Source organism: Poeciliopsis prolifica, unplaced genomic scaffold (genome assembly GCF_027474105.1).
Source record: "Poeciliopsis prolifica strain line A6 unplaced genomic scaffold, Auburn_PproV2 SCAFFOLD183, whole genome shotgun sequence".
In the NCBI taxonomy this organism is placed as follows: domain Eukaryota; kingdom Metazoa; phylum Chordata; class Actinopteri; order Cyprinodontiformes; family Poeciliidae; genus Poeciliopsis; species Poeciliopsis prolifica.
This window is the reverse complement of record NW_026562558.1, coordinates 1-65000: the sequence shown is the minus strand read 5'-3', so window position 1 is coordinate 65000 and position 65000 is coordinate 1. Positions and strand designations below refer to the sequence as shown.

Below are 65000 nucleotides of genomic sequence, written 5' to 3'. Positions count from 1 at the left end.
GAACCAGATAAGAAAAGCTGGAGAATGACAGGATTGGCTGCGTTAGATCATGACAATATTAGTAAATGTTCAGTTTTAGCATCATTTAATGCAAAGCAATTTGTTGGAAAAGTGAAAGGTTAACTTGCCTGAGACAATTTATATCAACAAGTGATATAAAAATACAAAAGTGAGAAAAATACCTTTTATTAGCACGAGACATTTCTCCTGCTAGCGCTAGCCTACCTTACCCATAATGCCCTGCGCTGTCGTCCACTTCCTTCATTTGGACCTGCATAACACCAGGATAATATATGTTGTGACTCGATAGCAATCACGATTATGATCCATTGTCCAAACCACTCAGTGTTACTAAAAATAAACATCAGGTTTGCTCATAAACTGGTCAGGTTTATTTGCAATGAGTAGAAAATGGATGCATGACGATAATAATGTACCAAATATTGCACCAATATCTTGTGCAGCTGCATGCGAGGAGTTCATGTTTACAGGGACTGAAGCAGAGTCAGCAGCTTTTCCTGCAACCACAGAAACTGATTTATATGTAGAAACAGCAACAAGGAGGAGCACTGGATTTACCCTGGAAATAGAAATCTATAGATTTTTACTTCTTGGATGTTGCAGGGTAATGATAGTTTGGGGTTTTCATTATAGCTTAATTTGGATTAATTGTGACTTTTTGCTTGTTTCATTCAACATGTTTGCTAGTTTTCATTAGTTAAACATCATTTTAGGTGCAGATTTGAAAAATATTTACATCAACTGATTACATCAAGGATATTATATCCATATTTTCAGCATTTTCATAAACACAGTTTAGTTCCAGCTAGTTTTACTTGTTACTCTTTGCTTCATGTTTTAATTTATTTCAGTTTATAAAATGTTTTCTTAAAAACAAAACCCTGGAGAGCAGACAGTGCTGCCACTGTGTGTGTGTGTGTGTGTGTGCGTGCCTGTGTGTGTGTGTGTGTGTGGTGTGTGTGTGGGTGTGTGTGGGTGTGTGTGTGCGTGCGTGTGTGTGTGTGTGTGTGTGTGTGTGTGTGTGTGTGTGTGTGTGTGTGTGTGTGTGTGTGAGACACTGGCTTACCAGAGCATTTTATGCTGACTGCTGACAGAATCCCGTTCTCATCAGAATCTTAACGTCCAGGAAATCAAAATAAGATGAAGTTAAGGCGAACCCAATCTGGCATCCGCACGGACGGCCCCGCCGCGGCGTCCTGCTGACGTCAGCAGGCGACACGTTGCAGAGGGTCACTGCGGCCTCATCAGCCTGACAGCTTTCACAGAGTTGGCAGTTTCTGTCTGAAACCACCAAGCGGGTTTTATCCGTCCCTCACGGGTTTATCTGCTTTACGGATCGTGTAACATTTTACACCCAGCAGTTCATTTTAAAACCTACGAGTGCTTACATCTTCATAAATCCTGTTTATTTTCACACAAGCAGAAAATAAACGCAGAGCTGAGAAATAAACATTTTCCAGAACATCCAGTTCACTTCTGGTTCTGAATCTCAGGGTTCGGATCCTCATTTGGTGATTATTCTTCAATATTTATCAAGTTTTCTGTTCATCTTACAACATTTAATCCATCACATTTACTTCTTTTTTTTTTAATTATGAAATGTGATATTATTTTATAAATTCCAGAATTTATCTGGAAAATGAATCTTGTGGAATTGAAGTGCGCTAAACATTTCCAAGCAAAAACAGCAAACCGCTAACAAAAATGTAGCTCCGCTGTTAGCGCCTTAGCATATTAGCAGCCCAACATGTTAGCATCTGATGGACTGAAGCTGAATGTCTCCAGAAATCACAGAAACAGCTTTGATCAACTCAGATGCACAACATTTAAACAAAAGCCAGAAAATGGGGACAATTTTCTTCTCATTGGAGTTTCTGGTCCAAACTTTCAATAAATCAGTGAAACTTTGAGTCACTTCTGTCGACTAACGTCTGAATGCACCTAAAAACCAAACAATGAGGAACTGAATAGATTCCAGTCGTGAAGTTTGACTGTTTCCCTCAGAGACTGGATCTAATTCCAGACTCTTTACTCGTCTTCTGGGGATAAATTGAGTTCATCGTGACTTTTAAATGAAACTGCTCTTTTTTGACACGATGTTATCCAGCGCAGACAAAAGGACAATGGAGGACGGAGCTATTCTTCCCGATTCCCAGTCAGATCTGCCAGAGGAGGAAATATCTTGTAACAAAAGGTTCGTTCTTCATGACTGAGACGGAGCTGATAGATTAACCGACTAACGCCACCAAAAGTCTTTGACTGCATTGAAGAGCGGCTCTGTCTTCAGTCCCGAGGTTCTTGATTAAAATAGAGGTCGTTCTCGGTGGTAACTGGAAATAAAATTAGACTCGACTTGAATGGAGTTGAAGAAGTGAAAGCGAAGACAAAGGCTGGAGAGAAAGAGCTGGATCCGGAGTAATTAATGACGGTAGTCAATGAACTGTCAGCCATTGTTTTAGCTGTAATGAAAAGTGCCACCGACACCAGTTGGATGGATCCGCTTCTCAGCCCAGGAGCCCAGGCTGTTTATCATCAGGCTGATTTTATTCATGGTTTCATGGAAAAACAAAACCCAGAGCCAAAGGTGAAGCCGACGCTTAGAAATCCAGAGATTGTTTTGTTTGTCCTGTTTTTATTCATGGAACCAGCAGCGGTTCCAGTTGGTTTGACTGGTTTATGTGAAACTCAGGATTTCACCAGGAAATGTCCTGGACGCAGGAATCTGTCTCTCTGTCCGTCTGGTCGGAGTTTCTTCCTCCTGACGGAGACGCAAAATATGTCACTGAAAACAGCAAACTTAACTCAGAAATCACAGTTTTTTTAAAATGTAATTTATGTTTTTAAAAGCTCCATCATTAGACATAAATTTCTCCTTATCCATAAGTTAAAATGCTTCAGATCATCAGACTAATTGTTCATCAATGCTTTCAGATGTTTTCCCACTTTTTGGTCCGACAGACTCGGTTTGACTGAGCAACCTGTTCCCCTCCTGGCCTGTGGGGGCACTGCACCAAGAACCACTGAAGGAAACAACACTAAAACCTCTGAAAGGCTGAGAGCAACTTCCTGTTTCACCAAATGAAAACAAAGATGGAGGCGTCAGACTTTGGCGGTCATAAGATTTCTCATTTGTCTTTGGCTAACGACCAGGAGCCATTTCTCCTGCTAGCGCTAAGCTAACATGTCTGTTTTGGGTTGTTGTCGCCCAGAACTCGCTGGGCGGCTCCTGAGTTCTGGTTCACTTCCTGAGACCAGAACTCGATTAGCATTCACACCTCACCAGCTGAACCGGACTTTCTAAACAACGGACTGGAGTTTGAGCAAGAAAAACCACAATTATGTTTTGTTTCAATGAATAATTAAAACAAGTTTTCATTATTTAACTTAATCCCATCTGACAAGAACACCTTACGCCTTTAAAGGAGTAAAGTTTGAAACTCCTGACCACACATTTATTGTCACATCCTGAATCTCTGACTGTGAAAACAAGATTCAGCTGCAGAACAAAGAATCTGCCAGCTGCGTCTGCAGCCACACGATCTGCAGCCCACAGACGCTGCGGCGCTTCAGTCTGCGCTTCAGACTGCGCTTCAGTCTGCGCTCCCAGCCAGAAAACACGATCACGTCTCCCTTATCCTCACATAACCAGATTTTTCTGTGATTACAGGGTTAAACGGCTCGTTTCTGCCAGACGGCTCAATCTCAACGCGACTCCAGAGGTCTCTGAATCTCACATTCAGCTAATCGCAGTTTATCTGTGACACTAAAAATAATAAACAAAACAGCATTTTGAGTCATTAACCTTCAAATGAAGCCATCATTAGAGTCTCAGCAGTAAATAAATCTCCTTTTTTAGTGGTTTCTCCTTATCAGTGGCTGCAGGTTGTGTTGATGTTGCAGTCGCTCATGTTTTGGGTTTTCTGGTGAAAAAAGCTTTTCTTTTGAAAACAAAGACTAAAATATGGAGTAAACAAAGGCAGGAAGTAGAGGAGGATGTAGAAACACCCCGAGGGAAATCCCGTTCGCTGAGATTAAGTCGGTGAAAACATCTCTCCCTGCTGGACCTTAATCCGAGATAAAACGCAGGAGACGGGATTAGAGGCTGTGAAAGTAAAACTCGTTTGTGTCCCCAGCTGGTTTGTTAAGTCCTGGACGCCATCTTTGATTGTGAAACGAAATGTACTTTGTTCTGACAGAATGAGAAACAAAACCGTCAGCCATCTAAATACATTGGAGGATCATCAGCATAAAGCAAAACTTTTGTATTTTATTGTATTGTAATCTATAGAGGAAAGAAAACCTTTGGGAGCCGCAGCCTTAGCTGGCTGGAGGACGAGGAAGACTTGTTAGCATGAATGTTAGCATGAATGTTAGCATGAATGAAGTGATGTCTGTCCATTGAAACAGGTCTAAAGCTCATCTGGTTCAAGCCTCTGTAAGATTTTAACATGTCAACTGTGTCAAATGCAGCTGTGCAAATATTAGATGCTTTTGCTGGAGCTTCTTCAGATGAGCTGCTTCGCTGTCAGTCGCCTGCTTTTCACTCTGTCCTCAACATGAAGCTTTCCATGTTGAGGACACTCAGAGTGTCCTCAACATGGAAAGCTTCATGTTTATTCTGGATTTGATGAGCTGTCGGTCATCGTTTGCAGCAGTAAGCAGCAGTTTTCTCCCCAAACGGTGATGAAATCCGGATTTCTCCTGCCCAGTTTCTGGGCTCTGATCAGGAGGAAGCTGTGAATTTGCAGCGCAGTGCTCGGCTGTGAGCAGATGTTGAGGGCAGGTGTTTGTGCTGCTGCTCCAGATGAGAAGCTGGTCAGTAATTGGAGACCTGAGGTCACGTTGTTTTGGACACACATCCATATTTCAGAGCGCCGACGCCGCGCCGCTTGGGCTTCATTTAGCAAATGTTGCAGCGCGTGTCTCTAATGAATCCATCGTGTAAATGTGTGCTCGCCCCTTCACCCTCATTAAGCACGGCTCCCGCCGCAGAGATGGATGTCTGGAATGAGAGTGCAGTTTTATGATCCGTGTTTTGTTTCTGCAGGTCTGAGAGAGACTGAACCAGCGCCGGGCCCAGCAGCCTGATTAACCAGCTGAAACCTAAACATCCATCCACCTGGGCAGATCGCCCGCCCATCACAGCAACCACGCTAACGCGCACAGCTAACGGTCACCATCCACGCTAACGCGCACAGCTAACGGTCACCATCCACGCTAACGCGCACAGCTAACGGTCACCATCCACGCTAACGCGCACAGCTAACTTTCACCATCCACGCTAACGCGCACAGCTAACGGTCACCATCCACGCTAACGCGCACAGCTAACGGTCACCATCCACGCTAACGCGCACAGCTAACCGTCAACATCCATGCTAACGCGCACAGCTAACGGTCACCATCCACGCTAACGCGCACAGCTAACGGTCACCATCCACGCTAACGAGCACAGCTAACGGTCACCATCCACGCTAACGCGCACAGCTAACCGTCACCATCCATGCTAACGCGCACAGCTAACGGTCACCATCCACGCTAACGCGCACAGCTAACGGTCACCATCCACGCTAACGCGCACAGCTAACGGTCACCATCCATGCTACACGCGCACAGCTAACCACCATCCCTAACGCGCACAGCTAACGGTCACCATCCACGCTAACGCGCACAGCTAACGGTCACCATCCACGCTAACGCGCACAGCTAACGGTCACCATCCACGCTAACGCGCACAGCTAACGGTCACCATCCATGCTAACGGCACAGCTAACGGTCACCATCTATGCTAACGCACAGCTAACGGTCACCATCCATGCTAACGTGCACAGCTAACGGTCACCATCCACGCTAACACGCACAGCTAACCGTCACCATCCATGCTAACGCGCACAGCTAACGGTCACCATCCACGCTAACGCGCACAGCTAACGGTCACCATCCACGCTAACGCGCACAGCTAACGGTCACCATCCACGCTAACGCGCACAGCTAACGGTCACCATCTATGCTAACGTGCACAGCTAACGGTCACCATCCATGCTAACGTGCACAGCTAACGGTCACCATCCACGCTAACACGCACACAGCTAACCGTCACCATCCATGCTAACGTGCACAGCTAACGGTCACCATCCATGCTAACGTGCACAGCTAACGGTCACCATCCATGCTAACGTGCACAGCTAACGGTCACCATCCACGCTAACACGCACAGCTAACCGTCACCATCCATTCTAACGTGCACAGCTAACGGTCACCATCCATGCTAACGTGCACAGCTAACGGTCACCATCCACGCTAACGGGCACAGCTAACGGTCACCATCCATGCTAACGTGCACAGCTAACGGTCACCATCCACGCTAACGCGCACAGCTAACCGTCAACATTCATGCTAACGCGCACAGCTAACGGTCACCATCCACGCTAACGCGCACAGCTAACGGTCACCATCCACTCTAACGCGCACAGCTAACGGTCAACATCCACGCTAACGCGCACAGCTAACCGTCACCATCCATGCTAACGCGCACAGCTAACGGTCACCATCCACGCTAACGCGCACAGCTAACGGTCACCATCCACTCTAACGCGCATAGCTAACGGTCACCATCCACGCTAACGCGCACAGCTAACCATCACCATCCATGCTAACGCGCACAGCTAACGGTCACCATCCACGCTAACGCACACAGCTAACGGTCACCATCCACGCTAACGCGCACAGCTAACGGTCACCATCCACGCTAACGCGCACAGCTAACGGTCACCATCCACGCTAACGCGCACAGCTAACGGTCACCATCCATGCTAACGTGCACAGCTAACGGTCACCATCCATGCTAACGTGCACAGCTAACGGTCACCATCCACGCTAACGCGCATAGCTAACCGTCACCATCCATGCTAACGTGCACAGCTAACGGTCACCATCCACGCTAACGTGCACAGCTAACGGTCACCATCCATGCTAACGTGCATAGCTAACGGTCACCATCCACGCTAACGCGCACAGCTAACGGTCACTATCCACGCTAACGTGCACAGCTAACGGTCACCATCCATGCTAACGTGCACAGCTAACGGTCACCATCCACGCTAACGCGCACGGCTAACCGTCAACATCCATGCTAACGCGCACAGCTAACGGTCACCATCCACGCTAACGCACACCGCTAACCATCACCATCCATGCTAACGCGCACAGCTAACGGTCACCATCCACGCTAACGCGCACAGCTAACGGTCACCATCCACGCTAACGCGCACAGCTAACGGTCACAGCTAACGGTCACCATCCACGCTAACGCGCACAGCTAACGGTCACCATCCACGCTAACGCGCACAGCTAACGGTCACCATTCACGCTAACGCGCACAGCTAACCATCACCATCCATGCTAACGTGCACAGCTAATGGTCACCATCCATGCTAACGTGTACAGCTAACGGTCACCATCCACGCTAATGTGCACAGCTAACGGTCACCATCCACGCTAACGCGCACAGCTAACGGTCACCATCCACGCTAACGCGCACAGCTAACCGTCAACATCCATGCTAACGCGCACAGCTAACGGTCACCATCCACGCTAACGCGCACAGCTAACGGTCACCATCCACGCTAACGCGCACAGCTAACGGTCACCATCCACGCTAACGCGCACAGCTAACCATCACCATCCATGCTAACGTGCACAGCTAATGGTCACCATCCATGCTAACGTGTACAGCTAACGGTCACCATCCACGCTAACGTGCACAGCTAACGGTCACCATCCACGCTAACACGCACAGCTAACGGTCACCATCCACGCTAACGCGCACAGCTAACCGTCAACATCCATGCTAACGCGCACAGCTAACGGTCACCATCCACGCTAACGCGCACAGCTAACGGTCACCATCCACGCTAACGCGCACAGCTAACGGTCACCATCCACGCTAACGCGCACAGCTAACGGTCACCATCCACGCTAACGCGCACAGCTAACGGTCACCATCCACGCTAACGCGCACAGCTAACGGTCACCATCTATGCTAACGTGCACAGCTAACGGTCACCATCCATGCTAACGTGCACAGCTAACGGTCACCATCCACGCTAACACGCACAGCTAACCGTCACCATCCATGCTAACGTGCACAGCTAACGGTCACCATCCACGCTAACGTGCACAGCTAACGGTCACCATCCACGCTAACGCGCACAGCTAACCGTCACCATCCATGCTAACGCGCACAGCTAACGGTCACCATCCACGCTAACGCGCACAGCTAACGGTCACCATCCACTCTAACGCGCATAGCTAACGGTCACCATCCATGCTAACGCGCACAGCTAACCATCACCATCCACGCTAACGCGCACAGCTAACGGTCACCATCCACGCTAACGCGCACAGCTAGCCGTCACCATCCACGCTAACGCGCACAGCTAACGGTCACCATCCACGCTAACGCGCACAGCTAACGGTCACCATCCACGCTAACGCGCACAGCTAACGGTCACCATCTATGCTAACGTGCACAGCTAACGGTCACCATCCATGCTAACGTGCACAGCTAACGGTCACCATCCACGCTAACACGCACAGCTAACCGTCACCATCCATGCTAACGTGCACAGCTAACGGTCACCATCCACGCTAACGTGCACAGCTAACGGTCACCATCCACGCTAACGCGCACAGCTAACCGTCACCATCCATGCTAACGCGCACAGCTAACGGTCACCATCCACGCTAACGCGCACAGCTAACGGTCACCATCCACTCTAACGCGCATAGCTAACGGTCACCATCCACGCTAACGCGCACAGCTAACCATCACCATCCATGCTAACGCGCACAGCTAACGGTCACCATCCACGCTAATGCGCACAGCTAACGGTCACCATCCACTCTAACGCGCACAGCTAACGGTCACCATCCACGCTAACGCGCACAGCTAACGGTCACCATCCACGCTAACGCGCACAGCTAACGGTCACCATCCATGCTAACGTGCACAGCTAACGGTCACCATCCACGCTAACGTGCACAGCTAACGGTCACCATCCACGCTAACGCGCACAGCTAACGGTCACCATCCATGCTAACGCGCACAGCTAACGGTCACCATCCACGCTAACGCGCACGGCTAACCGTCAACATCCATGCTAACGCGCACAGCTAACGGTCACCATCCACGCTAACGCACACAGCTAACCATCACCATCCATGCTAAAGCGCACAGCTAACGGTCACCATCCACGCTAACGCGCACAGCTAACGGTCACCATCCACGCTAACGCGCACAGCTAACGGTCACAGCTAACGGTCACCATCCACGCTAACGCGCACAGCTAACGGTCACCATCCACGCTAACGCGCACAGCTAACGGTCACCATTCACGCTAACGCGCACAGCTAACCATCACCATCCATGCTAACGTGCACAGCTAACGGTCACCATCCATGCTAACGTGCACAGCTAACGGTCACCATCCACGCTAACGTGCACAGCTAATGGTCACCATCCATGCTAACGCGCACAGCTAACGGTCACTATCCATGCTAACGCGCACAGCTAACGGTCACTATCCATGCTAACGCACACAGCTAACCATCACCATCCATGCTAACGTGTACAGCTAACGGTCACCCATCCACGCTAACGTGCACAGCTAATGGTCACCATCCATGCTAACGCGCACAGCTAACGGTCACTATCCATGCTAACGCGCACAGCTAACGGTCACCATCCATGCTAACGTGCACAGCTAACGGTCACCATCCATGCTAACGCGCACAGCTAACGGTTGGATCCAACCAGGATCCTTGAAGATTTGAATTCCAGTCAGGACAAAGCAGTTGCACCAAAAGAATAGAAATCTTGTTTTTAATCAGCAGAAAACAAATGGCTCTATTAATCTCACCAGAGTCTCTGCAAGCCAACAAAAGCTTCTGAAATGATAAATCTGCCAGATTGATCATTATTCCATGAGAAAACACAAAGTCTCACACCAGGGACAGAAACAGATCACTGACCAACATGCAGCTCTTCATTCTGACAGAAAAACACTCCAGGCACGAAAATAATTAGCTCTGAATTTTTAACGACGTTTTCTCAATTAGTGTCTGAACTGTCCCACCAGATTCATTCTGCTAATGAAACAGATAAATAATGTTTCTCTGCGTTTCCATCGGACTGACGACCTCCTGCTGTGAACCCGGATCTGGAGGCGGGACGCGCTGCTCTGGACCTCCGGAGAGGAACCGCCAGTCGGTCCCGAATCTCCTGAATCTACAGGAAATAATAAAACATGAACGATGATCTCTGTCAGACCTGGACGGCTGGAGTTAGAGAAAAAGGTTCAATGGCAACAGGGCTTTTATTTTAGTAGATAAATATCAATAATTAAAATACTTTAATTATCCCAAAGGGAAATCTGATGTGGAAACTCATATAGTCCAAGTAAGAACCCTGAAGAACCCTGCAGCTCCTCCAGTCAGTGCTGCAACAGATCTGAAGAACCTCTGACTGAATCGACGTTCTGCAGTAACATCTGAGATCTGGGGTCAAAGTTCAGGCATCACTTGAGCTAATCAGCAACTCTCAGTCATTACAACATTTGTTGCGATGGTTACGCGTCATGACAATGGTCAAAAGATCAAAAATCCTTGCAGGACGTCGTTCTGCACAACGTCCAGAAGAAAAGGGAACAACAAACATTTAACGCCTCAAACAGGAAAATATGAATCAATCTGGAAGAACAGATGGGAGCTGTCATTTCAAATGTACGGTGGCCCAGAAGGGACAATGAGATGCAAAGCAACCGCAGCAGAAGCCACTAGCGATGCTGCTGTGCTAGCAACATTAGCTTTAGCTTCCATCACGTCCATTTTAGCATAGCTTTGTCGTGGCTAGCTGACCTTCTGGGCCACCGTACAGAAGTGATCCATGTTTAGCTTAGTGCTGAATTATTTGTTTGCTGAAAATAGAAAAATATTTCCTGATATTAATGTTTTGATCCGTCAGATTTTGAATGTTTGTTCAACATGAAAAGGTTTGAAAACCAATTTTTCTTCCACCTCCAGAAAATAAAATTCTCTTTGATGCAAACTGTGTTATTATAATTAATTACAGAAATTGATCAACCAAATATTGCAGAAAAAAACAGAAATAAAACACACAGAGCCGGTAGATTACTGAGAAGCTCGTTTCTCCCTATAATTACTGATTTGACTGATTCATCTGCAGAATTTCTTCCTGTTTCTGTTTCCTGTGTGACTGAAGCTCAGAAACTCTTCCTCCAATTATTTCTCAGTGATTTGCATTTAAACAGCAGGAGGAGCCAGGGGACCCATTCCTCCAAAACAATGTCGTTTCTATTAAAACTTTCTTCCTGGACCAATTACACACATGGACGAGCCGCCCGGCCCGCCCGGGGATTCGGGCCTCCGGGCCGCCGGGGCTCCAATAAACAGAACCGCTGGATCCCGACATCCAGGCCGCACAGCGAGGAGCAGGGATGATTTCACAGGCCAATCCAGGAGTAACATGAGTTTTTCCTGAGGACAAAACGCGCAGCAGGCGGAGTATTTAGAAAAGGGCAAATTTATTTAAAGCACTTACATAGAAAAATATGATTGATTTCAGTCAACAATAATAAATAGAGCCTGTCGGTCCCAGGCCGCGCCGTCCGTACGACTGTACAATCAATATCCAGTTTCACAATACAGCAAAAGGCACTAGCATTTACCACAATCAACAACAAGAGGGCGGAGGCGGCGTGGGCGGAGCCGCCACGCCTCCATGGCGGCCGACGTTTGGTACCGGGACGTTTCCTCCGCCGGGCGACGCAGCGCCGTCACTTCCCTCAACATGGCGGCGGCGTGAAAACACAGAGTTCAAAACGGGACAAAGATTAAAAAATAGAAATTAAATAAAGAAAAACAATAAAATAAACCAAAGTCCAGAGGAGAGAATCTGAAACTTTGATAAAAACTGAAATGAAAACAGGAAATCCAGCTGGAATTAAGATGTTTTTCCTGCTGCTCCTTCATTTTTGCTCCTTCGATTGTGATTGATTATAGATTATGGATTGGAATGGTTTCTACTTTGTCGCCAGGCGATCAGGTGGGACCTCAACGTTTCCATTTATTTTCTTTTTGGTTTAAAGTTTCGGATCAAAGACAAAATGAATGTTTTCAGAAACATTTCATTAACTTTCATAAAATGTTTTTTTTTTAAAATCTTTTTAGCCAATCAGAGGAGCTAAAACGTTGGTGACTATTATCCCAGAGCATTATACTGCCACCACCGTGGAGAACATCAGGGGATCTGAGCCGGGTCAGCGCCGGTTCTGATCCCTCCCGCGGCGGCCATCTTTGACCAGTCTCTCTGTCCTTGTTGAATCATGACCTCTGACCTTAACTGAATTCAGGACTGGGCTTTAAATGGATTTGATTTTTTATCATTTTTTTTCCCACAATGCCGTCCTTGGGTTTCCATCGTTCAGTGATGTCATCACGCCCACGGCGGCCATCTTGTTCCATTTTAAACTAATTTATTTGCCACTGCAACAAAAACTTGTTCATGAAACTTTTTTATTGAAAGCAGCCTCTGCTGACGCGTCCCGGGACATTTGGACCAGAAACCCGCCCAGTTACTCTGTCAGGTTTTGGTTTTTCAGTGTTTGGGTCTAAAAAACACAGAATTTCCTTAAATCTGAAGAGTTTTGCGGCAGCAGCAGGAAGAATGAGTTCATTCCAGCTGGATGACGAGTGAAAGCGGTCAGCAGGCGGCGCAGACATCCAGTGACTCAGACGTAAAGTCCAGCTTCCTGTTGGTCCCGGTCGGTCCGGTCAGAACTTCTTTGCTGCTGTGAAACCCGAGCGATGAGATGAGAACCTGGTGCAGCGCTTTACATGCAGGACGAAGCAGGCGTGACTCCGAGTGGCGTCGCCGCGGCGCCGGATCGCGCACACAATTAAAGCACCATCGAAAACGTGTTCTGATCCGGAAACCGTCGGGTTCTTTTCCCTTAAACCCGTCCAGGAATATAAAGCCGTAATCAAAATTCTGTAAATGCAAATGTTTTGCTATCATTGGTTCAGATTTATGCCTTAAAAAACAAAACAAGTTATTAAATATCTTTGTAAATGTCGTGAAGTTGATAAGGCTTGAATCGTTCTCCAGTTCGACTGGCTTCCCCCGACCCGGAGCACCGGGTCCGGACTGGTTCCCAGTGGGAAAAGCCCTGATTGTCAGAACAAAGTGAAAACCGTTATGGTTCCTGTTTTCCGGCCTTCGCCGCCGCCGCTCTCCGAGGGGCCGTAGAGCTTCACGGTTCCAGCAGAGGCGCCGCCCGGCGCTCCGGCCGCCGGCGCTCCGGGCCGCCGCGTCCCGGGCCTCAGCGCTGCGTCTGGAGCTCACATGTTCCTCTGGGCCGTCAGGTACTTGAGGGCGGCGGCGCCGTACTTCCTGGACAGATCCTGGTGGAACTCGTCCTTCAGCGTGTTCAGACAGTTGCGGTAGCTGGAGCTGGAGCGAAACTTGGAGATGTCGAAGCTGGGAGCGTGCGGCATGTGGATCATGAAGGCGTTGGGAAGGACCATGAGGTCGAACTCCTGCAGCAGAAAAACAGGAGTCAAAGCTCAGGATGTTTACCTGCAGGATTCTGGGAAACCTGATTTATCGTTCCAACATTTCTGTCCCAGTTCCACTCGGCTTAGCTTTCACTACACAATGCATGTAATTATGATGTAAACAGAGGAAACAAGAATCAGTAGCCGGAAGTCAACATTTCATCTAATCTCACCATGTGCTTTAGTGATTTAGCATTAGCATTAGCTTTGGCTAATTATTGTGGTCGTTTAGCGCTTTAGCATTAGCTTCTGTTGGTTTAGCAAAACTTTTGTTTGAGAAGAAATAAAAACTTCTCCCACATCCATTTGAAAAATACTTTAAACTGAACATCAAAATGTTTGTCACATGAAAAACCTGCTAAAAGTAAAAGTGAGCGCTCGTCCATAATGATCCGTTTTCCTCTGGACTCCATTGTTTACTGAGGTCAGTCCCGTTTGGTTCCAGGCGGTGGCGCACCTGAGCGTCCAGCTCCATGATGTGGGACACCTTGTTCCAGCCGAAGCCCACGAAGCGCTGGTCGTACTCGGGGCAGTCCCGCCTCACCACCACGTACGGCTCGAAGTCCGACTCCCACTCCACCTTGTAGGGCGTGGTCGCCGTTCGCCACTTAGCATAGTTGGTGGGAGCGTGACCCTTCGGCCACACGTGGTACCTGCAGACAGGGGGCGCTGTTAGCTGGGCGCTGTTAGCTGGGCGCTGTTAGCTGGCGCTCTGCTCCTCTGGAAGGTTCTGGTTCTGGTACCTGAAGGTGTAGAGAGTCCCCATGTCCAGCATGGAGAGGAGCTCGGCTTTGGATTTGGGGAAGGAGAGACGGTAGCGCAGCGTTTCGAAGGCCGGCACCACCAGAGCCTTCTTGGTGTGAGCCACGTCCAGCTGGACGATCGACTTCCTGAAAGACCCAAAACATTTCAGAGCTTCGGGTTTCAGTTCCACGACACGTTTTGGCTGAGAAACAGCTGGAGAATTTAACACTCGGCAGATTTCTTAATGACAAAGAATGGAGAGGTCAAAGGTCAACTGTGAGAGGAAAAAAATCTGACTGGCATTTTATTGCATTAAATATGTAGCAGTAGCAATTGGTTAGCAACTAGTTAAGCACTTTAGCATTAGCTTCTGCTAAATACCATGTTGGTTTAGCTTTAGTGTCGGGTAACAAATTAGCATAAGTTTCCACTAAATATCATGTTTGTTAGCAGGTTAGCATCCACTAAACGCCAAGTTAGCTCAGAGTGTTAGCATTAGCTTCCAATATGTATGATGTTGGTTTAGCACTTTAGCATAGCTTTCAGTTAAATATTATGTAGCTCATTAGCATTAGCAAAGCTAATGTTTTACATTAGCATGCATATCCTTTTATTTAGCGTCGCCCACCACTGGCTGCTCTCTGGACACCAGGAGCAACAAAATGTTTGGTACCAAACCTGCAGGTCGGCTGGTCTCACCTGAGGTAGTCGTAGAGACCGTACATCGGCAGGAAGTCCACGTCCGTCAGGAAGACGTAGGGCGTGTTGGCGTTCTTCAGGGCCACGTTCCTCACCAGGTTGACCGGGTAGAACTGGCCTTCCTTATAGACGATGTGGTAGCCGACGTTCTTGCGGTTCTTGAGGACCTCGGAGGCCTGAGCGTAGCGCAGGAACTGCTGCGCCTCGGCGTCGGACATGTAGAGCGCCAGGCTGATGGGGCCCTCCCAGTGCTTACAGATGGCCTCCAGCATCTGCAGCCTGGCGGACACAAGAGGAAGAGCTTAGAGCAGCAGGAAGCAAACACTACGGAGGGCTGGAAGGGACTAAACTCAATGGATAAAGACATCACTAATGAGTCATAATAAATATCTGAGTTCATAGATGGTTAATTTGTGAACTTTGTTATTCAAGTAAAAAGTTATTTATATGAAACATTTACAAGGTCTGAGCTTCACAACAAGTACAATGACAGCAAGAAATAAAATGAAGTTTGAGTAAAAAAATTACATGTGCAGTAAAATACCAAGAAAATAATAATAATAATACAAATAAAATACATACTGCAGCAAAAACAAAAATAAATCAATTGGGGGCGAAAGTAGGTGGAGTTATATTTAATAAATCAGCTGTTCATTAAATAAATTATTTTTAATATTTAATGAGACATATTTATTTCATGTTAATAAATATTTTATTTTGAAAGTATTTGTTTATTTAATTTTGTCCCTTTTAGCCCTCCATAATCTGCAGATAAGAGACATTATTATTCATGTTCGCAACATGGCTGCCATTCAGTTTGACTCATCATGGAGACATAAGGAGTTCCTCTGGGTTCTGCTCTGGCCCCGTCTTGTTCTTTCCTCTGTGGTTAATTTAGCAGACAAAATGCCAAAAACAAAAAGCGATGATTTTATCTGAGTTTTCCGTCCCCCACCTGTCCATGGACAGCTGAGCCACCAGCGTGACGTCCGTGTCGTCCTCCGCCGGCGTGTAGTCGTACTGCAGGAAGTACAGGTGGACCCGGTGCACCGTCAGCCGTTCACGCCGGAAGTCGTAGCACTGATCGTCTTCGTCCAGCTCCTCCAGCGCCGCCTGCAGCTGAGGAGAGGAACTACAGCTTCTAACAGACTCTTTGCTGTTTTTATGCTCAAACAAATGAAAGGTGATTAGTTTTTATGTTAGGATGGATTATTGACACGTGATGAGCTTCTGTATTTATGTGTGTGTGTGTATTAATGTGTGTATTAATGTGTGTATTAATATGTGTGTGTGTGTGTGTTAATGTGTGTATTAATATGTGTGTGTGTGTGTATTAATGTGTGTGTGTGTATTAATGTGTGTGTGTGTGTATTAATGTGTGTGTGTGTGTATTAATGTGTGTGTGTGTGTGTATTAATGTGTGTGTGTGTATTAATGTGTGTATTAATATGTGTGTGTGTATTAATGTGTGTGTGTGTATTAATATGTGTGTGTATTAATGTGTGTGTGTGTATTAATGTGTGTGTGTGTGTGTATTAATGTGTGTATTAATGTGTGTGTGTATTAATGTGTGTGTGTGTGTATTAATGTGTGTGTGTGTGTATTAATGTGTGTATTAATATGTGTGTGTGTATTAATGTGTGTGTATTAATGTGTGTGTGTGTATTAATATGTGTGTGTGTGTGTATTAATGTGTGTGTGTGTGTATTAATATGTGTGTGTGTATTAATGTGTGTGTATTAATGTGTGTGTGTGTATTAATATGTGTGTGTGTGTATTAATGTGTGTGTGTGTGTATTAATATGTGTGTGTGGTGTGTGTATTAATATGTGTGTGTGTGTGTGTGTATTAATATGTGTGTGTGTGTATTAATGTGTGTGTGTGTGTATTAATGTGTGTGTGTGTATTAATGTGTGTGTGTGTGTATTAATGTGTGTGTGTGTGTATTAATGTGTGTGTGTGTGTATTAATATGTGTGTGTGTGTGTGTGTGTGTGTGTGTGTGTGTGTGTGTGTGTATTAATATGTGTGTGTGTGTGTGTGTGTGCGTACCCGGACGCTCTCCGCGCTGGCCTGGCTCGGGCAGCCGAACAGCTCCCTCCGCAGCAGGTTGCCGTCGTACTCCAGGAAGGTCAGGTAGAGGTTCCTGAAAAACTCCACATGTTTGTTCTTCACTCTCAGTTTCTTGGGAGAGTTCCAGTGGATCACCTGCAACACGGCGACAACAGCAACAGGTCGGTTCTCACACTGGAATAAAGAAACACTAAATATCAGCTCAAGCTGCAGCTAACAATTATTTTACTAACTGGTTATTCTATTTAGTTTTCTGACGATTAATCTGATAAAAAAATTGGCAGTTTGATTGATTTTTAATTTAACCAATATTAGAAATTTAAAAAAAAATGCAAAAACGAAAATAGAGTTAATTTTTAAATAAGAAGATAAACATTTAATTGAATAAAATGCAATAACTGCATTTTATTAAAACTACAAAGTTTTAGTTCAAAATAGGAAGTTTTGGTCAAATGTATTTTATGACAAACAGTTTTTTATCCTAAATGTTTTATGTTAATTACAGCCGACTGTGTGTTCTTCCTGCACAGCGTCACTGAGTCCAACCAGAGGACCGGTTCGGCCCGGTCTGAGTCGGTCCGGTCTGGGTCGGTTCGGTCCAGTTCGGTTTGAGTCGGTCCGGTTCTGTACCTTGAGGTCGGACACCTCGGTGTAGCATTGCTCAGAGCGAGTGTGATCCGACAGCTGGACGTTCCAGAAGCAGGGCAGCTGGTGCACCAGGACCGGGTTCTGCTTGATGAAGGCGTTGAATATGTCCTACACACACACATTAATACACACACACACACATTAATACACACACACACATTAATACACACACACACACACACACATTAATACACACACACACACATTAATACACACACACACACACACACACATTAATACACACACACACACACACATTAATACACACACATTAATACACACACACACACACACACACACACACACACACACACACACACACACACACACACACACACACACACACACACACACACACACACACAGTGTCAGCTACTCGCTCCTGCTGCCAGAGCAGAGCCGTTCTGGGTCATTGCTGCTTTACAGAGAAAATAATGCTCTGATAAAAACATCAGACTGGTTCCAGCTGAATATTCTGATCCGGAGGTCGCCTCACCTGGTCCGCCACGACGTACTGAGCATGCTCATCAGCTCCCGCTCCGCCGTCAGGCGCCACATCTGTTCCCAGCTGATTCTGCGGAGCCGCTCCAGGTAGAGCAGGATGACGCCTGCAGCGGCAGCAGAGGATGAGGAAATGAAACCAGGAGCTGAAACCGTCACCCAACATACAGGAAGCCAAACCGCTGCCTACCCGTGTTGAAGCCCCGCCCCAGCGCCGGCCAGGGCTTGTGGTTCTTCCACAGGTTGCCCAGGTACCAGTCGCTCTGGTTCTCCACCAGACCGATCACCTGCTTATCTGGAAACAGAAGAAAAACTTCAGCTCTTCTGTTTCAATTTACAGGAAGTTGATTTTTATCAAGTCAACTTCTCGCCTTAATCATGTTGAGATGGAGGCTGGCCTAGTCAAATCCCCAGTAATCAGCTGAACAACAAGGAAAAATGAGCTGCTGCTGATCAATCAGGGAGAGCAGAAAGTGATCGGCTCTGAAACTGTTTACATCCTGGATGTTTTCATCAAACATTTTATTTTCTGTTACAGAGCAGCAGCCGTTTTCAGCCCAGATCAGCTAGCATGTTAAAGGTCAAAGGTCAGGAGGATCTTCTGAAAGGTAAACCAGACTGACGTAAAAACTGAACATCAGATCGGCTGAAATATGGTGATGCTCAGATATCCCAGCTTTTCCTCTGCCTTGAACGCAGCATTATAATTATAATTGTACATTTGAGAAACTGCTGACACTGGAAAAACAAAAATCTTACAAAGTAATTTTGCTGTAGTTTGTAAATATTTTACGTACGCTTGAAATAACTTAAAAGTGACTTTTCAGTAAGATTTGCTTTTTATTTGCTTAGATTTGTTTTAAGCAAATGATTCCTTAAGACTGATGAAAAACTTCCACTGACAGATTATCTGTGGATAATCTGGATATTATCAGATTATATCCTGCTGAAAAGTTACTTTGTCTCATTTCAAGAGTATCAACATATGAACTAGAAATTAGACCAAAAGACTTTAAGACTTTGTGTTTTGTATCTGAATGTTGATGCATTTATAAGTAAAGTTTTTGACACTAATTGAGCTCCATATCACCTGTCTTTTTACGCAGATTGTAAACGTTCTGAACAGGAAGTGAGCAGGTTTTATTCCGCTCTCACCGGTGAACTTCTTGAAGATGCCCCACAGCTCGGCGATGTCGGTGGCGAAGGTGATGTCCGTATCCAGGACGATGACCTTGGCCAGGTCGGCCGGCAAAGCTTTGGTCAGCGTCAGCTTCATCAAGCCGTAAATACCTGAGTAATGCTTGTTGGGGATCCAGGAGACTTCGACTGAAACGACATGCAGAAGGAGATCATCTCTGCTCTGATTGGTCGCTTCGCACAAAGACGCTTTCAGCAGTTTTCTGGCAAACACTAAACATCCCATCTGCAAACAGTGTCCTTTATTAATTCTCTCAATTCAGAGTAATTGGATCTGCGTAAGTGCATCATCTGCAAACATAATCGGCTTACAGTCGCCGCCATTTCCCTCCACTTAATGGAGAGTGAGGAGCGGCTGCAGGTCGGCAGGGCGACGGCACAAAGAGCCGACTGTTGGGCGCGGCGGCGGCGGCGGCGCGGAGGAACGTGAAACACAAACACCGATTCATGCCTGATCCTCTTTATTCCACTCAGACCGCATCATCAGCATCAAACCGAGTGTTTCCTGGTCACCTCGTTCTGACGGCTTTAAGTTTTTACAGCTACACTAAAAACACAGCATGTTACAACTCACTCTGATCTGTGACATGGAGACGAACTGAACCACAGCTTATTGTGATGGACAGCAGGAGAAGATGACGGCCATTCAATAAACTTTAACTCTCATGTATTTCAAACTAGAACTGGAAGACATTTAAATGTCCAAAATACAGAAACAATAAAAATAAACAAATCATATGAAGTTTGCATAACCAAACTGTTTTCATAAAAAGGCCAAAGCTCCAGACTGACGGCTTCATCATCCAGTTTGGCAGAAAGGGAGAAAAAAATCTTAATTTATCAAGTGATTTAATTGATTTATTGCAAAGTTTGAATTAAGACTAAACTAACTTAGAAGTAACTCATCAGCAAGACACAGGAGTTTATTTTAAGGCTTAAAGAAAACATAGCAGCTCCTCTGGCAGATTATTTAACTGATATCAAGATATTTACACATGTTAAAATGACAATTTGCCAACATTTAGTGATTATTAAGCTCCAGTTTCTTGCTGAAAGTCTCTTAGTTTATCTTATTGCAAATGTGCTGAGACATTTGCACCAGAAACTAGACCAAAATACTTTTGTGTTTTTACAGTGTAACTTCTCTTTGTGACAAATTAAAAACATTTATGTTATTTTACATTTCTCCAAGCGTTCCAGATTCTAACCCACAAAACAAGAAGCAGCAGATTGTAATCTCATGCACAAAAGTCTGAAACTGATTGCAACCAGCCCGATACACGGTGTGTCCTGTACGAGCCTGAGTCCGGCTCCAGACGTAAAACAGAAAACACGGTTCGATGCGGCGCTCACCTTGAGCTCCTCGGCGTCGTAGAAGCTGATCTGAACAGACGGAACCATCCAGGACCGGAAGAGGAGCCGAGGATCCGACTGGCCACCGAGTCGGTGATGAAATGGAAGTGGAGAGGATTCCTCCTGGAATGAGAAAGGAACACAACCAACATCCATCCTTTAGTCACGGATCCATCCAGCCACACAGGAGGAGGTTCTGGCCTGGTTCCGGCCCGGTTCGGTTCTATGGACTCACCTGTGAAAGAGGACGGACTTGACCACGTGACCACGTCCCTGCTGGCGTTGTGACCGGCACAAACACACGCGACATGGATCAGCTGCAGAGACAGAACCACACGAGTTAAAATGGAGTCAAAACTACGATATTATCGCTTGTCGCAATAATTCCTGGGACGATTTATCGGAAAGATTCGTCATGGCGACCGTGAAGAACGCTTCCTGACCTCACACTTCTGGACCAGCGGCGATCGGGAGCAGTCTGTGTGGTTGCTCTTCTCCTCCGCCGTGTTGTCGCCGTCCTCCGCACCGTGTCCGCCGACGCGCCCCACTGCTGGTTGCCGTAGTTCCCTCAGAGAGCTGGGCGGCGCCCTGCGACTGGCTGAGCTGCAGCTTGATCTGCCGGTTCTTCTCCTCCACCTCTCGGACCGGGACTCCACGGCTCGCTCCAGAACTTGTGCGGCGGGTGTCGGGCAAGCAGGGCACCAAGAGGAGGGAGCGGCCATCTTAGGAGGAACGACACAGCAACCGCTTTAGCTGCGACGCTAAGATCTGATCAAATGTTTAAAAAATGGATTTCTATCAAACTCTACTGAAAACAACTGATTTAGCAGACTGGAGGGGAAGCATAAAGTGCTTCTTCTTGTCTGCTTGTATTTTGCAGCCAACATCAGACCAGAATCCGTGAGGCTGAACTTTGGGCTCCAATCATCACGTCTCCATCAGAGCCGCCATTGTTGTTTGTTTTCTCATCTGCGACACAACAGACTGTGAATCTGTGAGCTAAAGCTTCTCCAGAGTCTCACACTTCAAAATTGGCTCATCGCACTTCATCCTCCTCCTCCTCAGGAGGAAGGCTTTGTGCTGCTAAGAAGGAAAAACTTTAAGCCTGGATCACCTGCAGTTACCCTAAAGACACACAAACTGGTGTTAAAAAGAACTGGACTGATGTCTTCTTCTGCTGTTTGGGTTTTTCCACCAGTCGTCTCTAACTTTCCTCATCGTTTCCCAACCAAACAGTTTAAATGAGTCTGAAGGTCTAAAGATGACGAGTCGGCAGGACTGAGAACATTAAACCAGAATGATTTGATCAGGTTTTAAAACCCATTCAGATTAAAAACATTGAGCTCGTAAACTTGAGAGGAAACAACCAGATTAGCGAAGCTAACGGCGAAATGCTGACAGGAACCGAAGCGACTGACTGATTCAGACCTCGGTCCTGGTTCGGTTGAAGTGAACTCTGCTGCAGATCGGACACCAAAAGCAGGAAGTGGAATACAGCGCAGGCATTCTGGGTAAATACAACCAAAACAAACATATGTGGAGCTGAGAGGGCAAACAGGACGTTTTAGCAAAGACAGAATAGAAACAGCAGAAGAAGTTTTCTTTGCACTTCTTGAAGACAGAAGTTGAGATTTGTCTTCTTTTTTGCGTTTTCATGTCATTTCCTTCAGTGGTTCTTGGTCTAGCGCCCCCACAGGCCAGGAGGGGAACAGGTTGCTCTAAGGGTTTGGTTTGACTCAGCAGAGCGAGAGAACCACAGCGTGATTGACAGCACTAAGTCCCTCCCTCTGGCTTTGTTTGGAAATCGATTTTTTCACACATTGTCTCATACTATACTGTCAAAACAGTTTTTTAAAAGCAAATATGTTAATAAAAGTTACCTACTGCAGCTTTAAAGCTCTACCCTTTCAGGTAGTTTCCACATTACCTACCAAAGGCTTTCTGGGGAAAATGTTCCTTAAATATAGATTTTAATTGATTTGACAACCATTTTTCTGCCTTTCAGCAGAAGAAGATTCATTTTTCTTACATTTAAACTGCTAAAAGCTGAGTTTAGTCAAGGAGAATAACTCAAATATAACCAGAATCAGGACGATTCTGAACTGCATGTCTGTTAGGAGCCAGTTTATATTCACTTAGGCTGTTTTTCTGCCAAAAGGACAGAAATGCAAATTGCTCCTGGGAGCCGACTGCAGCGCTTCAGAAATGGAAATGTGTGCAGCATCTGCCAACGTTGCGTCCTCTCCTGTTTGTCCAGTCCGCTTATCGCCGCTCAGTGAATCACATGTTTCGCTCTGCGTGATGCCGCGTTTCCTCTCGCATATGGAATATAATCATAATAACCGACGGCAGCGTTCAGAACCGGGTGTTAATCACGGCGTTCCAGGTAATAGTCACATCCCGTAAAAACAGCATCGGCCGACAGGCAACATGTAAAACTCCTGATTCCTGGTGAGACTTAACTCTGGTAGCGGCTCAGTACGTCCACACAACACACACCACACACACACACACACACACACACACACACACCACACACACACACACACACACACACACACACACACACACACACACACACACACACACACACACACAGCCTGCTTCCAAAGATCGCTTTCATTGTTCTAGAACACAAGATCCAGTTTTTTATGCTGAAAACATTTTTACAAAATTGTCAAATTTTAAGTAAAAATGATTATGAATTTATGAATAATGGATGATGGATCCAGCTTCCTGTTAAAGGAAGCTCTTCCTCTCCACTGTCGCCTCATGCATGATCAATATGACTGATTGCTGTAAAGTCAATGACTTGATAACGAATATTATTCATTATTAAAATGAAGTTATTGACTTGGACTGAATTGATCGTTTCCCTTCATCATCATCATCATCCTCCATCTCTTCTTCACAACTTGCCGTTTTCCTCTCCCTCCCTCCTGATCCTGAGGCATGATGGGAATGTTCACTCCCCGTCTGAGGGAGGAAGAACGCCACATTCAGTTTGCTCCCCACAGGGAGTGAAGCTGCTGCTCCACTTTCATTTTCATCATATTTTACTGCTTTATATTGACGTAAAGAAAATGCAGACGTGCATCTTTAATTCTGGCTCTGAACACCCAGATTCCCCTGTGGCATTATGGGTAATCTGTGTGATCTGCAACTGCTGCGTTTACTGTCTGTGGGATTTTGGAGCTTCTAGTCAACATGCTGCCTGCTGGGCGGCCATGTTGGTTCTGCTGGGCGTCAGGACGAGAAATGAGCTGAAGAATCAAACTTTGTGGCGAGATTAAAGAAAACTGAGCTGGGCTGGATTAGAAACTGGACCGGTTCCAGTAGGGCAGAACCTACAGAAGGGCCGTTCTGTAAAAACAAATGAGCAGGGGGCGTTCCCTTTGACTGAACTGAATAAAGCAGGAATGAACTAAAAACACACAAATGTGACTAATAATTTGATCAAAATGAAGAAATTAAGGTTTTTTATTAATCTGACAAAATGTTCTAAATCTTCACTGAACGCCATCAGGTTCAGTGAAATAGTTTTTTGCAAAAACAAAAGTATTAAGTAGTTTGTCTCGGTTCGAGCCGGCAGAAACCCGACCCAGCAGAACCACTTCCCGCTCCTACTCACTCTCCAGGTTTCCTGCCAGCAGGTAGAGCCAGGTGAGCAGGACGACGGCGGTCAGAGACGCCACCAGCAGCTTGAGGCGTCCGCGGCACAGCAGGTGCATGATGGGACGGCGGCGGTCGGGTCGGGTCGGGACGGGACGGGTCGGGGTTCAGGTGGGGTTCAGTCCGTCTTCAGCTCCCTGCAGCATCCTTTCATCTGAGGAGACACAACGGGTCAGAACCAGAGTCAACAACCAAAACATGAGGAACATTTCAACAACTGAACTGAGTTCATAAAACTAAAACCTGCTGAAATTATTCAGATTTATCCTTTTTTATTAAACCTTCAAACTGACGTGAAACTGTTATTTTTTGCCGCTCAAGCAAATAAGCTAAGCTAACCTGCAAAATGGTGGCAGCAAAAGCAGGGAGGGAACTCCAGTCAGCTGATTGTTCAACATTAATCCCATAAAATGTTTCACAATCCAGGTCAACATAATCACGAAACTAAAAATACTCACAAATGAACTAAAGTGTGAAAAAACAACTACAGTTAGAAACATGAAACAATATTTCACTGCAACAAACACTGTAAAAACTCATTTCAACCAACCGAGTTAGACAGATAAAATGTCCATCAGACACGGTTTTAACCCAGTTCAAAATAATCCCTGGGATTAAATAACTCTTTTACACGCTTGAGCCAAAACAAGAAGATTTACAACAAACTTCAGAGTTTAAAGAAAAGTTAGGAAGGAAATTTGAGATTCAGGATCAGAGAAAGTAAAAGAGTCAGAGAGGAAACCGTTAGAGAAATAATTGTCAGCTAATTCAGTGATTGATTAATCATTAACTGGAGTTTAGAGACCCAAAAAAGACCATTTAGTGAAAAAACACTGATTATTTAATCAGAGCAGTGATTAAACATTTTTCATTTAAAATGAACATTCTTTTTTTCTGTAAATCTGTTCACATTTTCAAGTTTTATCCTCAAAAGGTTCAAATTCTGTAAAAATCTCTAATTAAGAACCTTTTACTGATTATTGATTATTATCCAATTAATAATCAGTGAACCAAATAACCAGCAGAATGTTTTCCACATTTGCAGGATTTCAGGATCTTAGGCAATAAAATCTTCTTAATTAAAAAAATTATTAAATTGTTTATTTGCATGTGCAAGTTAGAGGAAGCACGGAGGTAAAGGGTCAAACTGGGGACCAGCAGGCGGCGCAGAGCAGGTCACTGAGCGTCACATGACCTGCTGAGCGTCTGATGGAGCGTCTAGCTGCAGGTAAATCCTCGCCCTGCCGCCTCGCTGCACCAGGGGGCGGGATTATTAATCCCTCTGTAATTACCCAGAATCCCCGGGGGCAGCAGACAGGCACCGGCAGGAAACGACATTTCACTTAACCTCTGAGGTTTTCTGGTGGATTCTTGGATTGGTACTGATCCGGTTCTGAGACAGAACCACAGATTACAGATTATGGTGGATTAAGCCTTCTGAGTTTAGGACACATTTTATACAAACATGTTGGATGAGAGTTTTAAAGTAGTGAAGAAAATAACGAAAACAGTTTTTGTTCTATGATTTTTGTGTTTTTATTACGTAAGATGTTGCTAAACAAATAAAATTTGATTGATTGAAATGCAGAAAATTATTGAAAAGTTACAAAAACAAGATCTTAAGTAAAAAGCCAGGGAACGTCAGGCAGATTATTTCAGATCACAAATCAGATTGTTGGAGGTTAAAGGAAAAATAAACTGATTTTACTTCTGCATCGATGCACGAGTCTGTTCTCTGCAGACGTTAGCCTCTGAGCTAACGTTAGCCTCTGAGCTAACGTTAGCCTCTGAGCTAACGTTAGCCTCTGAGCTAACGTTAGCCTCTGAGCTAACGTTAGCCTCTGAGCTAACGTTAGCCTCTGAGCTAACGTCAGCCTCTGAGCTAACGTCAGCCTCTGAGCTAACGTTAGCCTCTGAGCTAACGTCAGCCTCTGAGCTAACGTCAGCCTCTGAGCTAACGTCAGCCTCTGAGCTAACGTTAGCCTCTGAGCTAACGTCAGCCTCTGAGCTAATGTTAGCCTCTGAGCTAACGTTAGCCTCTGAGCTAACGTCAGCCTCTGAGCTAACGTTAGCCTCTGAGCTAACGTCAGCCTCTGAGCTAACGTTAGCCTCTGAGCTAACGTCAGCCTCTGAGCTAACGTTAGCCTCTGAGCTAACATCAGCCTCTGAGCTAACGTCAGCCTCTGAGCTAACGTCAGCCTCTGACCTAACGTCAGCCTCTGAGCTAACGTCAGCCTCTGAGCTAACGTTAGCCTCTGAGCTAACGTTAGCCTCTGAGCTAACATCAGCCTCTGAGCTAACGTCAGCCTCTGAGCTAACGTCAGCCTCTGAGCTAACGTCAGCCTCTGAGCTAACGTCAGCCTCTGACCTAACGTCAGCCTCTGAGCTAACATCAGCCTCTGAGCTAACGTTAGCCTCTGAGCTAACGTTAGCCTCTGAGCTAACACTAAGCGCATGTCAGAACATTTCAGGATGTTTGATGGTCAAACTAGAAATAGTTTAATCTGTTCTGGTTCTGAACAAAACAAGCTGCTAATTATCTCTGTAATGCTGGATACTTTTACTTACTTATAGCAGTAGTTTCACTGCACTGTACTTTTCATTTTTACTTCAGTAATATTATTTTTGCTGCTCTTACTTGTGCAGATCGATGTCAAGAAATTAGCTCCACAGATTGGAAATGTTAGATTCTTACATTTCTGCAAAGTTTATGCAAATTTGGGCCTAATTAACATTTCATACATGTCATCATAACTGTTCATCTTGTGTTCCTAAACACGGTTATTTTATATGAAAGGCTTGTCTTCAATGAAAAGCTGATAACTGGAGAACAAGAGGAACACGAGTTCCTTCAGAGTGACGCAGCATTAAACGCAGCACAAATATCTGCTTGTCTTGTGGCTCAAAGCGAGAGCAGAAAGCCCTCCAACGCTCATTTAAACTTCCCAAGTATGATTTATGAGTTAATTAGAGAGGCTGATGTATGCGCTGGATGCCGTCAGGAACCATGAAAGCTGCTGAACGGCCAAGAAAAGAAGACGAATGGAGAGCAAAGATTAGGAGAAAGAGGTGAAGAGGTGACGGGAATTACTGGAAGGATAAAAGGACAAAGAGTGGAGAAAAAAGGAATAAAGGGAGCGGAGAGATAAATGCAGCGAACAGGAGAGGTGAAAGGAGGAGAGGCGATAAACGGAAAAGCAAAGATCAAGAGGAGCGAAAGAAAGATTAGACGACAGACAGAAAACGAAGAGGGAGCGATAAACCGGAGAGATAATAAACACGAAGATTCTGTTCAGCAGATAAATAAGCAGAGACGGTGGAGGTGATAAACCGGGTCGGGACAGAACCCGGACAACCCGCCTCTCATTACAACAATAAAACCCAAACGACTGACTGACAGAACCTGAGCAGAGCGGAGGACGGTACCGCGGGGCGCCGAGTTAAAACGCAGCAGCAGAGGCCGGGTTCTGCTCACTGATCCTGGACCGGACCGACTCCAGAACACAGAGCTCAGAAAACCCAGAGCGAGTCGGGTCAGAGGAACGACTGAAACACAGAAGGAGAAAATGACGTGGGTTTGTTTTCTCCGGAGTTTAAATCCAAAGGAAGAAGGTCCAGGTGGGCAGGGAGGCAGAAGTTCTGCCAAACAGAACCGGGCCGGGCCGGACTGGACTGGACCGGGCCGGGCCTTGTATCCATCTCAGGTATGACAACCAGACGGACCAATATTTATATTTAATCATTTTTCGCAAATAAATAAAAACTAAATCAGTGAGTTGGATCCACCAGCCGTCTGCCAGAATCCCCGCAGCATGATGCTGCCATCGCCCTGCCACAAGGTCTGGTCTGACCAGAGCAGCAGGTCGTTTCTTCAACCTCCTTCCATAAAAGACAGACATTGGAGCAATGGCGTGAAACGGCCCAGTCAAAGTCCAACTGAGAGTGTGGGGACACAGTGAAGACGATGGACTCACACACTTCCTCTTCCAGGCTGGGAAGAGGAAGTGTGACAAACGGAATAGTAATGAAATTACGAGCCGGTGCCGCCGCCGTTCTCTGAGCACGGAGCTAATCACAGAGAGGACGGCTCTGATTAGAACAATCAGCAGACGCTTCTTCCATTAGAGGAGATAAGAGAGCAGAGCAGTAATCAACTCCTCAGGCTCTGCGTTGACCTCCCTGACCTCTGAGGAGGAGCTCCGCCTCCTGACTGCCATCAGATTCTGATCCGTTTCCACACAGTCACAGAGAACCTGTTTCAACTCTCTGAGAACGTCCCTCCTGCCAGCAGGAGGCGCTGCCAGGAGGTCTTAATTATCTGATCTGATCGAGACGTCAGGCTGGATTTCACAGGCAGCTGGAGTTAAAAGTGACGAAGCGAGTTAAAAGCAGGCCGCTAACGAAGCTGGACAAGCAGAGAAGAGCCGCAGCGGTTCAGAGGTCACGCCGGGGGTCGGGTCAAGACTTTCAGAGAAATAATCTCTGAATAGCAGCTTTACAGACGAATCGGTCGGGATCCGACCCAAACGTCCTCCGTTCCCTGATTCCTCTTTCCAGCTTCAACACTTTGCAAACTTTTATTTCCAGGTTTTCAAACTACTTTTAAAGTTTACTGTGAATTTACAGCAGATGTTTCTGCAGCAACATAAGTCTGCAATAAAACATTAAAACTCGGTTTGTTCAGTGGAAACTGAGGCTGAAGCCTTCAGGCAGTTTCTGAAGTTTAAAGACAAAAACTGATATTTACAGATATTAAAATATTGGTGGAAGTAAACAGAAGTTAAACTCAGCTCAGTTTTCAGATACAGACTCTAATGGCAACATTTCATCCACCTGTGGTAAAACGTTCAGTTTTAAAAGGAGATTATCTTTAAAATCAGATTATTATTAATGTGATGATAACAATACCGACTCTGAGCTCCTCAATGAAATCATAAAAATACCAGAGGAAACATCAGGGTTTGTTTACTGCAACCCAAATGTCTGTTAAATTGTTTCTTCATGCCAGTTTTTAAATAAAACGTAAAAACAAATACAGAGTTTAGAGGGAACCAAACTTTTCCAGCCCAGGTCTTTCTGGGGTATGAATACTTGTGGACTGAAGTGAACCTGAAACTTTCTGCTTCCTCTGCCTCAGAGGACTTTAACTTTTTATTTGTTTTTAATTAGCATATTAATGCTTCTTTATTCTTTTTAAAGTAACTACAACTTTAACAAAAAACTCCAGTTTCTAAAATGTTTTGTCATTTAAAAAATGACCAAACATTTAAACGATTTTTAAAACATTTATCAACATCAATATGAACTTTATTATATTGATCTTTGGTCCACGCAGCAGATTCTGCTGGATGCCTCCATGTTTTCATCCTTCATAGGAAAAACATGGCGAAGAATAAAAATCATCAGAAACGGCGCCGAAAGCTTGAAGCTCTGCTGAGGAACCGGTCCATTGAGAGGAACCGGTCCATTGAGAGGAACCGGTCCATTGAGAGGAACCGGTCCATTGAGAGGAACCGGTCCATTGAGAGGAACCGGTCCATTGAGAGGACAGGACGGTTCTTATGGGCCCGGTCCTTTGTGAGGACAGGACGGTTCTTATGGGCCCGGTCCTTTGTGAGGACAGGACGGTTCTTATGGGCCCGTCCAGGCTCTGTTGGCGCTAGAATCCAGTTTTAAGGCATGTAAACGATGCAGCAGGTTCTTGCAGAGCCGGATCTGTTGCGTCTCAAGCTGGAGGATATGACTGGTTTCTGATTTCCTCTGCGGTCGGTGTTTGAAGCCTAAAGTCAACTTTTCAAAACAACAGTTCAGAAATGAGGAGCGTCAGTCTGAGTGGAGCTTTCATCATAATCTGTAAAATAAAAAGCAAAAATAATCAGAATATGACAGGAAACCTGCAGGGCGTGGGAACGGGTCTGTCACTGACAGATCAGTAAACGGCTTGAGCAGAAATGTCATCAACAATTATGCCATCAGTAAAGAGTTACTCTAATCTGGCCCCTTGTTTCAGTATCACTCTTTACTATTTCTTCTTGAAATAGTAAATATCTACATCAGTGCAACAGTTTGATCTACACTAACAGACCTTCAGCTCCTCTCTGATCACTCTTTCTCACTTTCCAGCCTCATTCAGTCACTTACCAACATGAAAAACACTGAGGCAAAAAGACTAAATGTTTTTTTTACTGGCATTTTCAGCCACAAACATTTAACTAAAATATCAACTGATATGTTTCTGTCTGCAGCTGGACGTTCCTGCATGGATTCATGCAAAGTGCAGCAGCATCAGACTGTGAACCAACTAAAGATTAAAAACTGTTTTTCTCATACAGAAGGAGAATTTAAACAATTTCCAGATGTATATATTATTATACATCTTGACTGTATTTACTGTGTGACCCGTTTCTGATAGCAAACATTTTCACTCATTTATTATAAAGCGTTTTTCTTTTCATCTTTCTTAACCATTACCCTGATAGTGTGGAAATGATGAAAAAAATATTGAAACATTGAAATAAATCAACCTGACATCAGTCCTCACCGGTTCTCCTCTCTGCTTCTATTATAATTAATATAATTTTCATATCTTCACATTCTGAAACTCCACCAGGCTCTTCTGAGCTGCTCTTCTCATCAGAAAACCATTTATTTAAAAATTAAAACCAGTTAATGCATATTTCACCAGAGCTTCTTCACCTTTCAACATCATTCCAGCACTGCCATTAATATAATATAATATAATATAATATAATATATAATATAATATAATATTCAGAAACAGCTCAGTGGAGAAACTCCATGCTGGACAGGAAGGAACAACGTCTGACCCAGATGTTTCAAAAGCCGGGTCTTTGTAAAAACAAATATTGTTTAAAAAACATTGTGAATGGATCAGTTTCTGATCAGTTTTCGTCCACAGCAAACAAAAGTGTTGCTTTAGACATGCCAGACCCACAGGGGGCGGTGCAGGTAGGCCTGTCACAATAACAGATTTTACTGGCCGATTAATTGTCTCAATTATCGCGATACAACAATCTTAGAACGTTCTTCGTTCTGAGATTGTCACGAGTGTGTTACTGTAGATCGTTGTGTTACTGTAGATTGTTGTGTGTTACCGTAGATCGTTGTGTGTTGCTGTAGATTGTTATGTGTTACTGTAGAACGTTGTGTTACTGTAGATCGTTGTGTGTTACTGTAGATCGTTGCGTGTTGCTGTAGATCGTTGTGTGTTACTGTAGATTGTTGTGTGTTGCTGTAGATCGTTGTGTGTTGCTGTAGATTGTTGTGTGTTACTGTAGATCGTTGTGTGTTGCTGTAGATTGTTGTGTTACTGTAGATCGTTGTGTGTTGCTGTAGATTGTATGTGTTACTGTAGAACGTTGTGTTACTGTAGAACGTTGTGTTACTGTAGATCGTTGTGTGTTACTGTAGATCGTTGCGTGTTGCTGTAGATCGTTGTGTTACTGTAGATTGTTGTGTGTTGCTGTAGATCGTTGTGTGTTGCTGTAGATCGTTGTGTTACTGTAGATCGTTGTGTTACTGTAGATCGTTGTGTGTTGCTGTAGATCGTTGTGTGTTACTGTAGAACGTTGTGTTACTGTAGATCGTTGTGTGTTACTGTAGATCGTTGTGTGTTGCTGTAGATCGTTGTGTGTTACTGTAGAACGTTGTGTTACTGTAGATCGTTGTGTGTTACTGTAGATCGTTGTGTGTTGCTGTAGATCGTTGTGTGTTACTGTAGATCGTTGTGTGTTACTGTAGATCGTTGTGTGTTACTGTAGATCGTTGTGTGTTACTGTAGATCGTTGCGTGTTGCTGTAGATCGTTGTGTTACTGTAGATCGTTGTGTTACTGTAGATCGTTGTGTGTTGCTGTAGATCGTTGTGTGTTGCTGTAGATCGTTGTGTGTTACTGTAGATCGTTGTGTGTTACTGTAGATCGTTGCGTGTTACTGTAGATCGTTGCGTGTTGCTGTAGATCGTTGTGTGTTGCTGTAGATCGTTGTGTGTTGCTGTAGATCGTTGTGTGTTACTGTAGATCGTTGTGTGTTGCTGTAGATCGTTGTGTTACTGTAGATCGTTGTGTGTTGCTGTAGATCGTTGTGTGTTACTGTAGATCGTTGTGTGTTACTGTAGATCGTTGTGTGTTACTGTAGATCGTTGTGTGTTACTGTAGATCGTTGTGTGTGTTACTGTAGATCGTTGTGTGTTACTGTAGATCGTTGCGTGTTACTGTAGATCGTTGCGTGTTACTGTAGATCGTTGCGTGTTGCTGTAGATCGTTGCGTGTTACTGTAGATCGTTGTGTGTTGCTGTAGATCGTTGTGTGTTGCTGTAGATCGTTGTGTGTTGCTGTAGATCGTTGCGTGTTACTGTAGATCGTTGCGTGTTGCTGTAGATCGTTGTGTGTTACTGTAGATCGTTGTGTGTTACTGTAGATCGTTGTGTGTTGCTGTAGATCGTTGTGTGTTGCTGTAGATCGTTGTGTGTTGCTGTAGATCGTTGTGTGTTACTGTAGATCGTTGTGTGTTGCTGTAGATCGTTGTGTGTTACTGTAGATCGTTGTGTGTTACTGTAGATCGTTGTGTGTTACTGTAGATCGTTGTGTGTTACTGTAGATCGTTGTGTGTTACTGTAGATTGTTGCGGCCGCTCTGATCTAAATCCAGGATTTGCCCAGACTGGGAGCTGAACGCAGCCTGTTGAATGTGACCTGCAGCCAATGAGAAAGCGCGGATTCCCCTCCTGCTTTAGGAGGGGAATCATGGAGGGGATCCCAAACAAATATCCTGAAAAATATTTCTAAATTAACACACAAAATCTGTTATGTTGATTGCAGAGAAGCACAAAAACAATCCTGGATGGACTGATTAGTGTGAAAAGATGTTCAATATTATATTTTAAGTAACAGTTATTGATGCTGAAACACCAATTTATTGATATTTTAACTATTGAATAGTTTTATCCAGACGTTCTGGCCCAACAGGCCCTTTAAGAACGTTCTGGTTTTTGATCTGGACCCAAATGGAAATGAGTTTCATGTCCTGATATTCGGGATAAAACCAGAGAATCCTGTTTTGAATGTAAACAAGAATGAAGATATTTGGAGGTGGAATGATGTCACAGCACCAGCAAAGATTCTGTGATGTCACTGGCGATGCAGTCTGTGATGTCATCAACTGCAGAATCGTATGTAACACAATTCTGCATATTTGTCATTGCTTGCAATACCCCTGACCAGTTCAGACGCCCGCAAAGCACTTTCCAATCGACTGTTCACTTCATTTCGAAATCGACAACTTTAGTGATTTTACTGGAATAAAAATGTCTCAAAATACAGAAAGACACCAGAACCGCAGACTGGCCCACCTGGAGGAGGAGCTGGAAGAAACCAATTCCAGCTGCAGAAACAAACGGAGCTCAAAGTGGGTTTTTTCAACAAGGCCCACAGAGCAACTGAGGAGCTGAAGAGACTCCAGAGATACACTGACACTGAAACACTGAAAGTTTGCTATTGCTTGTCAGGCACACTTCAGTGTGGAAGACCTGGATAAAGAGGAGCTGCAACAAAAATACGAAGATTTAAAGGTGTCTCAGTTCCACATCCAGGACGCACTGCTGGCAGAAATGCATGATGAGAAGCAGCGAAATAAAGTCCTGGAAGACAAGCTGGATGACCTGAAGGCTTCGTATGAGGAGCTGCGCCGTAAATACGAAGCAGACGTTGGTGATGAGGCAAAGCTACATGAGGAACAGAGCCTGGAGAAGCTCAGAGTGGAGAAAGACAACATCATACATGACATGACCCAAAAGATCGACCTCCTGCAAGAAAATGAAAAACGTTTACAAGCCGAACTTGAGGAGAGAAAACGTGGAACAAACGAACAATCAAAATTAATAAACGAGTTAAAGCAGCAGGCGGAGATTTACCAAGACAAAATAAAGAAAGCCGAAGCTGCTCTTTACAACGAAAGAAAAGAAAATGTCATCCTTGGATTAAACTACACTGTATTGATTGAACAATTTGAAAAGCTGGAGACACAGAAAGAAACTCTGATGGAGAAATCAGAGGAGGACACGGCGCTGGTGGAGAAAATAAGAAAGGAGTACGCCATCCTCCAACGCAAAGCAAACCAGGACGCCAAATTCCTGAAGAAAAACGCAAAGATTTTAAGAAAGAATTGGATGAGAGCAAAACATTTTACAACAAGCTCAAACTTAAATTTAACATGATATTACTGGATTGAAGGAGGAGATGGAAAGATGTAAACAGAAAGTACAACAAGAGAAAGACGCCTCATTGCAATCAGCGACTGAGAAGCAGCAGCTCATCGACAGCCTGCGACAGGAAACGCCGTCCTGGAGGAAAACACACGGGCGAGAAATCCAGGTCCTCCAGGACAAGGACAGAAATGCACAGGATGAACTGGAGACGCTCAGAGTTTTGTTCAAGGAGCTGCAGTGTTCTTACATTCATGATGTTAATATGTTGAAGACACAGGCAGAGCAGTTCCAGGAAGAAATAAGCAGAATGAAGCAAGAATTGGAGACAACCAGAGATAAACTGCAGCCAGACATTGAGGAAGATCAGCATGAAGATCAGGAAACTACAGTTTCACAACAAGAGGAGGAAAAGAACCGGGTCGACCCGGTTATGGATTCTAGTCATCATATTTCCTCGGAGGAGGATTAGCAAGAGAACCAATACCAGGATGTTCAAATGATCTGGAATCCATACAAGACGACATCGATGAGGAAACCATCCAGCAGGATTTAGAGACTCCAGATATGAACAGCAAACAAGAAGGAAAGAAGAAAAAACCAAAGACTCCAATTTGGAAAAAAATTCGAAACATCTTTAGATTGAAGAAGACAAAAAAAAACAACACAGGAGTGAATTCAATAAAAAACGAGGCCTGTGGCGATTCGGCCTGTTATGATAACAGATTTTACTGAGTGATTTAATCGTCTCAAAAAATTATCGCGATAAACTATAATATTGTTTGAAGATCTTTTCACACTGATTTAATGGATATTACGTAATAATACATGCGACTTCCTGCCACAGATAGATACACTTTACTTTCAAAACAACACAGAGAGGAATCCTGAACAGCTGACACGGTGCAACCCGAAGTCCAGCAGACATCGGAGATGATATGTGGAAACATGAATGTTTAACCAACATTTCATGCAAAGAAAATATAAATAACTCGGGGAGGAGTTGGAGCGAAATTTCTACCAGAAAACCTGGTAACTTTTCAGCTGTTCTTCGTTAAGGTGACATAAAATGGTTCTAATGATTTTCATTCAGTCAGACTGACACTCGCTACATGCATTGCTGGTAGATTGTAGTAAGGAATTGATTAAGGTTTCTAAATTAGTGAACTGGATTTATTATTTTGTGTCCATTGTTGGACACAACACGGATCGATCGAACCGTTATAGCCAGGATTTCTGTCGGCTGATGTGTCTCTCAGGTTTTGATAATGGCCGACAATCGGCGACATCAGATGGTGCAGCGCGCGCTGGGCGTTACGCTAAGGAAGTAAGGAAGGGAGGGTCAGTGGAGAGCAGCGGAGTTTCATTCAGTGTCATCAACAGTAAGAGAAAAAGGCAGGAAGAAACGTCTTTGCACCACATTGTTCTCATTTTCTCATGTTAAAAACAACATTCTTCTTCTCTCATTTCCTCCCTTTCTTACATAATTTATATGTTACTTAATATTCATACAGTTTCACACATACATGCACATTTTCACGTCCCCTCCATGGCTGCCACCTTATCATGGTGGGGGGTTTGAGTGTCCCAGTGATCCTAGGAGTTCTGCTGTCGGGGCTTCATGCCTCTGGTTGGGCCACCCGATGCAGACGGGTCCAAGGTGAGGAACCAGACCAAGTGCAGCCCAAAGATCCTTATGATGAATACGACCTTTGGAAACAGGGGTCGTATTCGCCCGAACATGGGGTCCCACTCTGGAGAGGCCTGGGGGCCCATAGAGCCCAACCGGGCCTTAACCCATGGAGCCCAACCGGGCCTTAACCCATGGAGCCCAACCGGGTCGGGTTTTAACCCATGGAGCCCAACCGGGCCTTAACCCATGGAGCCCAACCGGGCCTTAACCCATGGAGCCCAACCGGGCCTTAACCCATGGAGCCCAACCGGGCCTTAACCCATGGAGCCCAACCGGGTCGGGTTTTAACCCATGGATCCAGGTCGGGTTTTAACCCATGGAGCCCAACCAGGTTTTAACCCATGGATCCAGGTCGGGTTTTAACCCAGGGATCCAGGTCGGGTCGGGTTTTAACCCAGGGATCCAGGTCGGGTCGGGTTTTAACCCAGGGATCCAGGTCGGGTCGGGTTTTAACCCATGGAGCCCAACCAGGCCTTAACCCATGGATCCAGGTTGGGTTTTAACCCAGGGATCCAGGTCGGGCTCAGCCCAATGAGAGCCAATCTGTTCACCACCTGTGGGGTGAGATTGAGAGGTTCCGGCTAGAAATAGTCAGACTGACTTCAGTGGACGGTTCTGGTTCTGGAGCCAGTCTCCTTGAAAGGGGTTGGATGTTCTCCACTCTGGGGTTGCCCCCTGTGAGAGGCGCTGGGCAGGAGGGGGCATATTTGTTGCCTCCCATCTTGTTCACTCCAACGCACCAAGAGGATAGCCTCTCCCTCTACATATGGGTTTGGGTCGGTTCTGGCTACTAGTCCAGATTAGCCACTGTCCTTGGAGAATCTCTGAAGAAGAAACTGAGCACAACTTCCTTCTTCACTAAACATAAATAAAAATGGAGGCCTCAGATTTTAGCAGTTGTAGAATTTCTTTTTGCCTTTGGAGATTTAGAAATCAGTCGTTATAGATTATAGATTTAGTTTTTTACTTTTTCCATGATGTTTACATCTATTTATTATAAATGTTGCTCCCCACTGATTCTTTCTTTACGCAAAACAAAATAAAATGTTTGACTGAACCAGTAAAATTAACTTTCCAAAGAACAGATATTGAAAAAAGTTCACGAGATTATCATATATGCTACATGTGTCAAACTGAAGGCCTGAGGGCCAAATCTGGCCCGCCTCAGCTTTTTATGTGGCCCTCTGGACTCCAAATTATAGCAATAGGCCCGTCCAGCTTTTCACAAATAACTGCAAAATTCACACAAAAATCAACAGATCCCCACATTTTTCTCTGATTTTATCAACATTTTGATAAGAGAAAAAGGCAGGAAGAAAAGAAATAGATAATTAAAATGAGGTCGATAGTTTTAATTTATCGTGTGATTAATTGATTTATCGTTTATCGTGACAGGCCTACATGCAGTGCAAAGCTAAAGCCCATGTCAGCCAATCAGAATGCTTCATAACAACTATGACTTCCTGTTAGGAAAAGCTGCAGCTTTCAATTTAATTTCCCAAAAATCAAACCCAAATTTGAGAACTAGGATTTACTGAAGGTGTTTTATTAAGTTGGTTTTGGAGATAAAACGTCTTTGAAAAACTTCTATTTCATAATAATAACAATAAAATATTTTTCAGTTTCATTATGAGCTGCAGAGTTTATAACTTTGCTGCAAAGATTCTAATTTTACATTTACCACATGACTTAAGTTTGACTTACAAAGCAAAACCTGATTATACTTTTTCATTTTACAGTAAGAAAAAGAAGATTTATGATCCGTTTTGTGTAAAAATAAAAAACCAAATCCTCAGAATAATTTTGAAAATGCAGAAAAAACATTTCTGTTTGCAGTTTGATTTGGTTTTTTTCTGACCAAATGAAATGGAAGTTTATTCACAAAAACCTACGAAAGGTTTCTGCTCTGAACTCAAGTGTAAATAAAACAGACTTGATTCTTTTAGGTGACGTTAGTTGAACACAAATAATAAAATGTAACTCAACCGGGTTTCATTGTGTTGAACAAACCTAAATGATTCACATTCTGAGGTGATTTTCCTCCTGACGCCTGTGGATTAGGTTGGATGCAGAAACTGCCTGAACTGAACTGAGTTCGTCCAGTGAATCATTTTCCAGCATGTGAGGACAAGTCGGCTGATCCTCACTTCCTGACTTCCAGTTCAGCCAAAGAAGAAAAAAAAAAAACCCTCCAAAAGCCACAAATCCACCGACCGCCTGCAGAGGAACGCGAGCAAAGCGGCGACACGTTTCGCTTCTGACTCACCAAATCCACAGAAACGAGGGATTCAGACTCTGACCTCTGTTCATCTGCTGAACGTTTCAGGGCAGAAGAGCAGAAACTCGGAGCTGCAGGAAAACCGCAGGCTGCGTTTGGACCTGCTGGTTGCATGGAAATGGATCGCAGCTAAACAGGTGGGTCGGCTCTGCGGCGCTCAGTAAACCTGCCCGGGTTCTGCAGCTCGGTCAGTGAAAACAGGAAGAAACCAGAGCAAACTGCTTTAGAGGACAAATGGCAGCTGTGACCTTTGCCCCCACCTTACCACCTGGATATTTCCCGTCCTGCGATCCAAACAGAAACAAGTTCAGCTCTTCCTCCTCAGGATGGTTCTGATCCCGGCTCGTCCAGGTTCTGCAGACCTTCCTCCTCCTCCTCCTCCTCGCACAAACAGGCCATAAATCTCCTTCACCTCCCAGGAAACTGCTCAGATTTCAGCCCCACTCCCTTTTCCCACTTTATGGAGAAAAGAACGGATCATTCCCGGCGGGGAGGAGGAGGAGGGGAGCGGTGTCACCTTACATTGTCAGGAACAACAGAAGGGCATTGTGGGGATTTTCTTCCTGCACCGTGGAATGCGCCGGTCCCCTCTGAGGCCTCGTTCGCTTCTTCTCAGCATCATAAACTGTTAAATAGTTTCTGTCTCCTCCAGGAAACGTGGCTTTCTGTGCTTCTCCGCTTTACATTTGCCTGAGGAACAGTCTGACCGTCCCTCTGCTCAGTGCAGGAAGGCCGTTTATCCAGGCAGATTAAAGGATTCCTCTCCTCATCTCGGTAGAGACACCCTATCATTTATAAACACGCTTTATGCAGCAGGTGGCGTCTGTGAACGCTCCTTAAAGGAGGTCAAATCCAGCGATTCTGGACAAAAACTTTGTTCAGGACCAAATCGGACCGTTTACTAACACTAATCTCACTGTTTCCATTGTGTTTCATGTTAAAGTAATAAACCAAGAGATGTTACATAAAACCTTTGATGTTTACTGTGTGGGGTCTTTTATAAATTAGTATTTTTCTGTTTTTAATTAGTCGGGTTTATTTGTGTTGTATGTTTCAGCAATAAGGGAGTTCAAAGTCAAAAATCAACAGACATTAAATTCTTCCGTCATTAGAGACGAAAATGTTTCATTTATTATGAATCAAAAGAAACTCCGACCAGCTGGGTTTCACTCTGAAAGCATCTCAGAGCTTCGGCTGTTTTTCACCAGAACCAGAAGAAATGATCTAATATGGATCTGAAGCATCGAGCCGATACCGATATTACATATATTCTGATGGATATTTCGGATCGATCCGTCCCGCTCTTCTCCTCACAGTCAACATTCAGGGATCAGAGCTGAGCGACGCTCCAGTCAGGATTTCCTCCTCTGGAAGCTTCAGACCGGCTGCAGGTTTCAAGCAGAACCTGCTCAGGAACCTGCAGAACCTGGCGGCCATGTTGGTTCAGTCTGGAGGTTCTGCACCATGAGGCAGCGTCGGCGCCACCATTACAGAACACACACCGACGTCGGGTCCAGGTGGTGAGTGGAAACAAATCCTCCTTTCCAACCAGCAGAGGTCAGCAGGTCAACAACACTGACCCGGCATGCCCCTCCCCCGCCTGCTGCTGGGAGCCGGATCAGGAAACGGACCCCAGACGACCCGATGGTCCAGCGCCGACACTTCACTGCTCATTATGGAGTCAAGGTCAGCTCTACCTTCCCACAGAGACAGTGGGGGGGGGGGGGGGGGGGATCTCATTCATAAACCCACTGATGATCATTTCCTGCAACGTCTGGAGCTGATAGAGTTTAACTTTGAGACGGGAACATTCACCGGCAGCGTCCAAACACACACACACACACACACACCACACACACACACACACACACACACACACACACACACACACACACACACACAGATTAGCCTCACAATGGCCTAGTCAAAGCCCAGTTGGGCTCATTACGCAGCGTTTTGCAGAAAGAAACAAACATGTCAGTTACAGATTTGCAGAACTGATCTTATGCTGCAGCATAAGACGGCTCTCCAAAATACACTCCACACTTTTCAGATTTTTATTCTGCTGACTTTCAATGATGCTCTACCTTATGTTTAACATAAAACCCTTTGAAGTTTGTGTTTTTTGCCGTGAAATAATGTGGAAAGGTGAATATTTAGCGCGGTGATTCAGAGGAGACGCGTAAGGAAAAGTGAGCTGCAGCTGCAGAGGTGGGAGGACGAAGATCAGCCGAGTTATTCTGAATCCACAGAGCAGATCGCCGCTCTTCATCGCTCACTGTAAACACGCGCCGCCCACACACACGGACAGCAGAAATAATTTGACAACACAGCGCTCTGAGCCACACACAGCAGCTCTTCTGTGTGCTGCTGCGCTCCGGCTGCCCACACACTCCACTTCCTTCCACAGCGAAGCCGTTTCAGGAGCTGAGAGGGTCAAAGGTCGCATCGGGAATCTATTATCAGCCGCTGCGCGTTTAGCTGCTGGATCCATAACGTCCTGGAGACGAGGCCTCCTTCATTTCAGATCAATACGGCGACTAAACTGGAGAGTTCTGACTTTTAAAACTTTCTGGCACGAAACTTGAAATTCCCCCGGAACGCCGCGTTCCCGGTGAGATCGAGGATCCGGATTGGACCGTTTCTGGGTAATTAGCTTAAGAAACGCCCACATAATCGAATGAGTATTGGAAAAGGAAAACAGAGGATTTAAACGAGCTCTTCAAAGTGAAACAAGAAGCCAGGAGCAACAAACACGTCCAGCACCACCCACAGCCACTCGGTCCTTCCAACAAGTTCCTTTGGGTTCTTTCAAACTCCTCCGAAACTTCATTCCCGTCAGCAGGAGCAGCGAAGCTAACATGAAGGCAGCGCTCCAATCTGGAGCAGAAAACCTGGGAGAAACAGCTGAGAGACATTTTTATCTGCAGGATTATTTTGATCTTGGCCGTGTTTGACCAAACGTTTCATTGCAGAATTTAATTACACTGATGACAGCTTTCTTCCTGCCATGGATTCAACAAAATGTCCGAAAAGTTCAACCCAAAGAGCTTCTGATGAGCTCAGTGAAAGAGCTGCAAAAATGTTGTTTTTTAAAATGAAATAAATAAAAGTTTTGAGTTTTAATGCGTGTAATTAGAGCAGTGCTTCTCAAATAGTGGGGCGGGCCCCCTTTGGGGGGCGCGGTGCGATACCTGGGGGGGCGTGTGATCCTGGGGAACAGGCTTTTTTTTGGCCGTACTAGTATAAAGTGTAATTGCGCACAGTAGGCGGCAGTGGCGCTCTCATTGTTACTTCTGTCACGTTTGCGACAGTGCAACATTTTACGACTTACAAGACAACAGGTTTGCCTTGGTTAGCAGTGTTAAGTCAACAAAAGCTCCGACTGCGTTCTGTCTATGGCCTCCGTTATTCAACAACCCCCAACATGAAAAAGTTTTTCACAGGGATGAAAAGAAAAGCGGAGAGAGACAAAGATAATGAGACAACAGAAAGTCAACCGAAAGCTAAGAAGAGGAAATACGACGAAGCGTATTTAGCGCTTGGCTTCACTGTGACTACAGTTGGAGAAGAGGAAAGACCGGTGTGTTTGCTGTGTCTAAAAAATGCTCGCAGCGGACAGCATGAAGCCAAATAAATTAGCGCGTCACTTAAATACGTTACATCCAATCACGCCGATAAGCCGCTAGAGTTTTTTCAGCGAAAAAAATGTTAAGGAAAAATGTTATGCAGAGATGGATAGTCACGGTGGGGAGTGGGGGGCGCGAATAGTTTTCTTCTTGCTAGGGGGGCGTAACGGAAAATAATTGAGAAGCACTGAATTAGAGCAACATGTGAGGATTACTGCCATCTACTGATGCTAATGCTAGTTGACCTGCGATTGGCTGACATTTCCAAGGCAGCCAATCCAGGAGCACCATTTATTTTCCTTAGCACTTGAGTGACTGATTACTAAAATAATTATTAGTTGTTTATCTGATTTTACTGATGATTTATTTTGGCATAAACATGGATCCATTTGCTCCATAAACAGTTGTGAAGTAACAAGCATCAAATCTGAAATTTACCTCAATATTCCCCCAGAATAAACCTTGTTTTGTATAAAATATCTAAACTTTGTGTTTAGATATGTGATATGTGTTAAAGCAGGAGGAAACTGAAGGACCACCGGCTCCGTCTCCTCCTGCCCACAGCTTCCTCAGAGGATCCAAACTTTGGACGGATCCAGAACAGATGTTTGGTTTCTCTGTTGGACGGGAACGAAATGTCTCAGACTGAATCGGGTCGGAGAGCAGCACTATCGGGCCGAACCACGCTTCCATGCGCCCGGTCAGTGAGCTCCATTGATTGTGGCCGGTGCCATCGTGACGGTACCGGCCCAGTGGCTGCAGCGCCATGATCCGTCTGGACAGAATCGAAGGTTTTAACCCTGCTGTCAGGATCCTGATTGGTTGGGAGACAAAAACGGTTCCAGCGATCCAGCAGAACGGTCTGAGGTCCGACCCAGTTCAACCAGAACAAACTGGATGAAAGTAAGTACACCCCGGTCCACTCAGCAGCTGCAGCCAGCAGGAGGTTTTCTTAGCATTTTTATTCTTTCTTGATGCTGAACGTTTTCACGAGTTCTGCATGTATTTAGTTTATTTTCAGTTACAATCTGCTGCCTCCAGGCATTTTAATCCAACCACCTCAACATGAAGGTCAGCAGACGGGCTTGGCCCGAGTCCGAGGTGGGAATGTGTTTGGGTAGCAGGGGAGCCTCGGCCCGGCGGGAGAAACGCCAACATGTCAGTCAGGATGCGGATCCTGCTTGTGGAGCGATGTCTCTTTAAAAGGACGAGTCGGTTCTGATTAAAAGCCAATCAAGACGACTGAAGGAAACCGACCGGCAGACGGGAGAGAAGCTCTGAAAATGAACGCTGTTCCTGCTTGTTGAGCAGGAGGAAGTCTGATGGGTTTTAACTGTTCACACAACGGCTGAAGGTGTGTGGATGGCCTAATTAAAGTCCACACCTCACCCTGAATGAAATGCTGTGAATGTGGATCAGATGAGAAGTTTCCAGATCAATGATTGTGGAAACCTTTATATCCATTTATATTTATTAATTGCTTTAAATCATCAAACTGTGATATTTTCCACAGAAAATCAGATTTAAAAATCTGATTCTAACAAAAATAAACTTCTAATCAAAAAATGATCTGAAATATTCGTTTTTTTTAGGAAATGATTTGTAAGATTTTTTTAAACTAATTAATGTTATTATATATTTTTCTTTTATTTTTGCCTTGTTTACTTCCAATTTACTTTTTAAATTTTATTTCAACATTTCTCATCTAAATTCCTTCTAATATTTATTTTATTTCCTTTGAATGTCATTTTGAATTGTATTTTATTACATTTTAAAATTGTAGTCTCAGTTTAATGACACTTTTACCTCATTTTGGTTTCATTCCCAGTTATTTTATATATTTTAATCATTTTTATCAATTATTTAAAAACAAAAGATAAACAATAAAGACATAATTAAATGTTCTGCATCTTATCCACAGGGGTTTGCAGACTTAAAGCAGTAAATATCAGAGTCTGTCGCTGGTTTATTGTTTTTAATCTGCTGTATTTGTGAAAAACATGAATGACTGTAGAATCTGCCTCATGTTTAAACATAAATCCAGTTTCTGTCGGCGCCTGACGGCGGCGGCGTCCTCAGCTGATCTGAGGTCAGCTGAGGTCGCCGCTGCCAGGCGGCCATGATGCCGCCGAGCCGATCAATGAGCCGACGTTCACACGCCCAAACATTTCATCAATAATGCAGCACAAATTACTCGCTTTGTCCCTCATGCACTTGTTCATTCTGAATTCATCTTTATCTGAGGTAAAAACTTTGCTTTAATGAATCAGGAAGATAATTAAATAGATTTTAGTTCATATTGACTTCAGACCCTTCAGTTTTCATTTCTGTCATTTTCTGAATGTTTTTTTAATTTTGTATTTTGAATCCATTTAAATAAATAAAAAAGGTAAAAAATGTGTTTTTGTGACTGGAAAACTAATTATCTATAAAATGTTCAACATTCAAACAGTTTTCTGGTTAAAATGTAAAAAAATCACATTTTTCTCCATAGTGCAGAATTATTCATGACAGATGTGAGATGCCTGGATTTATGCAGCAGTTTGGTTCCCAGTGAGGATCTGCAGACATTACTGGTTCTAGTGGTTAGTTACTGGGACTAACTGGTTCGATATTGGGCCTCAGTGGTTCTGAATGTTTCTCCTGCAGCTTTTACCCACAAAATGCTGCATCCATTCCAGTTCAATCAAGATGATTATCTGCATCTCTGTTCTGCTCATTTTGCTTTTAATCTCTATGGAAACGAAGGTTTGACTGAATGCCGACCGTTACGGACAGAGAGGGAGAAATAAAGACGTCTCTGAGGTTTTAGGTGACAGGCGTTTTTACTGAGGCAGAACAAACTGGTGCTTTAACTGGTCCGTCTGTCCTGGAAACAGAGAGTGGATCATTCAGTTCAATTGGGACAAGAAAATGATTGAGTTGTTGGGATGGACGGACAGGTGGACGAGTCGATTCATTCGGGACGGACAGGTGGACGAATCGATTCATTCGGGACAGGTGGACGAGTCGATTCATTCGGGACAGGTGGACGAGTCGATTCATTCGGGACAGGTGGACGAGTCGATTCATTCGGGACAGGTGGACGAGTCGATTCATTCGGGACGGACAGGTGGACGGTTTGCTGGGTTTTCCCAGGTTAGGGTTAGTAACCACCCAGAGGGTAAGCTAACTGTAAGCTAACTGAATTAGCCACGCTGTGCTGTATTTCTGTCCTGACTGCCAATAGTCACAAACATTCACTGTGATGAACCATCTTCCCTGTTTCCAGCAGCTTATGCAACAGCAGGCGGTGAAATCCGTCCTGCTCCTCTCTGCTGATGTGCAGAAATTCGGCGCCGCTCATGTGGGTCACAAAGTGCTGAGAGGCGTCGGTTTCTGGGAGCTCCGGGATTTCGTTTAGAGACGGGAGCGATTCCTCACCTCAGCTGTCAGCTGGCAGAGGACAACAGAGAGGCAGAAGGAGCAGAGAGAAGGAAGACGGCAAGAACAAGGACTGGAGGTAAATGATTAAGTATAGCTGTGACTTAATTTCCCCAGCAGAGCTCCATTTCTTTCCAGTCGCCAGCAGGAGATTCATCCCTGACAGGGAGGAAGGAGGCGCGTGTTGTTGTTTGTGAGGTCGGAGCAAAAGAGCAGCAGCAGACATCCATTAATGAGAGCTTCTCACTGTACCAATCACATGTTGTCTCTTTGCATCTCCGTCCGTCACTTTTTCCCTTCTTCAATCTTCGCCCCTCATTTCTCCGCCAGTCATAACAAATGTAGTGGATGGCTCTTCTGGAGCGCCTCATCATTTACTCTCTATGAAGAAGAGGACAGCGAGGGAGGATGGAGGACAGTGAGAGAGGATGGAGGACAGTGAGAGAGGATGGAGACGAGGACAGCGAGGGAGGATGGAGGACAGCGAGGGAGGATGGAGGAGAGGACAGTGAGGGAGGATGGAGGAGAGGACAGCGAGGGAGGATGGAGACGAGGACAGCGAGGGAGGATGGAGGAGAGGACAGTGAGGGAGGATGGAGAAGAGGACAGCGAGGGAGGATGGAGAAGAGGACAGTGAGGGAGGATGGAGAAGAGGACAGCGAGGGAGGATGGAGGACAGCGAGGGAGGATGGAGGAGAGGACAGCGAGGGAGGATGGAGGACAGCGAGGGAGGATGGAGGACAGCGAGGGAGTTTGGAGACGAGGACAGCAAGGGAGGATGGAGACGAGGACAGCGAGGGAGGATGGAGACGAGGACAGCGAGGGAGGATGGAGACGAGGACAGCGAGGGAGGATGGAGGAGAGGACAGTGAGGGAGGACAGCGAGGGAGGATGGAGACGAGGACAGCGAGGGAGGATGGAGAAGAGGACAGCGAGGGAGGACAGTGAGGGAGGATGGAGGAGAGGACAGCGAGGGAGGATGGAGAAGAGGACAGCGAGGGAGGATGGAGAAGAGGACAGCGAGGGAGGATGGAGGACAGCGAGGGAGGATGGAGACGAGGACAGCGAGGGAGGATGGAGACGAGGACAGCGAGGGAGGATGGAGAAGAGGACAGCGAGGGAGGATGGAGAAGAGGACAGCGAGGGAGGACAGCGAGGGAGGATGGAGGAGAGGACAGCGAGGGAGGACAGCGAGGGAGGATGGAGAAGAGGACAGCGAGGGAGGATGGAGAAGAGGACAGCGAGGGAGGACAGCGAGGGAGGATGGAGACGAGGACAGCGAGGGAGGATGGAGGAGAGGACAGCGAGGGAGGATGGAGGAGAGGACAGCGAGGGAGGATGGAGGAGAGGACAGCGAGGGAGGATGGAGACGAGGACAGCGAGGGAGGATGGAGACGAGGACAGTGAGGGAGGATGGAGGAGGACAGTGAGGGAGGATGGAGGAGAGGACAGTGAGGGAGGATGGAGGAGAGGACAGTGAGGGAGGATGGAGGAGAGGACAGTGAGGGAGGATGGAGAAGAGGACAGTGAGGGAGGATGGAGACGAGGACAGTGAGGGAGGATGGAGGAGAGGACAGTGAGGGAGGATGGAGGAGAGGACAGTGAGGGAGGATGGAGGAGAGGACAGTGAGGGAGGATGGAGACGAGGACAGTGAGGGAGGATGGAGGAGAGGACAGCGAGGGAGGATGGAGAAGAGGACAGTGAGGGAGGATGGAGACGAGGACAGTGAGGGAGGATGGAGGAGAGGACAGCGAGGGAGGATGGAGAAGAGGACAGTGAGGGAGGATGGAGACGAGGACAGTGAGGGAGGATGGAGGAGAGGACAGTGAGGGAGGATGGAGACGAGGACAGTGAGGGAGGATGGAGGAGAGGACAGTGAGGGAGGATGGAGAAGAGGACAGTGAGGGAGGATGGAGGAGAGGACAGTGAGGGAGGATGGAGACGAGGACAGTGAGGGAGGATGGAGAAGAGGACAGCGAGGGAGGATGGAGACGAGGACAGTGAGGGAGGATGGAGAAGAGGACAGCGAGGGAGGATGGAGACGAGGACAGTGAGGGAGGATGGAGAAGGTCCAGCTCAATGCGCTGCTGGCGAAACGATTCAGCCGGATTTCCTGGGTTTGGATCCACAACCAGCATCATCACTTCATCTCCAGGCCTCCACCAATCAGATATCAATATCTATATCAGCTCCAATATTGAAAAACATTCTAGGTGGGATATTGCTGACATTAGGGCAGATCTACTCAGTGTATTTCTATGCTTTGTGCTCTGAGTGACATCATGCTGTATTGTTTATTTCATCCTACATTTATAATTTCTAGCTGCATTTTCTGAACCATGTTCATTATTACATGTAGATAAGTCAATTCTTTGAGTTTATTATTTTACGTTTGATGTTCAGTGGAGTCGTGTTATTTTACTGGAGAAGCTGTTGGTTTATGTCAGTTATCAAATAAATTTGTAGTTCAGTACCTTTATGTGTATTAAAATAGAAATGTTTCAAGTCAACAGATCTCGATTTCCCTGAATGTGATGGACCTCAGCTGTTGATCTGTCTGACACTCGGCACTGGGAAAACCTTCATAACCAGTTGGGCCTCAACTGGCTCTGCACTGGGAAAACCTTCATAACCAGTTGGGCCTCAACTGGCTCTGCACTGGGAAAACCTTCATAACCAGTTGGGCCTCAACTGGCTCTGCACTGGGAAAACCTTCATAACCAGTTGGGCCTCAACTGGCTCTGCACTGGGAAAACCTTCATAACCAGTTGGGCCTCAACTGGCTCTGCACTGGGAAAACCTTCATAACCAGTTGGGCCTCAACTGGCTCTGCACTGGGAAAACCTTCATAACCAGTTGGGCCTCAACTGGCTCTGCACTGGGAAAACCTTCATAACCAGTTGGGCCTCAACTGGCTCTGCACTGGGAAAACCTTCATAACCAGTTGGGCCTCAACTGGCTCTGCACTGGGAGGATGCTGCACTTTTCTAACTGCTTGAATATTTGAAGCATTTTTTCACTCGTCCTCTGCAGCTCAAACTTTTTTGTTTGTTTGTTTGTTTGCAAACACATTCAATCCTGTCTGAGCTGAATCTGCTGTCTTACATTCAAGACATTAATAAAATCTGTTGACATGAGCAGAAATATTCAATTAAAAAAGCGCTGACTTCTGCTTTCGTCGTCTCCATGGAGATGGAGAGCGAGAGTAAATCCGTTTGTTGGTAAAGTTTGGATCTTTCTCAGTGTTTATGTCCCGACATTAATAAAGCAAATAAATAATAAAGCTTTACCCCAAACTGTCCACTGATTATTATTAAAGTCCAGATTAATAACAGTGATTTTAACAAAGTTTTACAGTGTAACCAGTGAAACCATCCTGGCGGGTGACCAGAACGCTGCAGCATTTGTTCCACACGTTTCCATCAGGTCCAGAGCAACTTTACAGAAGTTATTAATGAATTATCAGCGATTTATTACAGAAAACCAACCGCAAAGGATTTCATCTCCGTCGTTGACGCTCAGCAGTCGAGATCAATTCAGGATCAACTCAAGTTTCACATTTCCACAGAGCTGAAGGTGACACTGTGGAGCATTTAGGCCTGATGAGCCAGGATGGAGCTTCCAGGCCCTTAAAGCAGAAAATAGTCCTGGTTTTCCCGCTGGACCCCAGAACAAAACTTTTATCTCACAACCCAACAGTTTGTTTATGTCTCTGTGAGCCGACAGATAATCAATAACCAGATGCGCTACTGATTAGTTGTCTGTTGATTGACTGATCGATTCATTGACGGGCCGTTCTCAGCACACTGAGCTGTGTGAAAACCGCTGCAGTAAAAACAATCTGCCACTGATTGGCTCACTTCTCATTGAGCTGCTGTTCTTACAGAAATGTGCGTCTTCTCTCAAGCTTTTCCATATGCTGCCCAACATGTGAACTCAATGCTCGTTAAGTTGCATGAATTGTTGCATCATGGAGGCGTTGCGTGATCTTATGTCATTTCTGCATTTCTCTAAAACTTAATGTGAGGTTTTTATTTTCTGTTTACTGTGAATATTAACATTAAATAGTGGAAAAACATCTTTCTGTTGAATGAACGCATGTAATGCCATGTGAAAAATGAAACAGGCAGACCTTCTGACCTCACACTGAATGACAACATCTTCCTCCAAAAGCCACTTTACAATCTGACTGTTTTACTTAAGATCTTTGCAAAGGGAGGAATCACAGAGAGTGACATTTCTCCTTCATTTTCCTTTTTAAAAAATAACAAACTGGGGACTGGTTTATAATCTGGTATTCATGAGCAGGAGTCTACAGTGATGGTTTATTAAGGAATACCTGAGATTAGGTTTGTGATGTTAATGTTTCCTGCCGCAGCATGTGGTCGGCGTTCATCCCCCAGAGCATGATGGGAGCTGGGTTCTGGTTTCAGCCGATAATCCGACCTGGAGGTTTTGTTTTGCTGATGCTGCTGCTCCTCTAGCGGAGCTGAGCGCCGTCAACCTGCTGCGTTTCACTGACCATCAACAGATATTTAACTGAACATTTGGTTTCCATTCAGAAAATGTTCCGACCCAGACCCAGAACCAAAGCTTTGGTTTCTGAAACAGGGATTACCTCGTTACAGCGGTTAGTCAGAGTTTAGCCAGGTTTCCCCGCAGCTCAAACACGGTGAGAAGCAGAGGTCAGAGGTCAGAGGTCCTCTGAATGGGAGCAGGGTAGATGGGAGGAAAAGCTCAATGAGGTTGGTTGTTGTTTTAAATAATGTAACAGTAATAATGGCAAAATAATGCAAGAACAAATTCTAACAGACATAAAACTTTAAATTCTAGCAAACATTTAACTCTGGAACTGGGAGACATTTTAAATATATTCAAATAAAAATAAGCAAAATGAATTATAAAGTCTCTGTAAAGAAAACTGTCCTTCAAAAGAAGGGATAGTTGAGAAAACATGATCTTATTTAGCGCAGCAAAGTCTAAAACTCATCGCAGCTTCCCTGCTGCAGCTTCCCTGCTGCAGCCTCCCTGCTGCAGCTTCCCTGCTGCAGCCTCCCTGCTGCAGCTTCGCCGCTGCAGCCTCCCTGCTGCAGCTTCCCTGCTGCAGCCTCCCTGCTGCAGCCTCCCTGCTGCAGCTTCCCTGCTGCAGCTTCCCTGCTGCAGCCTCCCTGCTGCAGCTTCCCTGCTGCAGCCTCCCTGCTGCAGCTTCGCCGCTGCAGCTTCGCCTGATAAACCGCCTCATGTCTGCTGCCAAATCGGCTTTGGCCAAAATCAGCTGAGGCTTTTTAAAAGATTGGTGCGATTTTAAATACTCACAACAAATGAACAACAGAAACAAAAAATTAAATGACTTATGAAGCCTCTGTAAACAAAACCGTTATTCATAAAAAGTTTAATCCAGCAGTGATTATCATCCGGTTCTTAGAATAAAGAGAGAAAACCATAAATCATGCAAATTGAAATTATTGAGCTTGTTTTATTAATTGATTAATTGTGGCAGCTTTTTGTGTGAAAACCTGCCTGATCTCTGCGTTATTCTGCTGTTTTGTCCTTACTGCTATCTGCTGGCGGCGCCGTTTACTGGAGCAGAACCACCGCAGGTCGGGCAGACCTCGGTTCCATCCAGCAGGGAGTTTTCATTAGCGCCGCTTTGTTAGCTCGGCACTCATGAGCCGGTTCTGTGTCATGAAGCCAGCGGGTTGGTCCGATCCGTCACTCAGAGGCGGATCTTCATCGGGATGACTCCGCTGCAGCAGACTGCGGCGCTGAGGACGGGGAAGGAGGCGGCTAATCGAAAGCAAGGTGTGAAAGTGGGAAGAGGAGGATGAGGGAAGCTGTGAAAACTGGGCTAAAATCCCCCATCAGCAGTTTGAGTCTCCAGCTCCAGGCAGAGCAACTTCAGCACCAAAAACCAGGAAACGCCTCTGAAACTGGACCGCGCTCATATTCTACATGATTAACAAACTGACAAACAAACCGAGCTCTTAAAAAGACCCTGAGAAGAAAAACTTTATGGTTCAGGAGGAGAGGTAATCATGAACATTTTAAAAACAACCGTAAAAATCTGCAATAAATAATGAAATAATATTGAACTGATAAATGGGGAAATTACACATAAAGTAAAGATTATCATGGTTTCTTTTTAATCTTTGAAATTGGTGAATTTTTGCTTTTTAACTTATTTTGTGACGTTCTTTTGCAATGTTTGTAAAATGTTTTTATTGTCAAGATGTTTGATTTTGACTTTCTGGAATTTCATTGTGTTTTTAATTCATGTTTGTGGAATAGTTTCTACAGAAATCCTTAAGTAAACAAACATATTAAATGAAATATTTTAAATGTTTTTTTATCGAGTCCTTCTTAGGTAAAAATAAAAAATGAATTATATCTGGATGCAGGTATGAAAGCGTCCTGCTAACAGCGCGGCGAGTTCTCATGCTAGCACTCTGAAAGTGATTAGCACACATAGCTTCCGCTAAGTTAATGTTTCTGTGTAATCTCTAAAACACTCGAGTATTTGGCTGTTTTGTAAACTTTCAGCTGAATAAAGATTGCCAAAAAAAGAACATTGACGCGATTGGTCGATTCTGCTAAATGTAGCGTTCTGCAACTCAGCAGTCTTCTATTGTTTTAGCATTAGCATGTTAGCATTAGCTTCTAAATACCATATTGGTTTAGCGCTTTAGCTTTAGCACAATTAAGTTTATAGCTAGCGGTGCCGTCCAAATAGAGTATTGAGCTAGTTATACAAATATCATGAATGTGATTAAAAGCAGACTAATATTGATGAAAGTATTGATCCTACGCACAGAGATATTGTGATCAGGATGAAACCAGATTCTACTCATAACCTTTCTAAAGCAAATCTTGTTAAATGTTTATCAGGAAACAAATCAATATCCACAGAAATGAGCTCCTGCATCTCAATCTGACCTGGAAGGCCTGAATTGTGTGAAGCGAGTTTCTTCCATTTAACAAATATGGTCCCTCAGAGCATAAAAGAGAGGCTCTGCAGTATCGATCTGCCTGTGGTGCTTCTTTTAGAGCTCAGTCCTCTGAAGGAGGCACCGCCACTGAGCTAAATCCCAACAAAAAAATGCCTCCAGCACATATAAATAATTTCCTCTGCAACTCCTCCAACGGCTGACGCAGAATAGAGAAGCAAACAAATAACACGACATGACAAGAACACGGTGAGAGCACACCTTAATAGCCTGAAAGCCAATTTAAAGGGAGAGACAGAGTCCTTACCAGATCCACTAATGTAAATCCCAGCATGAGGAAACCGATGAGCGGTGACGAAAAGCCTTCAGGAGAAAATCCAGCCTGCAGAACACACAGGAGGAAACGGACACAAATCAGACGGTTTAAAAAGAAAAGCTGCAAGAAACTAGAAAACAGAACAAGATGCAGAAAGTGCTGATTGTGAGGCGGTGAAGGCCTCAGAGGATGAGAGCCGAGCAGCAGCCGGAGCCGCTGCTCCTCTCACCATCACAGCAAACATCCGTCAGCTTCTTCATTCTGCTGCCGGAGCGCCGCCACACGCCACCACGACTTCAAATGTTTAAAACCCAGACAAGGCCAAGTTAACATGTGACCTGGAGGCCATTTATTAAAGATTTTGTTCGATCACAAGTAAAGATTGGTAAAAATCAAAACCAAAAAATTAGGAAACTGCAACAATCTGAAGCCATTTTTAGATCTTTAATAATATGAAGATTTCATTAAAAATGTTTAGCAGGTAAAAGAAAAAAAGAAATCACAGTAATAAGTTTTGCATTTTTCATTTTTGCAAAAAGCCTAGTTTCCCAGCTGTACCTGAACGCAGCATGAGATAAAAGCTAGCATCTTATAGGATGTGGGTCGTTTGGGCCCACCGGGCTGCAGACAGACGCATGGAGGTTCTGGTTCGGTCCACCTGTCTGTAGCGGTAGCTGCGATTCCTCTCTGTTCAGTTTCCATGTCACTTTTTAAAGCTGAACGCTGCGAACCGACAGCGATGACTCGAATGTTTTCAGAGTAAATAAGTGGCCTGAGATGAGGAATAAGGAAACTTTCCACCCCAGAGCTGAAAGTGCCGACGGTTCCGACCCAGAGCGCAGCGGCAGCCGTCTTATTGAGCCACCAGATGCTCCATAATAAACTTCACTGGTTTGTTTTGTCGTTTCCATTCTGCAGGCAGCGACGTCTGGGAGGAGACGCTCTGATAAAAGCAGGTTCTTGTTCTGGTTTCTCCGGTCCAGATGGCGGCTCCTCTCTGCTGCAGAGGGAGGTCAGAATCCTGGAAACTCCAGATTGGATCCACGTCCTGAGATAAACACTGCTCTGATCTGCATCAATGCGGTGGGATGCGGAGGCTCTGGAGCTATCCGGCACCGCAGGAGGTCCGGGATGCTTTTATTGCTGCTGTAGTGAACTAACAGCTCTCTGATGGCTGCAGGAGCGCCGCCAGATTGGCTCGTAGCGTGAAACAGCAGCAGCCATTAAAGCTGCTTCATATGGCCAGAGGCGATGAGGGCCCAAACGGGCCGGGCCGGGCAGACATTCTGTTTCAGATGGCAGCAAACCGAACCGGGGAGAAGCAGCTCCGTTTTGTTTTCATTGATAAATCTGCAGCACAAACCAGGCATGATGCTTTTGGTACCATCATGATGTAACAGCCAGAATCCACTGCGCTACGTAAGCAGCCATTTTTTCCTTTGTATCATCCATCAAAACTTCAAAACTTGCTCAGCCTGGCGGCGCCAGGCCAGACATGTTTTTCAGGTAAAACTGTTTAAGGTTGACAGGAAATTTGAAAATATCACAAGGTAATTGTGTGTTATTTGAAGACATTATTAATAATTCCCATACATTAACCATAAAGTCTTAATAAGGGGAAAAATAATCCTAAAATATATAAATAAGCAACGCTCAGTCTGGCAGGGTCAGCCTGGTGGCTGCCAGGCTGATGAAACTCTGAGGGAAACCTGAGTAAATACTGAATGAATGAACAGATAACTGTAGTTTTCTCACGTTAATAAACTTCGGCTGATTTCTGGTTGAGAAGTTGAGAAGTATGAGCGGCATTATGGTGAAACTTCGAGTGTTTTTATTTCTAAGCAGAAGCGCTTAAAGTGCATTTTTCATCCCACATTGGACTTTGTTTATACCATTTCTCAGTGATGTCTCCGCCATCTTTAATTCTGTATTTTATTTCACGCTGATGTTCACACATTTTGTTGTTGCTGTATGGAGAATCCAAAGTATAAACTGATCTGAATTAGTTGCCTCATTCCAAATTCCTCTTAAATCAACCAACTTACATCATTTTGTTGGTTTTATTTTTGAATATTTTTTCACAATTTTATCTTTTTAATAGTTTAATAGTTTTAACATTGACCTCAATTTAAAGTGATTCATATTTTATAGAAACAGTCTCTCCAAACAAGCCACATTTGTTCAGCTTTTTTCTAATTCCTAATTTCTCTTTAGTCTTTGACGTAAACAAATAAAATCAGTCGTTGAAACTAAGCAGAAAACAGATGAGGGAAACACAGCAGAGAGATTAGGAACCGGAGACACGTCATCAAACTGAAACCAATTAGCGAGTTGCAGAGCGACAGTGTGAAAGTCAACGCTTTGATGTTTGAATTTTCAAAGCGCCACGAAACAAATCACAGAACTCAAAGGAGGAGAAATCAGGAGTGATCACACTGCTGGAGCTTTGGTTTTCTACAAAAATAAAGAACAAAGGATTTCAGGGAGGACTGGGAGTTTATGTAAACAGAGCCGCAGCATCAAACCAGCGTTCAGTTTTAACTCCACTTCCAAACATCAGGAAACAAAATGGCAGCAAAGTTTTTCCTCTGGTGTGCGAGTTGCAGGTCATTTAGAACAAAACGCTGAACGGAGCGAAACACAAGAAAAAATTAAAAACATTTGTTACCGGGGCGAAAGGTCGCCTTTCAGCAGACAACCACCCCAAAAAACAGCCAACGGATGGTTTAGATCAAAGCAGATGCATCTGATAGAATGGCCTAGTCAAAGTTCAGACCTCAATCCAAGTGAGAATCAACCAGTTTTTCATGAACATACCTTCGTCTTATAGCACAATCAAGTAACTATGTGGTATATCAAATATGACTTAAAACAAATTGGACTTCCTGATTTAGCGCCTTGAAATTGTGCCTCTGTCTCTTTAAGAAGCTCCAGCTCTGTATGAGGCTCAGGAAGTCGTCGCAACATGGCTCCTCTATTAACCCTTTAACAACAATTTTATCAAAGAAGCAGCACCTATAACGAGCTCAGCAGCTCCACCTGGTGCTTGCTAATTGCTGCTGGCTAGTCTGAAGGAGCTGAGAGTTGGAGGAGCAACGCCTCGAAGGCGGGGCTAAGTCCACCCAGCCATTTTGCACAGCTGAATGGGTCACCATGGAGATTATTTCATGCAAACATGCATAAAATAATCAAAGCAACATTTAAGATTTATTTCTGATGAGGGAGAAACATTTTAACATGATGACATGAGGACTCAAAAAAGTCCATTTTACATAAAACTGCCCCTTTAAATGGGCAAAGAGTGCAGCTTTGAACCGGTTCCAGAGGCTGACATGCTTTCAGACCGGAGGCGGAGGCAGTGATGGAGGCGGAGGCAGCGTTCCCAGTCACAGACTGGGACCCTCCAGCCGCCCTGGTGTTAATTTCTGCTCTGCTTGTTTGTAATATCTGCAGCTGAATGTTCTCTGATCATTAAAGTCAATGATTCAGAGAACACTGAAGGCTTCCCGGTTGGAGTTTGATCTGCCAGCAGCTGAAGAACTGCAGGATCATCTAGAAGCAGACATTCGTTGATCAATCTAATTATAAAGGCTTCATTAAAAACATCATTATTTCTGCTTTTTGGCTCATGACAGGTTCTCCTTATTAACTCATAAGGTTACATCATAAAACAAAACTTTTTTTCATCCAACTCTTCAAACGTTGGATGAAAAAAAGTTGTTTTTATCTGATGAGGACAGATGGAGAAATTACTGTAGTTTAATAAACAACAATCAGGAAACCTGAATGTAATAAATGAAAACAATTTATGGTTCTTTAGCTTCGGATGGATGGATGGATGGATGGATGGATGGATGGATGGATGGATGGATGAACTGATGGATGGATGATGGATGGATGGATGGATGAACTGATGGACGAACTGATGGATGAACTGATGGATGTAATTCATTTATCTATTTTAAACTGTAAACATGATGACAATAATCACCCAACCAGTAAAAACCAGTAAGTTCTGTCTGGAACCAGTGAGATTCTCCTGGTGTTTCCTGCAGGATTCAGCCTGTTGGAGTGAAGCTCGGCTCAATATGAATCTGTTTTTTTATTCCAACGTCTCAAAGCAGCTCAAACAGCTGACGAAGAAAAAATAAAAACCTGGGAGGAACGGAGATGAGACGGATTTTGGGATGAGTTTGGGGATTTGGGGAGAGATTGTGGCTTTGGTAGGAGGCAGGAGAGAGAGGAGGTTCAAACCTCCAGCTCTGCGTTCGGCGCTGGAGGAGCAGCAGCAGCTTTGTGTTTCCTCCCAGGTTAAAACAATGAAGATTTTAAAATATTCCCATAAATTGGAGTCGATCCGCACGACTCCTGGCGCCGATCACCAGCGGGTTCGTCTGAGGACGGATCAGAGGAAGGAAAACCTTCTTTCATCTTTATGATAAAAATCGGGACCTCTCAGAAAGTCTCAGGAAACAAATGTGAACCGTTTGGACACAGCTCTGCAGAACAACCGGGTCATCGCTTTGGACCCAAATGTGTTGCTGCAGTCGGTCCTCCGTCGATCTCTTCAGGTTCATCTGTCAGATTCTAACAAGCGCAGAAATAAACACGTTGTGTTTTAAGGTTGTTTTTCCTTTCATATCGTCGTCATCAACAGAATCCAGAATATGGGTCAAGAATTCATTTGTCGCCGCTCTGACATCACCTGCATCCACATAAACTCTGTTCTGGTTATTTCTGGATTGTTCCTCCTCCGATTCATCGATGATATTCATCATATTTTAGATTAAACTCTTAGATTCCTGTGAATATTTTGTCCAGAGTTTTTCTGGTGATTGAGGCAGAATGTGGGCTGATCCGGCGCTCTACATCGCACAGCGGCGTTAGACTAACACAGGAGGAGGTGAAATCTGACACACAGGCTGGATGTTTGCTCAGCTTGAACACACACACACACACACACACACACACACACACACACACACACACACACACACACACACACACACACACACCTCACATTGACGACCTCTGACATTTAAACAGAGATTAACCTCGTCAATCAGAGCTTTGACTCCCCGCTCAGATGGAAACAGGAAGACAAACAGAGCTGAGCAAACATCTAATAACCAAAGATGAATCATTAATATCTAAACTAAACAAGGAGAAACAAACAGACTTTAGGTTGATAACTTTGAGACTTGGAGGTTAAACTCCTAAATCCCGCTCTGATAATATTCCAGGCTGCACTGCTCCATCAGGAACGTTTTAAAGTTTCGACATCATTCAGACAGACTGTCAGGAAAGTTCTCGCTGGTGTCGTCTGGCATTTAAGAGCTTCTGTCGTGAAGCCAGTTTGGGTCCAGCCTTGGCAGCTGAGCGTGAGTCGATCATGTCTGACCTGGAGGAGAGCCGCGGCTCCACATGTGAATGAAAATGGATGGAGCGCAGTTTGAGCCCCAAGGCAGAGAGCCGACCTGTCAGAGGAAATGAGTCCGACCGAGGCCAGATCAGCGTCTCTGTTCCCGCTTTAAACTCACTTCACCCAAATCCAAACGCCTCTTCCTGATCCGCAACGCCCTGCCGTCCAATCAGAGCCCGTTCTAATCTGGAATAAACTCTAATGTTTGAGTTTAAGCCGACCATAACTGCTGATGTTCTTCCACCTTTATGGTCAATCTGACTGTTGATATGTGAAACCTGAAGCTGGTGCAGAACATGAGAACGGTTCCAGACGCTTCTGAACTATTTTAAATCATGAGTCTGGCTTGTTTCAGCCAGTTTCCAGTCAAACAACTGTCAGTATCACGTCTCTATTTCATACTGTCATCACCAGACGAGTGGAAAAAACTACTGCAAGAAATACATAAAAAGCTTCATTTTAAGATGGATAGTGTTACATTAACACCAACGACAGCTGGTTAAAGAAAACGCTGCAGGTCCGTTTATCCACCCAGTCCAGGATTTAATGAGTTTCTAATTACCAGAGGTGATAAAGGTGAGAGAACCTGAAAAACATAGTCAAGTAAGAGTAGAAAAGAAGTTGGGTCTGCAAAAGTACTGAGAAAATGATCATTTCATATTTAAAAATTACATCATCAGGCGGATCAAAATGTAAAGTTATGTGGAAATATTGGTATTTTAAGAAATGACAATAATTTATATTATTAACAAAATCATGCAAAAGAAAATGTTTCCAAATCAGATTCTTTCAATATAAAAAGTTAGGAAAAGGTGTGTTTCTGTGTCTGGTGGATTTTACTGCTAAAACTAAATCTTTTTCCAGACCATGTACTTATTAAATGTAACTGAGTGAATAGTTTCTGCCCAGCTGAGTTAATAATTCATCGGTTTGATCAACACGTTTCCACTGAATCAAAGATCTAAACCCGATTCTTCTTTCCGTCTTCTCTTCCCTCCTCTTTTGTTTCCGACCGAACCAAGTGATCGGACTCGGCGCCGGCTCTTCTCATCCGGTTCATCAGCCTCTTCCCAAACGACGAGCCGACGCCTTTTATGGTCTCCATGGAGACGACGAGGGGGCTTCAAACGGTGCGAACCCAAAACCGCCACGAACATCACCAACCTGAGCCGCAGTGGAGCAGAGGTGGAGCGGCGCACAGCAGAGATCTGTCATCACACACACACACACACACACAGAGACACACACACACACAGAGACACACACAGAGACACACAGAGACACACACACAGAGACACACACACAGACACACACACACACACAGACACACACACAGACACACACAGAGACACACACACACACACAGACACACACACAGACACACACAGAGACACACACACACACAGAGACACACAGAGACACACACACTGACACACACACACAGACACACACACACACACACACAGACACACACACAGACACACACAGAGACACACACACACACACAGAACACACACAGACACACACAGAGACACACACACACACAGAGACACACACACAGACACACACAGACACACCCACACACACACACACACACACACACAGAGACACCCACACACACACACACACACACACAGAGACACACACACACACACACAGAGACACACACACACACACACACACACACAGACACACACACAGACACACACAGAGACACACACACAGACACACACACAGACACACACAGAGACACACACACACACAGAGACACACACACAGACACACACAGACACACCCACACACACACACACACACACACACAGAGACACACACACAGAGACACACACACACACACACACACAGAGCTGGGGGAGGAGAGGCGTCTGGCTCTTCAGGAGCAGGAAGGAGACGATGAAAAGACTTTGGTTTATTTCGGTTTTAATAAAATCTTACCAGCTAATTTTGATCTAGTTTCTGTTGCAAATATCTTAATACACATGAAATAACACAAAACTAAGGTAAAAATAAGTTTTCTGCTTGTTTTACGTCAATAATTCCTTCATTGTTCCATTAACAGAATATTTCCCTTAATACAAGATATTTTCCCCATGGATTTAATAAAATAATCTGACAATGGAACAAGAAGTTTTCATTCGAAATAGGATTAACTTTTAAGTTAGTTTTGTCTTTATTGATTTTTGCCAGAAACGAGACTAAAATTGTGTTTTTGCAGCGAACACGTCTCAACCAGATGAGTTAGAAAGGTTTCATTCTGATTAGATTAGAAATGTTAGTTTGGCAATTTAAAAATCTGTCTGTTCATCGTCCCGAATGACATCAGGAGGTCGATGAACGATGAGTCAGACCTTCATCAAATAGTGATTCTGCATTTATCATTCATCTCTAGCTGTCCAGCTCCGCTGCAGGCATCTGGGTGTAATTAAGTGAACACAACAGTTTGATGAATATTAGATTGATACGGGCTGTAATGAGGTTCTCCGGTGGTTTCTACGGTTTTCTCCGTTTGCGTCGCTGCTCAGTGGAACCGTCACCGGCAGGAAGCGGCGCGCTCCGCCGGATCATCAGCTGAGTGCGTTCGTGTCTGAATCCCCACTTACTGGGTCAGGAGAGAGCATGCAAATGAGCCGCTTCCCTCGGTGACCTGGTTTCTCTGAAAACAGAGTCTGACTTCACATTTAGCTGATGTGAAGAAGAAAATGTGGGGAGGAGAAAAAAGCTTTATTTGGCCTTCAGCAGCAGGACAGGCTCAGGTAGATGAATTCCCATTGGAGGAACACAGAACTCCATAAATCCAAGGCTTCCTGCAGGAAGGTTTGAAGAAGACTCCATCTGATGAAGATGAAAGGTGTAGCTAACTTTTAGCTAAAATTAGCTACATTCAGTTCATTTTAGATTATCACAATAATGGTACAATGATAAAGATTGTCACCACATATTTTGCTGGAGATGTCCAGCAGTTATTGCAATAACACACATAATATAATATTGTTGTCTGAAGAGCATTTTTATGTAATAGAATGGTAATCCCATAGTAATAATCCAAGAACACGTTCTGAGAGACCAATAAACTTTAAATTCTAATGAACATTTAACACAGAAACTGGAAGACGGTTTTAAAATCCAAAATAAAATAACAAACAGAAACGACAAACAAAATTCATTACGAAGTTTCTGCAAACACAATCATCCTCCAAAAGACGGTTTAATTGAGACAAAAACCATTTAATAGTTTTTATCCAGACGTTCTGGCCCAACAGGCCCTTTAAGAACGTTCTGGTTTTTGATCTGGACCCAAATGGAAATGAGTTTCATGTCCTGATATTCGGGATAAAACAAGAGAATCCTGTTTTGAATGTAAACAAGAATGAAGATATTTGGAGGTGGAATGATGTCACAGCACCAGCAAAGATTCTGTGATGTCACTGGCGATGCAGTCTGTGATGTCATCAACTGCAGAATCGTATGGAACACAATTCTGCATATTTGTCATTGCTTGCAATACCCCTGACCAGTTCAGACGCCCGCAAAGCACTTTCCAATCGACTGTTCACTTCATTTCGAAATCGACAACTTTAGTGATTTTACTGGAATAAAAATGTCTCAAAATACAGAAAGACACCAGAACCGCAGACTGGCCCACCTGGAGGAGGAGCTGGAAGAAACCAAATTCCAGCTGCAGAAACAAACGGAGCTCAAAGTGGGATTTTTCAACAAGGCCCACAGAGCAACTGAGGAGCTGAAGAGACTCCAGAGATACACTGACACTGAAACACTGAAAGTTGTTGCTATTGCTTGTCAGGCACACTTCAGTGTGGAAGACCTGGATAAAGAGGAGCTGCAACAAAAATACGAAGATTTAAAGGTGTCTCAGTTCCACATCCAGGACGCACTGCTGGCAGAAATGCATGATGAGAAGCAGCGAAATAAAGTCCTGGAAGACAAGCTGGATGACCTGAAGGCTTCGTATGAGGAGCTGCGCCGTAAATACGAAGCAGACGTTGGTGATGAGGCAAAGCTACATGAGGAACAGAGCCTGGAGAAGCTCAGAGTGGAGAAAGACAACATCATACATGACATGACCCAAAAGATCGACCTCCTGCAAGAAAATGAAAAACGTTTACAAGCCGAACTTGAGGAGAGCAAACGTGGAACAAACGAACAATCAAAATTAATAAACGAGTTAAAGCAGCAGGCGGAGATTTACCAAGACAAAATAAAGAAAGAGGAAGCTGCTCTTTACAAAGAAAGAAAAGAAAATGTCATCCTTGGATTAAACTACACTGTATTGATTGAACAATTTGAAAAGCTGGAGACACAGAAAGAAACTCTGATGGAGAAATCAGAGGAGGACACGGCGCTGGTGGAGAAAATAAGAAAGGAGTACGCCATCCTCAAACGCAAAGCTAACCAGGACGCCAAATTCCTGAAGAAAGACGCAAAGATTTTAAAGAAAGAATTGGATGAGAGCAAAACATTTTACAACAAGCTCAAACTTAAATTTAACTTGGATATTACTGGATTGAAGGAGGAGATGGAAAGATGTAAACAGAAAGTACAACAAGAGAAAGACGCCTCATTGCAATCAGCGACTGAGAAGCAGCAGCTCATCGACAGCCTGCGACAGGAAAACGCCGTCCTGGAGGAAAACACACGGCGAGAAATCCAGGTCCTCCAGGACAAGGACAGAAATGCACAGGATGAACTGGAGACGCTCAGAGTTTTGTTCAAGGAGCTGCAGTGTTCTTACATTCATGATGTTAATATGTTGAAGACACAGGCAGAGCAGTTCCAGGAAGAAATAAGCAGAATGAAGCAAGAATTGGAGACAACCAGAGATAAACTGCAGCCAGACACTGAGGAAGATCAGCATGAAGATCAGGAAACTACAGTTTCACAACAAGAGGAGGAAAAGAACCGGGTCGACCCGGTTATGGATTCTAGTCATCTTATTTCCTCGGAGGAGGATTTAGCAAGAGAACCAATACCAGGATGTTCAAATGATCTGGAATCCATACAAGACGACATCGATGAGGAAACCATCCAGCAGGATTTAGAGACTCCAGATATGAACAGCAAACAAGAAGGAAAGAAGAAAAAACCAAAGACTCCAATTTGGAAAAAAATTCGAAACATCTTTAGATTGAAGAAGACAAAAAAAACAACACAGGAGTGAATTCAATAAAAAACGAGGCCTGTGGCGATTCGGCCTGTTATGATAACAGATTTTACTGAGTGATTTAATCGTCTCAAAAAATTATCGCGATAAACTATAATATTGTTTGAAGATCTTTTCACACTGATTTAATGGATATTACGTAATAATACATGCGACTTCCTGCCACAGATAGATACACTTTACTTTCAAAACAACACAGAGAGGAATCCTGAACAGCTGACACGGTGCAACCCGAAGTCCAGCAGACATCGGAGATGATATGTGGAAACATGAATGTTTAACCAACATTTCATGCAAAGAAAATATAAATAACTCGGGGAGGAGTTGGAGCGAAATTTCTACCAGAAAACCTGGTAACTTTTCAGCTGTTCTTCGTTAAGGTGACATAAAATGGTTATAATGATTTTCATTCAGTCAGACTGACACTCGCTACATGCATTGATGGTAGATTGTAGTAAGGAATTGATTAAGGTTTCAAAATTAGTGAACTGGATTTATTATGTTGTGTCCATTGTTGGACACAACACGGTTCGATCGAACCGTTATAACCAGGATTTCTGTCGGCTGATGTGTCTCTCAGGTTTTGATAATGGCCGACAATCGGCGACATCAGATGGTGTAGCGCGCGCTGGGCGTTACGCTAAGGAAGTAAGGAAGGGAGGGTCAGTGGAGAGCAGCGGAGTTTCATTCAGTGTCATCAACAGTAAGAGAAAAAGGCAGGAAGAAACGTCTTTGCACCACATTGTTCTCATTTTCTCATGTTAAAAACAACATTCTTCTTCTCTCATTTCCTCCCTTTCTTACATAATTTATATGTTACTTAATATTCATACAGTTTCACACATACATGCACATTTTCACGTCCCCTCCATGGCTGCCACCTTATCATGGTGGGGGTTTGAGTGTCCCAGTGATCCTAGGAGTTCTGCTGTCGGGGCTTCATGCCTCTGGTTGGGCCACCCGATGCAGACGGGTCCAAGGTGAGGAACCAGACCAAGTGCAGCCCAAAGATCCTCATGATGAATACGACCTTTGGAAACAGGGGTCGTATTCGCCCGAACATGGGGTCCCACTCTGGAGAGGCCTGGGGGCCCATGGAGCCCGACCGGGCCTTAACCCATGGAGCCTGACCGGGTTTTAACCCATGGAGCCCAACCGGGCCTTAACCCATGGAGCCCAACCGGGTCGGGCCTTAACCCAGGGATCCAGGTCGGGTTTTAACCCATGGATCCAGGTCGGGTCGGGTTTTAACCCATGGATCCAGGTCGGGTTTTAACCCATGGATCCAGGTCGGGTTTTAACCCATGGATCCAGGTCGGGCTCAGCCCAATGAGAGT

The 65000-nt window shown here is 44.9% G+C and overlaps 1 pseudogene; it reads right to left on the bottom strand.

Annotated features, from left to right (window-relative positions):
- Positions 1-11616: 11616 nt before the first annotated feature.
- Positions 11617-39049, bottom strand: LOC129356645 (xylosyl- and glucuronyltransferase LARGE2s-like; annotated as a pseudogene).
- Between the last annotated feature and the right edge of the window lie 25951 nt (positions 39050-65000).